We start from the raw sequence: 72,089 nt of genomic DNA, 5'->3' as shown, positions 1-72,089 counted from the left end.
AGTGGGCCCTCACTGGGACTCCTCTTGGGCATCCTGTTGTTGCCCTGTGTCATGGAGATTCTGCACATCCTCCAGTAGATCACAGATGGGGTGGATGTTGGGGTGGGTCAACACATAACCCTGGCTCTGGGCCTGGGTAGTTGTAGGGTTGGTCAGGCTACTAGCTCTTCCCTGTCTTCACCACCAGGGTGAGCTCTCCAGCATTGCCCTGGCTAGTTCACCACCAGCAGCATGAGCAAGGGGCGGGGCCAGTTCTGCTTTCCCACCCTCAGGGTTGGCTCTCTCACACTTGCACTTTCAGGGCCAGCTCTACTGTGTTACCCCGGTCCAGGGGCTTCCTTCCTGAGTGCTACAGCTGGTGAGGGGCAAGGTCAGCTCTCCCACTCTTATGACCTCAGGGCCAGCTCTCCCACCTGTTACAGGCAGCAGCCGTGCGGGGTGGGAGGGAGGCATCTCTCTTCTGGCCACACCACCATATGGCAGATGAGGGGTAGGACCAGATCTCTTACACTTACGTACTCGAACCAGCTCATTCCCATCCCATCGACAGGGTCAGCTTGCGGTACTGCCCAGATAAGGTATAGGGTTCGCTTTCCCGAGTGTTGCAGTTAGTAAAAGGAAAGGGTCCCTCGCCAAGTGGAGTCAGTAGTGGGGAAGGTACCTTTTCCTCTCCCCCATGACCACACCACAGATGAGGGAGGTGGTACCAGCTATGTCCCTCTCAAGCCCTTAGGGCCGGCTCACCCATGCCCCTGTCTACAGGGTCAATTCTACTGCTGTGCCCACCCAGGTGCTGCAGCTGGTGAGGGGTTGGTCTGGTCCCCGTCTGCTGCAAGTGTTGAGGGTCAAGGGGAGACATCTTTCCCTCTCCACATGGCAGGTATGACCTGCTCTCCCATTCTCATGCCCTCAAGGCCAACTTGCCCATACCTCTACAAGCAGGATCAGCTCTATTGTGCTACCCAGGTGAGGTGTAGGCCCCTCTCTCCTGAATGCTTCAGCCAGTGAGGGGCAGGATCAGTTCTCCCTAGTGTTGCATCCAGTGAGGGGGCGGGGCCAACTCTGTACAGCCCCGTCCTCTTTGCCTTCCACGGTATCAAGAGCTATGCACATCAACACAGACCTTAGCTGCATCAGGGACATGAACTCAGGCATGGGCCCCAGCAGCAGCTCAGGTCCAGACATCACCATGGCCCTGGGTGGCAATCAAGCCACCCAATTTAATCTGCTCCTCACTGCTTTCACCTCTTCAGATATACCCACCTCTCTCTCTCCCACACCACACCATGAATTTGCTCATCGTAATAGTACCGGTCTGCCTTGTGCTGTAAGGCACAGTTCGAGCCTGTGTTATCTCCTTGGAGTCTGGGGCAGACTGCGTGCAGGTCTCTTTTCAGGCTCTGTCTGTCATGGTGCTGGGCAGGACCCTGATTCCTCCTGGGGTTGATTCATTAATATATATTTAAAAAGAATACCATTATTGTGTGTGCATGAGATGCGTATACGTGCACGAGCATACCACACGGTGAGTGTGGAGGTCAGAGTCAGCTCTCTCTTCTACTTTGTGCTGATTCTGAGAATTGAATTCAGGTAGTCAGGCTAGATCAGGAAATACTTTACTCTCTACAAACCATCTCAATGTCCTCTCTTAATACAGTTTTTCAAAAAAAGTGAAAAACATGAGGTGAAATAATGGTAGTTTTGTCCAAATGACAATGAAGAAATTTGATTTATTCAGAAAATAGAAAGACAAAAAAATGGAATTGATGTTACTTCTATGCTATTTTAGTATAGGTTCAGTTTGGTTCTATTTTTGTTAAGTTCAAATCCAGGCCAACAGGAACAGTTAGTTGCCTAAATGTACATCTGTGTGGAAAAGCCCATAAAGGAAAGAAGAGGAAACATAATACAAGATACAATAGTTTTTATTTTTATTTTTTCTGGTAGGGGATAGAATTGCAAGCAAGGATAACTCAGTGGGAGGCTTCAGAGCTAGTAATAATACTACTGTTGTGGAATGGCCAGTGGGGACACTGACATTTGTTTTATTACTACTCTTTCAGTTGCCTGGGTGTGACACATATACTCTGCTTATAAAAAATAAAAGAAAAATTTAAACCATAAGCCATTTAATGAGTTGATGCCTACAAACTATGTTCTTATAGAAGCACTGGGGTACATTAAACTAAATTATTTATTGTAAAATAACTACAGAGGTAAAACTAAGAAATCAACAAGACTAGGAAGGTGTAGGGGATGTAAGGTATCAGTAGGTGCTTGTCTCCCATATACAAGAAACTGTGTTTGAGTCCCAGCACTGAGAAAAAAAACAACTCCAAATAAGAACTTGGATTATATCTTCTGTTAGATAATATAATTTATATTACATTTCTTTATTATTGGCACACAATGAATTAGAGGTCTAATAAATACTTTTGGCTGGCTGTTAGTTTCTCAGTATAGTAACTTCAAAACCTCTATAAAATATCTGGAGATAAATATTTAAATGATGGTCTACACACACAAAATTGCAATAATAAAGCTCATAATAAAATAATAATAATCAATATAGAAATAAAAATAATAATAAAGAAATAGTAAAGATCACAGAAACAAAACAAGGTCACGAACATTAGTTTCAGATCATGCAGAACTAACCAAGTGACACATTCACTCTGTCTATCACATGTGTGGCCACCAGATTTCTGTGCTTATTTCTAGAGCAAACCACCTTGTACACCGTAACTGTCCTATTTGAAAACTACAAGGGCCTTCACAGTCACTTTAACTAAATCATTCTGACAATGTGTTAAGGCACAATTACAATCATGGTGGCACACTAGTTTTGACAAACTGTCCATCAAAATTTGATAAAAAGGAAAAACTGTGATAATGACAGGAAATAAGATGCACAGGTTTTTCTTTCTTTGCCTTCTGCATCTACCATGAGTGAAGAAAGATATATATGTTTTCAGAATAGGCTTGATGTAATCCTTTCCTTCAAATTAAGAGAAATAGTTAAAAATTCCTGTTAATATTTGAGCATGCTAGGTCTTTTCATCTCATATAATCAGTACTCTTAATCTTTTTTAGGTCAGAGTTCCATATGTGTTTTGATCATGCTCTCTTCTTTGCCCAGCCCTTTCCTCAGTGATTGTCCCTTTCCTACATACCCAGTGTGTGTATGTGTGTGTGTGTGTGTGTGTGTGTGTGTGTGTGTGTGTGTGTGTGTTTATTGTTCAAGACCAATTTGTGTTGTTCAAAATATTCTGGGATGTTGGTCTTCCATTTGAGAGCAGTTGGCTTAGCAGGGGTTACACTAAACTTGGGATGAGATTGTGTGCCCAGCTCTCCTCTCTGGTGGGCTGTTATCTGGCTTGGGCTCTACTGAACACATCTTTATCTTTCAATCTCCCAATGTTCTCAACTTTTAGTTTTCCTCAAGTCTTCATCAACATAAAGTCTAACACAAAAGATGATCCAACCCATAGCTTAGGATTTCCATGTATTATTCTGCTTCAGACAGTAAACCAAATGATGGCTTGATGCCATGGACATTCTTTTATGATAATAATAAGACTTTAGCTGTAACCTACAATTACATCTGAGATTAATTAACACTTTCTATTTCCTTCTATAGCAACATTTTTGAATGACCTGTATTACTCAGAAGGTCTGGTTTATTGCCCAAAGACTGAATTTGTTTCTCATCTTAATATTGTTTGTTAAATTTACAGCATGCACTTTCACAAAAACAACAGCAAAAAACTCTGCCTCTGCCCCCACTGTCCTTTAACACTAGTAATTCTATGATTCTATCAAGTTGGGTTAATTTTATACTTTAAATTTCCTGGCATGCTAAGTTCTGTGGCAAGTTGTTTTTTTTTTTTTTTTCACGTCAGAGCAATAGACACAGGTAAGCATTATTGTGTGCTTTTCTCCATGGTGGAAATTGGCCTTAAAAAGTCAGTTCCTACAGCTATTCAGTTAGCAAATATTCTGGAGCTCACACACCCAAACTGCACTCCCCCAAAACTCATCCTTTCTAGGAGTTTTCTCATTCATTTAAAAATCTGCCTTCTTCTTGCACCGTTGCTCCTTTTCTTTCAACAGTCTTCAGAAGTGTTCCTCTTCTTTACCAAGTAGATTTCCGCTAGCCTTTCTTTTTATTAATCTTACTGTGAGTACATATTGATTATGCGGAGCAAAGAGCTTCCTTGTGACATCTTGCCCATGAATATAATGTACACTGATTAAATTAAGCTTGTCTGTGACTCTCCCACAGCCCTTTCTTCCAATGTTCTTTAACACTGATGATTCTATTATTCTATCAAGCTGGATTCATTTTGTACTTAAAATTTCCTAAGAATTTTCTCACTTAATTTTTATAGTACAAGAAAAAAAGATGAATTATGGTGCCAAGCTATATATCACTATATACTTTTTTTCTACTTTCTTAAGACTTTTAATCAATATGAATCTTCAGTATGTTTTTATCTATCTGTACCCATCATCTACCAATATGTGGAATCATTTAATTATTATGACATTATAAACCAGAATTGACTCAGCACTACCTAAAATATTAGAACACTTAACTCTCAAACATTACCAAAGAAGGTTACTAGATTTTTTCCCTTTAAATTCTACTATTAAAGACCAACAAAAGTGGGTATCCATAAATACATCAAAAAGTTGTAAATTTGTCATTGCTTGAGATAATGACATGTTGCAGATGCATCCCATGCTAACATTTGGCAGCTGCAATGCAGCCCTGTAATCTAGAATCCGACTTCAGTGAGGTACAGTTTAAAATCAGGGTCACAAGAAGGTGAGGACAGACAGTAATACACTTGTTGACCCTTTGCAGGAATTCCAGATAAAAACCCAGAAGTTGAGTCAGAGATAATCACAATAACAAACTCCCCATCTATCTACCTGTCAGCCTCTTCCTCTCAGGGAGGGACAAAAGGTCACTAAAATAGCTTTTTTAAAAAAATTCCCATGAAAACGTTTTTTACCCCTTTTAAAAAAAGGGGACATTGAAAAATGGTACTATGAGCTAAATAGGGCCATTCAAACTCTTTTTCATTGAATCTATGTTTATTCTAAGAAATCCAAACATTAAGGCATTTTCTTTTTTTCCAGGCAGAACATCAGAAGATCGTGAAAAATCTTAACAAGGATAATAAGAAAGAAAGAAAGAAAGAAAGAAAGAAAGAAAGAAAGAAAGAAAGAAAGAAAGACAGAAAGAAAGCAAGCCGTTGACCTCACGTGGATGATCAAATGTAAGCAAGCATCCAGGTAAGTAGCCAAATGCCAATTTCCAGCCTGTTGGTAGCCATGCGCGCTAAGCTGATGTAATGTGGAGTTTAACAAACATCGCACATTCTTTGCCTACTTTTTCCATAATAAATAGAGTATTATTAAAACGCTGACAGCTCCACTACATTTTTCCTACCAAAAATACTGGTCAATCATTACTGATTTCTGAGGATTCCGGGGCAATGGAAAACACTGTAGTTCAAGTTTTTCACTGCTTTGGTCAGGTCTGTGCTATTAGCATGGTTTGGCTTCCCTTTGCAAATGTGTGGCTAATGAGGGCCAAATACTCAAGAAAGAAGCCTGTGCTGCTGTGTCTCATATCCAGCCTTTCCAGATTATGGCTTAAAGGACAAATGTTGTAGATTTCTCTTCTCCATCTCTTTTTATGAAAAAGCATAGGTATAAGTTTTAAAAGGAGACTGGGGGAGGGAGGCTTGTGAGATGGCCCAGTGGTTCACAGTATGGTCTGGGCTTCCAGAAGACCCTGGGTCTTTTCCCACCACCCACATGGTAACTAATAACCATCTGTCATTCCAATTCAAGAGAATCTGATATTTTCTCTGGTCTCCATGGGCACTACATGCACGTGGTTCACAGCCATAAAGGTAAAACATCCACACACCTAACATTTTTTTTAAAAGATTAAAATAAGTTTAAAAAGGGAGACTATAAAAGGGGAGAGTGGGAGATAGAGTCAAAACATATATGTGTATAAAGGTCTTTATGAAACTCATCACTATGTACAAGGAATACATGTCAAGGAAATTTATATTAAAAGGAAGAATGTATAGTATACTTGAACTTGGATATTGGAAATGTTTAGTATTTCCTTAGAAGAAAAACCCAAAACAAACTTACTTTGGTCAGTAAATAACTGTCTGTGCCAAAGCATTTACTTATAATCAAGAGGTTCAATAGAAAAAGAAACTAAGTTTTTTAGATAAGTATATGAGTTTAAAAACCACCTTGGGTTGCTTTTCTATGAATATATACATATTAATTATACACATTACTATATATCTTTTTGTAGTTAAGCTTGTAAAAATCACTATAAAAGCCAATTATATGTTATCCAAAAACCCTGAAAAAGTCACAAATTTTAAGAAAGAAGAACAAAATGTCTCCTTTTCATTATATGATAGATACCACAGGAATAATTTCCTCTAGAAGTAACAAGTATTCTTTAAAATCAGAAGTCGTGTCATTTTCCTGAAGGCTGTATGGGACTGGTATTGGCTCTGCCCCAGCTGGAACTTAGAGAGGCTGAGGTTCCCTGAGCTGTTGTTCCCAGGCCCATCCATCACTGGATGGATACCGCGGATAGTCTTGAGTCTGAGTGATTTGCTCGCTATTTATCTACATCACCGAGGGCAGCACTTGGTGTTCATATCTGGAAAATAAAAGAATATTCTGAGGCCTGAGTGGCAAAGTTGAACCAAATTAGACATGCCTGGTGCCTGACTAGGGCCTTCTCACACATCTTCAAGGAAAGATCTGCCTGGAGAAGCATTTCTAAGGAAGAGGCTGATGTTCATGAAGCCACACTTGATCAAATAGAAGGGAAAAAGCATTCACAAAGCAATGTTGCACCAGCAAAGAATACTGGAGCAATACAACCACAGAATCAATGAGGGCTGTAAAGAAGCAAACTTTCCAGTTCCTTCTACATAGTCAATCAATGCACATGGAATTTGAGTTGTCAGTTGCCACGTACACTCATCTGCTAATTTGAGACAATGATTTTGGCTTGATTTAGGAATCCCCCCCCCCCCACCACACCCCTAGTTTTTCCTTTTCTTTTTTTTTCCTATTAACAATATGGAATGTCGATTGGTATTGGTCATATAGTACATGCCAACCAACTGTCAAGTTTAGAAAGTGTTGCTTCCTGGCTCATAACATGCATCTTCTTTTTGATTGGCGTATGAATCATCAGGTTAAAAACAGCAAAAAAAATAACCAGCAAGATAACTTCTTCATTCATTTCCTCATATCTTTTAAAATAAAGTAAATAAATTCTTTTACTAAAACCAGATGGGATTTCTCATCCAACTTCCTGTGTTTTATTTTGGAAATTTGAACAACAACAACAAAAGACAATATCTCTTTGCCTTTATCTTGTGGCTTCTGTTTGGAGTCAGATTTCTTTTTTGGATCATGTTTATGTCCTTGTTGGTTTGTGTGGCATCTTTAATTTCTTGTTGCATCTCACAGGAGGCAGGTTCCATCTTTTCCCTTTTTTATTAATTTTTATGTGGAATTCAGATGAGGAAGGCTGCAGTATTGCTTTGACTGCCTGCCATGATATAAAATGCAGTAAAACGTACAGCTGGTGAGAGTCTATTTAGAATGTTTTAATGAAATATAAAGAAAAAGACCAGGTGCTTAATTTTTACATGCTGCATTTCATTTTAAAAATTCATGGTATCTTTTTGAATAATTTTTACTCATGCAGATGTTCTGAACATTGCAGACAGGCATTTCCTTTATTTTCGTTTTCACACTAAGCTTTTGCACAAAGAAAGTGGCCGGGTGGCTATATTATTTGTGAGTCAGGACTCTAATGATAATTATTCTCAGATAATTGCCAAATGACTCATGGCAAGACTTGCAATGATGTGTACCTTGTTTTTCTAGTTTAGAACTGGAGGATAATGGTTGTTTAACATAATGGAAAGAACTTTGGGCTATTTGAGATGAAATACCTGTCACAGGGAATGTGTTGACTCTTCAGATAATAGAGAAATCCATCTGTGCTATTTGTCAGAGGATGAGTCACCGACTGAAGAACGATGTGTCACAGATTTTAGGGTGGTGAAATATCCAAATATCAAAATTACTTATTCTTTTAGCTTGACATAAATTATGAGCAATTCAGTCTGAATCACTTATTACTAAGTGATTAGAAGTTGAAATGACTAAGTTTTGTCCCCCACCACAATTTATAAATATATTGAACTCTCAACTAACGTTCTGTCCCTTAGAGAAAATATATGCCAAAGCTGCACCTCTCACAGTGCTGTGTGCCTGATACTCATGCAAAGCCATGTGCTTCAGTGATGGGGTGCCCGCTTGGCTAATGAGTGAATATGCAAAGGACATCAGGATACATCTTGTGAGTGATTATCATTATCAGTAATGATGGGGATGGATTCATTGCGAATTAAGTTACTTCCTGTGTTTAATAATCTTCATTTTTCAAAGTTATATCATTCTGGAAAGAAAAATTACTAATGGATTTCCATTTGACAAATCATCCTTTACCATTAAGTCATGATATATAAGAACCTTTCAAAAGAAGTATTTGCTCTTTGCTGTTTGTTCTCTGCACATTGACCCCAATAACAGGGTGACTGTGTCTGCCTGGGGTAAAAGGGCTCCCCTGGGCTTTGTTCTACCTGTTTCTCATTAATCGATTCATGAAGAAGTTAGGAAAAAAAAAAAAAAAACCTCAAAAAAAAGAAAAGAAAAAGGAAAATCCATTGTTTTGAATGACTGCACATGCTCACTATTCATAAATTTAGTCTTGTTTTCCTGATTTGCCCAAAAAGGGCAGTTTTCCTGTTGAGGTTAATTTGGGATACATTCTAAAAAACAAGGTTGAAATATTTTATTAGTGACAGCCGTTTGTTTTTCGCTATATTTAGATCCTCCCAGGATTCTTTAGTCATAAATTGATCAAGATTGTGATCTCAACCTGGTATAATGTAAGGCTTCTGAAACGGGAATAAAAGAAAACTCAAAATCACAACCAAACAATTAAAACAAACACAAAGGCGTGGGTGCTCTATTTGGTCTCTGTTACTGTTTTCTGGCCAAGAGTGACTCCACATGATGTACCTCTCTGATTAGTTCCCCTAATCATAAATTCTACCCCAAAACAGTTGGGTGTATAATAAAATTTCATGCTCATAAAAAGTCTGTTGAAGTGTGTAGGAGGACAGATAGAGATGAATTCTGTGCCTTTGGGAACATTCAACTTGTGTAACAAGTAGCACTTTTTTTTTTTTTTTTTGGTCATTTAAACATGGCCCCAGGAAGGATAGTATATTCCTTCAAGTTCAAGTACATTCTTCACTCTTATAATAAGGAGAAAACTCTATTGGCATTTTTCATTACTAATTTCTTCTTTCATGTTTCAGTGCGAGAGCTGAGGGTTTGGATGAAAAGTATTGATGAGCAGAGCAGATCATTGGCTGTTCTTGGTGCTGGTGGGGGACACACTCACTGTAGACCTGCGTGAGAAAAGTAGGGGAGATGAGGAAGCCATACATGGGTTGTTACAATGCATCCTTGAGAATCTAGGACCAAACAGTGGGGAAAAGTAAGATCAACGAACTGCCATAGAAATCCTCAAATTTCACTGTCTCCTTGATAAAGAGAAAAAACATGAGAGAGTATGTTAAAAATGCAAGAACCCAAAATTTTAAGTATGAAAATAAATGCCTATAATAATTGCAAAATTATGAATTCTTACATGCCAAAAAATTTAAAAGATATTTTTTATTACATCATGACTGACAAAATATGAAACTGGCTTGCTCAAGTTTGTGTATTTAGGGGACAGGGGTGGAATAGAGAGATGTGAACAAAAAACTAAGCCTAAGAAATACATAAAATATATATATATATATATACTCCCTTGCCATGTTTCGGTTTTGCCCACTGTTGATAAGAGCAAATGGCTTCTGCTTTTAAAATAAAAATCAAAGGTGAGTAGCTTCATCTCAATCAAATTCAACAAATGTGTGTGCACGTGTGTGGAAATGTATAAATATGAGTGAATGCTTTCTTGAATAAATATTGCGATCAGTTTTGAGTTGAGCTTTCTTCCAAGTTCAGGATCCCAGCACTCTACAGTCTTAACTAATAGGAATCTGAGTCCTAATACACTCAGATCTTAGCACGGAGGCTGGCATGGTCGTTTCTGGGTTGTGCTGTGCCACTCATTGTGGGATGAGCCAGTACACAGAGAAGCCAGACTGCAGGGCAGGCTCCAAGTTTTCCATTTCTGCTGTTTTTCTTATTTCTTGCTGCCGATGACCTTTCTGGATCTCTATTTCTAACATTGGCACCAAAATATTGTGTCTCCCATCAACTTCCTCCTAAGCGTGAATCAGTTAACACCTGTAAATCACTCTGTGACTTGCAGCTGAGAAGTGTGATGTAAATACAAGGTAATTGTAAAAGCAAAACAAAACAAAAGCCAGAAGCTAATTTCCTTCAAAAAGCATTGATATTTAGGAAACACAATGCTGGCTTTGTCTAGCTGAGTTGTCAATATTTTGGAAACAGAAGTATCAGTGTATCTGAGGCAACAAGAACAGGTGAGCTCTTTCCTAGGGAGACAGGGTAAGAGAGAAGCATCAAAGTTCTACAGCCAGAGACATAGACCACAGAAAGAGAAGGGCAGCTAGCTGATGCTTGGAAGTACCTATGCTTACTCCATTGATATATATTAAAATTGTATGTTTAAAAATATTGATTTATGTGTTTTATATTCCCCCACACTTTCTGTAAAACCAAGTTCTTAGGAATTGAGTCATTATATTCTTTTATGATTCCACAAAAAATCAAAAGAAGTTTAGTATATTAATTTAGAATAGAAAAAAAATTATATAGTATTTTGGTGTTTAAATAAGTATAGAGCTTATGGCTTTCCTTGTTATTAACATAATTTCTGTCTTTGAAATGCCTATTGCATGTCAAAATTATCTGCAAGTGAAATATGTAAAAGACAGACAATATATTTACTCTTCTAAGGAAATGAATAACGAAGCATGGTTCATGGTGACAAAGAATTATGAGATATTTGTGAAATTTTTCTAAACTAAGATTCCCTTTGAAAGAGTCATCCTCACTGGAAAGTAAACAAATATCTTAAACACAAACTGTATCTTTGGCTTAGTCTACAAAGTGTCTATTCACAACATGAAGGCCTGGTTTTGGATTCCCAGCACTCACATAAAATCTGGGTAAACTTGTCACCTGTAATGAAGGGAGGAACGGAGGCCAAAGCTGAGGGTGTCCCTGGAGTTCATCCATCAGCCAACTTAGCTGAATTGAGCTCCAGGTTCAGTGGGAGACTGCTCAAAATAAACCAAAGAGGTGAAACATGACTGAGGAGGAAACCTGCCTGTACACATGTGTGTGCACCCCCACACACACGTGGGCACACATGCAAAGATAAAGTTCATGTTGTAGAACAGGAATGACACAGAGAGTCAGGAGAGAGAGAGAGAGAGAGAGAGAGAGAGAGAGAGAGAGAGAGAGAGAGAGAGAGAGAGAGAGAGAATTTCATCTTAGCTTCACCATCATTGGGAAGGGAAGAGAGTGTTTACTCACTGGCATGGACAATAAATAGCAAAATTATGAAGAAAAAAACTTTTTAGAGTTATCATACCAATTTATTAATTTAATTATATAGCCTATTATACCTCAGATTATAATTTACTTAGTATCATGTTTATTACACTGTATCTAGTCTAGTTATGGAGAAGATTGCATATTTTTTGCTAGGAGAAAAGATGAAAGGAAGGTAGAGAGGTCCACTGGGATGTTTTCAACCTTACTTGGGAAAGTACCCAATTTCTCCCATCCTTTTCTCTTCTTTCCCATGACAGCATCTGAATGCAGGAGGTGGTCTGATACATCTTTGTGTTGTCTTCCAGCTCCCATGGTCTGTGAGCACGTCTCCTTTTTCTGCTGACTTTGCCACACCAGCTATTTAGGCTGGGGATGCAAGTCCCAGACCTCACTGCAGTTCCTGCAGACAGCACAGAATGCTCTGTCCCGGCCCAGCCTCCTTGTGCTGTGGTCCTTCACAATGGAAGCCTCACTGAGAATATTGCTATTTACTCAGCAGCTTCCTGAGATGCATATTCTGTAGACTTCTGTGTTCCACGCACAATGTATTGGTAACAGAATTACTTAGCAAAGCTAATCTCTTATCTGCCTCTTGTGAAATCTCTGTGAACAGACTTAGATAGCCATTGATGTGATTTGGGCAGTAAGATCTTTGGAGACATTTCTTCCCAGTCTGGATATTCTGGTCCTTTCGTCTAAGGTACCATCCTTTCTCCCAGACTCAGTCAGAGAGGGATGTTTTTTTTTTTACATTCTCTTGCTTTCTCTGTTTTCTTACAACTTCTCAGAGCTTGAAGACGTAAGAATTTCTTAGAAAAAACCTTTTTCTTGGGGACTGGTGACATAGCTCAGTCAGCATAGTGCTGATCCTGTAGACAGAAAGGCCTGAGCTGGATACCCAGAACTTGTCGGGAATGAAATCTGGATGTGGTGGTGTACCTGGAAGGTGGGTCGAAGGACCTCTGGAGCTCACTGACCAGTCACCCAAGAACTAGCTCCACGAAAAAAACCTGCTTCAAAAACAAAAACAAAAACAAAAAAACCTGCTTCAAAACTAGGCAGACACTGAGGAATGATACCTGAAGTATATGTCTAGTCTCCTGGCATACCAATACACACACACACACACACACACACACACACACACACACACACAGTAGAGAGACAGAGTCATACTAATGCACATATACACATACCAACACACATAAACACATAGATATAGAAACTCATCAACAGATACACACATACCTCCCCTTACCCCTTACCCCCCACACTTTCTCTTGTTTCATAACTGAGACTTCTCTCAATCTTTCTTTCCTAAAGTCACCCCTGTTAAGTATTATTCATGATCTGAAATAAGAAAGCAGGAAAGAACAGTCAAATGTAGGAAAAACTGACTTTTGTAGTTATGATGAAAGTATACTTTCACAAAAAAATGAGGCAACCAAAAATTTGATAGTTGATATAGCAAAAAGTTTTACAACATAGGGAAGAATGAGTCTAAGGAGGATGTTGGCTTGTCAGAAATTCTAGGAGCAGCACTTCTGGAATTTAACTTCCTTACAATCTGTGTTTTATTGGTCCATCCCATGCAAAGCATAATGAAAATTTATACTATGCAACACCTATGGTAGAGTGGAACTCCATGCTTTGTGAAGACGGGGAGAAGGAAAGAGAGGAACTCCAGGGAGCAGATGACCAGCCCGGTACTAGAGCATCAAACATCAAACTGAACACCAGAGTTCTGAGAGAGGAAGCAGGAAGATCGGATGGCAGTGCAGGAAGGCATCTCCATCCTCTAGTCTGGGATTCCCAGCAGCATCTGAAGAATGAATACAAATTTCATAGTAGTGAAAATGCTGTGGTTTTGTTTCTTGTTTTGCAAATGGTCAGTGCAATCCAGCAGGGAAGTTTGAGATGTTTAATTCCTAGAGCAGAATTCCAATTAGGTCGGGTGCATCTGTTACTTTATTTAAGAAGGATTGACTTGTTTTTCCTGAATGCATTCTTGTACTTCAACCTAGGTCCTTGGGTGGGGTAGTGTTTTGGAGGTCAATCTCAGCCATGAACTATCTTACACAAACACAGGCCCCACAAGTGAGCTCATCTAAGGAGAACGTTCTCTTAGGTTTCCTAATATTTCACTAGTAATAAGAGGTAGAGGCTGCAGACTTCACCAACTGTATCTTATTGGTACTGCAAAAAGACAGGTGACCGATGTTCACCTTGGTTGTGTAGTTTTCCGAGTCCATGTCTGCTTTGGGCTCTGTGCGGTGAACTCTTGCTATAAAGTCATTTCCAAGTGATGCTTTCTTTACTGGATTCTTTCCAGAGGGCCTAGCTCCAAAAATCTCAGCTCTTCCCTTACAAAAACTTAGAAGCATTTTCCTTAACAACTTTTCTTCTTTGAACATTCTAACTGGCTTCTGAACTGGCACAATCAATCTAAAAGTCAGTCACTAAATTACATAAGTAAGAGGTTATAGACTAGATTCTCACTCTTCCTTCATCTTCTTAATTCAGGAAATTCTCACCCTCTTCCCAACCCCCCCCCCCACCCCTGCCCCCACATTCTGGCCTCAGTGTAATAAACTGCTTCCTTGCAGGATCACTGCTTCTTAGGCAATAAAACAGCCATGCGCAAAATGACATTTTAGATGTGAGTTTGAAAGATCTGTCTCTCATTAGGACCCCATAATGTGAGTAACTCCTTGGGTAGTTAGCACAGCAGGGAGCCTGTTTTATAACGGTATATTTGAAAGATATATTTATTGTTCTGCCACCAGAAAAAGCTCAGAAGAGAAGGAAAAATAAGTTAAACTTGAGTCATGGAGTAGACTCCCTTGGGCCCATTTGGGGCCATCAAAAATCTGACCCCTCTTCCCAAACGAAAGCAAAACTTCCAGGAATCCTTAGTCAGCTTATAAACAAAGAAGGGCCCATACAGAAGTAATGAAATTTCCAACTGTGGAGAAAAGCACTCCTTTATTTTGTTTTTAAATCAAGGAATGATTGATGTGGTTGCAATTTGATGTTTGCTTTTAAAGAGATTCTTTATTTCACTTAACTACCCACCTCCATTCCCTCCGGCTATAAAGTAGCTCAGCAACGCTCACCTTCCTGAGACTGCTGCCCTGAGTTTGGAGATGCCGTGGACGGCTTCGGTTCCGTGTGTTCGCTCCTTCCTGTAATCCCACTTTGTTTCAGGAGTAACAACAGCCACATAGGCCTGTCCACTTTCACCTCCTTTGCCTCTCAGGTTTTTGGTTATTTCTTCAAGCACATTTATTTGGGCAAATGCTTTTAACACAGTTAGTTCTGTGTTAGAATTCACTAAGTTTCAAGAAAAATATAAATGGCAAAGTGAGTCTGTTTTAAGGTTCTGGTAGAACTAATTTTATTAAAAGTCCCACTAAAGAATTTGTATGCTGATAAAAAACTGGCTTAGAATTTGTGGAGGTTTTTTAATTTTCATGCTACATTATTATTATTATAATTGTTTCTGCATATCAACTGTATAAATTAATACAGGCTGCATTCTGACATTTCCGCACATGTATATACACGCTTAGATCATGTCCACACTCCAGTCTTTGTCTTCTCTTGCCTCTTCTCCTGCTCTTTCCAGTTCTCTTAGTTCTTCCCAGCTCCCCCTTCTACTTCTAGCTTATTTTTTTTCCCATAGAGGGGAGAAAAACTATGATATTTTCTCCTCGAGACTGGCTTTTATTTTATTTTGTTTTATTTGCTTGACATGATGTCATTTAGTTCTTTCAATTCTCATGTTGTTTTTTGTTTCATTTTGTCATTCAAGTTTGAGAGGACTGTAACTATGAGGTAATTAATACTGAGGATCTTCTGATTTCTTTCTAGAGTGTTCACATTAATATTTGTTTTTAAATTTAAAAATTACATTTATTTTTATTTATTTGTTGTTCTCTCTCTCTCTCTCTCTCTCTCTCTCTCTCTCTCTCTCTCTCTCTCTCTCTCTGCATGTGCATGCATCAAAGAACATGTGTAGAGATTGGAGGACTTTTGAGGGTCTGTTTTTCCTTTCACCATGTGGGTCTTGTGGACTGAATTCAAATCATCAAGTTTGGTGGCAAGTACCTTTACATACTGAGTCATCTTGCAGGCACTGTTGAGATGTTTTAAAACTACCCATTGACATTTCCAAAGAGCCAGGGAGGTAGAAGGTGGCATTCCTTTTTAGATTAGTGGCTCCTCATTTTCAATTTCACATGTTTCATAACTTAAGGAAGATGTGGAAGTTACAATGAAGGTTTTTGTCAGAGCGTCCCCATTGCTTGCTCCCTCTTGAAAAGCTCCCAGAGAAATCATAGTCTGAAGGGTCTTCTGTGAGATTAATGAATGATGACAAGTCTATGTAAGGTAGCCAAGTCCCACCCTAGCATTTCATAATGACACACAGAGGTCCTTAGTACTACATGGTTCTCTGTAATAGGATCCAAATACACATGCCAAGTGTCAGCCACCAAGCAGGTTCAAAAGTTTTCTCTAATATATGACGATAGGATTTTGTTACCTGGGAACTTGCCTTGCGAGGTGGCTTCATAGCATTTACTTCTATGTGAACTCGCTGTTGCTGAGTTCTACTTAAAACCATTTATGACTCCAGCAGATGGGTTTTGATTTAGAAAGAGTGCTTTTTGAGCCGTTTCTTTCTAACTTCCTTCCCCCTGGCCTCTGTCTCCCAGCTCTTCTCAGGAGCTAATTCCAGTCAGGTTGGAAATTACAAGCATGTTGTTTAGTGCTGGGAATGATGTGCTGACGGATGAGCAGAGGTAGGGTCTGAACTGGGGTCTCAAGGAGCAGCCTTCAATAGATTAGAATATCACCTACTGAGAAATGGACCACGCAGAAAGCCTGATTTTCCTTCAGTGCAATTTAATTTTTCAGGGCCTGTAACTAAGATTGGCAGTTCTGAGCCCCTCGTTCCTTGAGCACAATTTATCAGTGCAGGTCAGAGAATTCTTTTGGGCCTGTGTTCTCATGAGCAGTGATAATTATGCATGTAGACAGCCCTCCTTGTATTATGTAATGGCTGAACGACACAGGGAGGATGGTTTTGATTTAGACTCAGAAGCACCATCACCAGACCCAAATGCATCTAACATCCGAGTAACCCAGGAATCACCTCTGATGTTCTGGATGGGATCCATCAACACACCCCCCAATGAGGACACATCCTTTTCTTTATGACTATCAATGGCTTTCAGCTTGACAATGCAGAAATGTGCCATTGATGTAGGCCATATTTGAGGGAGAGTGCCTTCTGGGCTTTCTCAGTCATCAGCCTGTGTGGGGCTGGCTTGGTGGCAGGAAACATCTCCAGATAATGCATTCCTCTAATTGCTTCTCCCCGATATGCTGCATCTCAGCTATTCACCAGGGAAGCTCCCACTCTTCCTTTTGGGAAGAGTCACGTATTTGGCCCTCGCTTTGCCTTTGGGAATGAATGAGCCTTGCTGAGCTGCTTGCAAGGGTAAGTAGGCCAGAGCTTTCTATCACTGGCTTCATGGTATTTAGCATCATTCAGAAGATAAGGGTTTCTAAGCAAAGGTTGGTACTGAAAGCAGAACATTGGTGGGTTTCTGGGCTAGTCTTTACTATTAGACCCCAAGGCATTGGAGTGACACAATGCTAATCCTTAAGAGATAATGAAAGGAATCTAGGATGAAGTAGAGTTATCTACCACTCTAGAGATAATTAAATGTAGTTAAATTGGTACTCAAAGGGTTAGTAAATGACTCAGCTCAAATTCCAGTGTTATCCAGAAATACTGCTTTTTTTTTCCTTTTTTCTTTTCTTCTTTTTCATTTTTTTTTCAGACAGGGTCTCACTATGTACCTCTAGCTGTCCTGGAACTACACACTATATAGACCAGGTTGGCGTTGAACTCACAGAGATCTGCTTGCCTCTGCCTCCCAAGTGCTGGGATTAAAGGCATGTACCACCATGCTCAGCTAAGACATATTTCTTGACAGGCACCACACTGAACAAACTAGTCTACACCAGCCTTGGTAAAGATTTCACTTCCCTTCAGGGATGCTGTTGTAACTTTTTTTGTTGAGAATAAAGAAACTAACAAGAACCCTGCATGTCTTTATTGAATGATGTATTGACAGCAGTAGAGTTAGAAAATGTGCCAGCCACCATGCTCTGCTGTGTTGTGGCACTGATTTGTAAAAACAAGCATCTTGGCCATTTGTTATTTTTACATTGTTTGCCAGCTTCTCTTTCTTTAACAATTTCCCAAGGTTATTTATTTTTGTGTGTGGCTGAAGATAAATATGTTTCATTTGAAACTCTTCTTCAGTCACAAAGAGAAAAAGAGGAACCCAGTTGGAATGTGTGTGTGTGTGTGTGTGTGTGTGTGTGTGTGTGTGTGTGTATGTTTGTGTGTGCCTGTGTGATTCAACCCTGCTTTGTATATTTTCTTTTCTTCTTCACATAACTTCAGTCTGATAAGATCCCTCTAGGAAATGGATGCCAGCAGTGACCAATTTACTGAACTCTGTAGTGGGACCTACGTTCCACATGGGTGGGAGACCACTTACTCATAGTCTCCTGTATAGGTGACATGCTTTGTGTGATGAATCAATAATTGCCATCGAAGAAATCAGACCATCTAAAATATGTTTGTACACAGTTTTAAATATTATTTGAATATCAGATATAAGTAAAAATATTTTATTCATTAAATTATTTTGGTTATTTTACATCTTATTTATTTGTGTCTATGTTTCTTGGTTAATAGAGTCTACCCTTGCCATTACGTTTCACCTTAGTTGGACCATTTGATTTTTAAACTGCTTCGTGTGTGTGTGTGTGTGTGTGTGTGTGTGTGTGTGTGTGTGTGTGTGGTTGGTGTGGTTGGGAGCAAAACTGCCACAGCACATGTGTGGAGATCAGAGGACAACCTGCTGGAGTCAGTTCTCCCCTTCTACTGTGTAGATTGTGGGACTACTGTGTGAAGTCATACTCCATTCCCCAGCCTTGGCAATATGGGCCTTTACCTTGTGAGCCATCTGGTCAACCTCCATTGGATTTATAATGTCATTAGAATATTAAAAGTCTCACATATGTATACACAACTGTAGCAAAAAGCCCATTTTGTTTTTGCTTGTTTTGTAAATATCTTATGGTTGTTTATGTAAGACAACCAAAGTCATTTCATAAATACTCTTCAGAAAAGTAGTGTGCACTGAAAACACTCGTCTGCATAGAGAAAATCTTAGTGAGCACCCTGCACCCCCCCTCCCCCGAATTCATGCACTTGGAAATTATAGTGTGGATACTCTGACAACAGTGACTCATTCTTTAAGTATTTTTTTTCCCTTCCTTCAACTTCTGCTCATGGTCAAATCAGAAAATAGCCTTCATTTCTAAAATCTTTAGTGTTAGAAGAGATATACATACAGTTCATTACAGGCTTTGGAACTGAGATCAACATTGTTATATTTGTATGCCCAAATAATTAGAAAATGATCTTTCAAAACAGTCGATTTCTATCTCTACCACACCCACAGCGAACCACCTGTTAGTGTCTGTAGGATGCTGTGGAGGAAATTATTTGTTCTCTGTACCTTTAACCAGAATATGGGGCCTATCATATGCAACATGCGTCCTTAGCAGGCTGACTCAGGAAAAAGTTACGTAAAAATTCCACAGAAACAGCAAAAGGGTGGCCGAGGACTTAGGCACAAAGGACATGGGATTTCTTTCTAGAGAGGAATGGTTTTCTTTCCTTTCCTTTTTTTTTAGGTAGTACAGTTTGTATTGCATAAAATCTGTGAGGCTCTGCATTAGCTTGGCAGTATGATGAAGCAGTGTTTCCTAAGAAAATAAATGGTCACCAACTGGAGATTTTTGGCATTAATTATTCTAGCTCTTAGAGCCAGACATCTTTTAGAAACTTCATTATTATTAAGAATATTGCTTAATATCATTTAAATTATTGTCTGACTCATACCTTTGCCAACTTTAGTTTTTTTCTTCCCAATCTTAATGCTTTTCAAGAATATAATCTATGAGGTTCAAAAGGAATTCCTGTAGACTTGATGCAGAACAGAAGCAATTTAGCATGACATCAAAATGACTTGGTTCTTGTGTGTGTGTGTCTCTCTCTGTGTGTGTCTCTGTGTGTGTCTGTCTGTGTGTATGTATCTGTGTGTGTGCCTTTGTGTGTGTATGTGTGTGTGTATCTCTGTGTGTGTTTGTGTAGGTGTCTGTGTATGCACTTGTGTGTTGCATGTGTGCCTTTGTTTGTGTGTGTGTGTGTGTGTGTATCTCTGTGTGTGTGTGTATCTCTGTGTGTGTCTGTGTAGATGTCTGTGTATGCACATGTGTGTTGTGTGTGTGAGTTTGTGTGTATGTTTGTGTGTGTGTGTGTGTGTGTATGTGTGTGTATCTGTGTGTATAGGTCTACTAGATGTCAACTTCAGGTGTCTTTCCTGAGGGGTCCTTTATCTTTAAATGTTATTGTTAGACAGGGTCTCACACTGGTACCTAGAGCAGAGCAACTATCCTAGAAAGGCTGGCCAGTGAGTCCCACTAGGTATATGCCTATCTCTGCTTCTCCAGCACTGACTGGCACTACACATATGCGCCACCATGCTTGCCTTTCTCCATGGTTCTGGGAACTGAACTCAAGTCTTAATGCTTGCATGACAAGCACTTTATGGACTGTGCTATTTTCCCACCTTGCCAGACAGCCTGTTTCAATTACTTGGTAGCAAGTGTTTTCTTTTTCTTACTTTTAGACATAGTCTCTCTATAAAGCACAGACTTATCTCAAAGTCTAATGGCTTCTGTCTCCACAGCGCTGGGAATACAGGTGCGCAATTCCAACTAACAGAAAGGTTTCTGATAGAGATGCATATGCACTCACAAGTCTCCACAGAATTCACTCTTTAGAGCCATAGGCAAAATGCTCTCATGGCTTTCTGCTTAATCTTCACAAAGATACTAGGAGACCACCAGTACCCTTGGAAACTTAGAGGACCACTACCATGCTCTAAAGCCCTCAGTACTTGTGCTCCTGGGTCCCTGTGTAACTTCACATAAGCCATTTATTACACAGGGTAGGAGAAGGGTTAGTATCTGGAAAGCTGTCAGGGATTTGATCTAATCAGGGGACGGTTTACAGCAGCTCTGACCTTGCCTGACCTTTTTGGTGATACCTCTGCTACTGATGACATAGGCAATATTCAGATCTACCCTCTACATGGTGTGTGTGAGCCACACCGCCCTGCCTAATGGCAAGCTGCACCTTCCTTGGCTGGGCTCAAGCCAGTTTTTCTCTGGCACAGCTGGTTTAAAGGAGTCAGGAGAGCCACTGAGTACCCCCAAAGGGGCCTCATCCCGAGTTAGAAAGCTGTCCAGAAGGAAACCCTGATCAGGATTGTCTTGCATGGAGTATAGTGTGGTGTGTGTGTGTGTGTGTGTGTGTGTGTGTGTGTGTGTGTGTGTGCAGACACATATGGTGTCCAGAGATTGATATAGGCTGTCTTCCTAGGTTACTTCTCTATATTATTTCCTCAGATAGTTCGTCTCACTGAACCCGGAGCAATGAGCTAGACTGCTATCTAGGAAGTCCTCAGGAGCCTTTCGTTTCTATTTGCCCAGTGCTGGAATCCTAGGCTTATCATACCAGGCTTCTACATAGGTTCACTGGATCTACACTTAAGGCCTCATGTTCATGCAGCAAGCACTTTAACCACTGAGCTATTCCACCACCCCCCCAGCACCATGCACAGGATTTAAAATAGTGACCATCGTCTTTAGAGAGGAGACTTTTCTCAAAGCACATCAAACATTACTTTGGTGTCATCTGAGACCTTCCTTTATTCCAATCTTGGTGGCCCATCTCCTGTATCTTGCTAATGTTTTCTTCTCGGGCCTCAGGTTTCCAGATGGCACTCAGATTAGAAATCCAGGTGTGGCTATGAAATCCTCTCTGCCCTATTACTGGAGACTTCAGCTCCATTCTCAGCTAATGCATTCACGATCCTCCCACTCCAGCAATCTTCCTCGTGGCAGCACAGGTATTTGGAATACAGTGTTCCACCATTGCGAGAGATATTGTTAATACTCATGCGTGTACAGATAAATGTGCCTTTTAGAAATTTCCCAACAACAAACACAAACAGACTAACCATTGATTAAAAAAAAAAACATATGTAGGGAGGTGGGGTTAGCATTTATCTGGTGAAATTCTAGTGGGCAGAGCGCTTGAGCCTGGTGGTTAATTTTATATCAGATTTCAGCCAGCCGGCAGTTACTCTTGTCTGCCGGTGACTACTTTCTCTGTCACTTGGTATTAGATGTACTACACACCAAGCAGTAATTATCTTTGACACATAATTATTATGGTTTTGATGACAAGAAAGACTTTCCTTTCAGTGCTTTCATAACACATATCCCTGAAAGTCCAGGCTTGTAAAATGTGGCTAAAAATTAAAAGCACTTGGATTCAGATTGAATTCTAGGAGAGGGAATAAAACAAAAGAATTGGTTGTCTGATTGAAGGGATAGTTTGGAGAGCACTAAAGGGGGAAAGAAAAAGGAGAGGGTGGAGGCTCTTTCAAAGTTTCCCAGGTTATCCCACCCAAAACATTGCTGATGGAAGGGAAAGCACCTAGGGTCATTCATGTGCTGGGTGGGCAGAGCTAGGGCACATCATGATGGGTACCTTGAGAGGAAAGGGTTTGTTGGGAGTAAGTGACCAAGGCTTGGATTAAAAGACAAAAGAAGTTGTTCTCGGCAAGGCTACAGGCACCACACGGATGACTCCCTGATCCGGCCACCTGCATGTTTTCAGTGTGGAGCTTGGAGACAGCCCCAGCTATAGGCTCAGATAAAGAGTTTAACAGTTCTTTGCCCCAAACAAAGATTTTTCTTTCTTTTATTTTAATGCTCATGATCTGGCATGTCAAATCTGAAGCCTGTGGCCTTTGTGGCATTTAAATGCCTACAGCCAGTAGGTCTGGGTCATCATACTATGATTCCAAAGCTTGGAAAAGACTTACTTGAAAGCTCCCTGGAACTTCTGCTTAGGGGCATCTGGGGACAGTGGCGAGGGAGTGGCATGGTGGAAGCTATGGGATGGGGAGAGAATAGGGGTATGCTGGAGAGGCTTGCTGAAGACTTACAGTATAATACACGGATGCAATAATTTAACCCTAGGAAGCTGATGTTATCTAGGATCTGATTTGAGAACAAGAGGAAATCTATTGGGTTGACCACTGGAGACTGGGCTGAGACCAGTACTGTTTTCCTTCTCTTACTAGGAAGTAAAAAAACCTGGGCACCCGGGAGTCTCCTGTGTTCCTAAGGCTCCTCCCTTGCCTCCCAGCCTTCTCAGCTGTAACTCAAACAATAATAATCAAGTGTGCTGACTTGAGAGAAGGTCTAACTTTAGTTCATTTTGTTATTTAGTGATGAGGGGGGAGGAGGGGAGGAGGGGAGGAGGGGAGGCGGCCATCTATGACTAATGCTGTCTTGCAAGCTCTTAGCCATATTTAGTAACGTGGGTATAAAAATAAGCTTTTGGTTCAATTTTTTTTTTAAGTTGACTTCTGTTTCCTTTCTTCTATTCCCTCTCCCGAAGATGGATTTAACTAATTACACTCCCAGCTCAATGCTGATAGACGTGTATTTATTATCGGTGCTCTAAGCCCTGGAATTCTTTTTTTTTTTCATCCATGAGGCTACAGACATATACATTCTACCCCAGTCCCCGTGAGCTGTCAGAGTTAGAGTCCAGCCAGAGCACTGCGATATGATAAAGTTTTCAGGCCCTGTTTAGTTAAGACTGAAGATCTGGTACCCAGCCAATATCCACCACTCAGGGCTCTTTTCACAGTCCAAAATGATTTGGCTTAAACGTTTCCAACTGTGATGAGGTCCCATTTCAGTGATTATGCAGTCATTCACTTTTCCACATCAACATCAAAGTCATTAACAGCCGAGTATTATTGCATTGGCTGGAATTCAGTTAAGGACTAGAGGGAAGTTGCTCTTTATTAAGATAAATCATTGCCTTGGTTATGTCACCCATGAAATAATCAATTTACTGTGTTGGTTAATTTCCTTCCTCTTTGATCTGTGAATGAAATTCAACAGATCATTGTTTCACACAAGCACCCCTCAAAAGATTTTTAAGGGAAAAGTGCACACATGTGTTCTCGATGGCTGTGGTCTTACAAGAATGATAAACAATGCACCAATACTGAGGGCTCCCACCCTCCATCAATCATTTCTGCAGTTATCTTTGCTGTGTCCCAAGGGTGGGGCAATACCTGGAGCTAGCTGGGTGATCCTGTCTCTGAGATTGTGAATGTTCTGTTAAGTAATAAAATGTTAAGCAGAGCTAAGCTTAATACTTTAGGGACCACAAGCTTGTGCCAAATCCAAAGTGGGATATCCTTGCCTGGAATCCAGGATGAATGAACAGTGATAGTTGCAAGGATACTCACTTATAAATGGGAGGCATCCTTTCGAAGGATCCCTCTCATAAATACCAAACACTCTTTGCTCCACAATTCATGGTTCTGAGAGGGAAGGAAGTTGAACGGGATGTTTTATTTTCCTTGCTTTGGTGATTCCTTTGAGAAATACTCTTGTACTTGGATGATTTAAAAATATATATTTTATAATGAAATATTTCAAACATGCAGACAAGTATAGAGAATAATACATAATAAAAATCCATGGACCCATAACACAACTTTATCAAATCTTAACATTGTACTTCAGATGTGTGTGTGTTTTAAAGAAATAAATTTTATAGATACAGCAGAGGATGCCTATACAACCCTTCTCTATTCTTTTCCATTCTCCTCTGCAAATGGAATGACTGTCATGAATTCAGCACATAAATGTTTTATTTTATGCTTTATTTTTGCTGCATATATTTCACAACTATATACAATAATACTATTTTATAAATGTTTTACACTTTAATTTTTTTGAATGAGGTGTCTTTTGAGACAGGATCTCGCATAGCTCAGGCTGGTCACTTTCAACTCCTTTTCCTTTTGCCAACCACCTGGGGATTATAGGAACACACTGAGCAGGCTCAGTTTTAAAATAGTTTGGAGATCAATCCTTTTTCAGCTTACTTGTTTCATTATATGTTGAGAGCTGCCGGTAACAGTGCAAATAGAACTAAATTGTGGTTGTATAGTATTTCATTGCATGGTTACATTTGAATTATAGCCATATCTCTTCATTTCTATGTATAAATGGTCCCCCTAGGGCACATACAAATAAATAAAGTTAAATACAAAAGGACTTCTGAGTCATAGATCATGCATAGTTTTTTCTTTGCTGGGTGCTGCCAAATTGCCAACTTTTATCTCCATCAGAATCACTGTTTCTCCATACATCCTATCTTGGTGTGATTGAGAATAACTTTCTTATGAACATCATACCTATGCAGTACCCCTCATGCTCCACATGCTCATTCTCCACACTGAAAAGAAAGCAGAAAATTGCAGGGCAGGTGCTTCTAATGATGGGCAGTGCGGCCTAGATACTTAGCTCTCTTTCACCCTGACTTTGGAGATATGGCTCAGGAGATATGAGCAGTCAAAATATTGAGGACTAGGTTATGGTTTAAAACATGTGACCAGATCATCTCAATGAGCAGAAAAGGAAATAAAGGAGAATTTTCCAGGTATTTTAGACCCCAAACCATATTTTCATATAGTGCTTTTAATAAATACAAGGCTCAGTATTAATCCCCCTCAAACTTGCACAAAAGTAACCAAACTATTTTTTTTAAAGAAGTTTTAAAAGTCTCTTGTGTAGACAGAAGTTTTTCTGTGTCCTGACATTTGTGGCCACCCAAATAAACACATAGAAGCTTATATTAATTACAAGCCGTTTGGTCTATTGTTCAGGCTTCTTGCTAGCTAGCTTTTTCATCTTAAATTAATCCATTTCTATTAATTTACATATTGCCACATGGCCATGGCATTACCAGTCTGCTGGCATATTACTCCTTGGGTGGCAGGCTGGTGTCTGCTCTGATTCCACCTTCTTTATCTCTGTATTCAGTTTGAATGTACCATCTAACCATATTCTTTCTGCCATTGACAAAACAGCTTTATTTATCAACCAATGAGAGCAACACATAGTCACAGTGTACAGAAAGAAAATCCCACAGTATTTTCCCTTTTCTGTCTAATCAAAAAGGAAGGTTTTCATTTTAACATAGTAAAATTACATATAACAAAACAATTATCAAGCAAAATTACAGCTACAATGTTTAGTATATTTGGCAAAATAAAGGAAATATTCTATCATCTATCCTATATTTGTGAGTCTAAAGTTTTATAGCTAATTTATCTTTTATCATAACTAAGGAAAACTATAATTATAACTATCTAGTTTTCAATTCCATCAAAGACCCCAGAAGAACATAATATTACCTAAGTAAACAGGAAGTGCATTGTAAGCAACTTCCAAAATTCTAGAAATGACAGAGACATCTGGCTTCCTGGACAGTCCCCTGAAGTTTCTCTGTCATGTTGGGGCATTCATCTTCAGCCTATAGACCTAGAATCTCTGGCATATTTTTCGGTGAAGCAGGAAATTTGGAGGACCATTTTGCCTGTTTCGGCAAAGTTCTTTAGTCACTTTTCTCTGTGTCCTGCAGAATGTCTGGCAATTTCTTCTGTGAAGCAGAAACCTGAAGGGCCATCTTGCCCTGTTTCGGCAAAGTTCACTGATCATTTGTCTATGGATCCTGCAATCCAGTTTATAAAACACACTGTCAAGCAGTCCAGGCAAGAGCAGTTTCTTGACCCAATGGCTAGCCTTTCTTATATTGTAAGTAAACTCCATAACAAATGCCCGTCATCTTCTTTGAAGTAATTGATGCTGCCAGAAGCAGACACGTCTCACTGTCCAGAAAAGCCTAAGTTTTTAAAACATTTTAAATGCCATATTCTGTAGGTTTTTGAAGTGTTTGAAGATTACTTACCTAACTGAAATACATCTTTGTATATCTAGAAAAGTTAACTAATATAAGTTTGATTATCATAGATGACTAATATTAATCTGTATTTCTTAATTATACATTGTAATTTTAAATGAGTTGTACAAACATAATACCTTAAACAAGAGTAGAAATATACATACAGTATAACAAAATTGACCTTAAATTTGTATCAATAAACCAAAATCCATACCAATGTAAAGCATTTTGAGATTAACAGTTGTTTTTTGGATTAAAGTAGATTTAATAATCTACCTTTTTTCATCATTTCTATATCACTCTTGAGTCATTAAAATCAAGTAGCACTTATGGAACACTTAAGTCAGAATAGTCTTATGTCACTATGCTCCCACACTCCAGGTTAGCGTGGAACCCTGTGTCAGGGAAGCTGCAATAGGAAAAATGAATTCAGTGGTAACACAGAAATCAGAAGAAACCAAATGTGCTTAGGAAATTATTTCACCAACTCCGATTAATTCCAAGTTTAAAATGCTTGTCTTCCCTCAGAAGGTGGCACAGATTCTGTGTGAGAGGCAGAGAGGGTTGGGTACTATTCCCTTCCCCCAGCCAGGCTGTTTAAAGTTTATGACAAAGCAAGAAAAAGCAGAGACTGGTGTGAGGGGGCATCCTAGGCATTAAAGAGTCTTAGTGAATATATATATGGTATAAACAATCAGAATTAAATCTTGCCAGTGTTATTATCATTTTTAATAATTATTATCATGCTTTCTTAATTTATACCTGTGAGGCTAGGGAGTTTTTCCACCACATCATTTTTTATTATTTCTAGGTAGGTGCTAGGCACCACATCAAATGTGTCTTGTAGATTCCATTTTCAATCAGTAGAGAAAGTGACTGCTAGGTTGTTTTGTTGCCCAAGCCTCATCCTTCCCATACATGCTTCTCTTCTACCCGGTGTTCTGGGCCTACATCACCCACAGGGTCAGTCTTTTGTTTCTTTGCCAGTGAGAAGCACTGGGAGAGATGGGAGCAGTAGGGAATGCTCCTCCCTTCCTTCCTTGGATGTCTCACCATGGAAACAAGTTGTTAAAAACATCTCATTTTATGATATAAGGTGAGTAAAGACAAAGGTAACTGGAGGAAATTAGAGCTTAAATAATTATACCTTTTAGTTTTTTCACAGAGGCAATGTTTTTACCTGCGATAATAAACTGTCAGAATTTTTGTATTAAATATTGAAGTGTAGCAGGTCTCGGAAATAAATCCAAGCCTCAGCTTCTCCCCCCTGTAAAATGGAGACAATAACTAATAACTCAGTGCCTACTATGAGGACTATGGAGGTGATTCAGATGCTAACAAATAGAAAGTAGTAGCATAGAACCCAACATGATAGATGTCGCAACTGAGATACTATTACCTGCTGTTGTTTAGATATTGTCTCTAAAGGTCATGTGATGAAGGCTGATTTGACAGCATTTGGTGCTGATGGGAATCAGTAGAACCCTCAGGAGGAGGGGCCAGGTTGAAGGTTTGGGGTACATGTTTTTGAAGGCACTATTGAGACCCCATTTGCTTTTCTATCCTCCCTCTTGCTTCTTGTCTACCAGAAGTGGGCAGCTTTGTTCCACATTGGTTTCTCCAGTATGATGTGCAGTTTAGCCACAGATCCAAAAACCACATAACCAACTTACCAGAGATTGACCCCTCTGAAAAGTACCTCTCAAAACAAACAGACCTTTCTTCCCTGTAAGCTGATATTCTCAGTCATTTTGTCTCAGCAGTGCAAAGCTAAAATACACTCATGTTTATTTCCTCCGACTTACTGTATCTTCTAAGAGATTTTCAAATAGAGATTTGTAGTTTTAAAAGTAATGGGAAAGTTTTTTTCTAAAATAAAGTCAATATATTACCTTTGCTACTTTTCCTGTGAACATCTGTAGGTAGGATAATAACTGACAAACTATTTTGCTTTTGTATTTTCTAGATGAGCACCTTGAAGCAGAAAGATCTTGGATTGAATTCTGGATCTATGTCTTCCTAATAGCAGAACCTTAGATTAAATTCTGTCTCATCTGCAAGGATTAGAGTGAGGAACGCTTTGAAAATCCGTGTAAGACATTTACCTCAGCACTAAATCAATGTGAGCCTGGATGATGTATTATGGTCCTCACTACTATCCTTAGTTACTCCTCAGAAGCAGGTGTAGGAATGAAGACAGTAAAACAAAGCAGCAGTGTGGGCTCTACCAGAGGAGCCCCCCCCTTCCTTAAGAGCATCCAGGGGCTCTGCTCCCGTGTGTTTGTGTCAACCCCCTGTGCTTGACCCCCAGCTCTGGAGTCACATGGCTCTGGAAGGCCTTGTGCTTTTATATTTGACTTCATTCTGAGGACATTTCAAGGAAGAGGTATATAGCATTTGTTTACGACCGGGTGATGGCTGCTTTGAGAGATACGCCGAGGTGCAAGGATTTTAGAAGCCTGAGTCAGATGGCATATAACTTGGAAGTATCGTTTCCCATTAGTCAATCAATTGATAAGTAAAATTACTTTCGAGGAAGGGAGGAATGTGACAAACGGGAAGAGCCCTTGTAGGAGGTGCTCCTTGACCTTGTGGCCTATTTCTCACAGGAGGGGAAGGAATGGAAATGCCAAGGTGCTAGGTTAGTGGAACAGTCCTGCGACACACTTGTGCTCTCCACACCTGAAAGTGTTCTAAGGAGCACAGGACAAAACACCTTCTTCTCATTTTCTTGTGGCCACAAAAAATATTCTTTCCTTTATTTGGGACGAATTCTTAGACATGAAAATACTGCATAGACTCACTTCTGAAAAAGCTGAAGATTAGGGAAAATCCCACAAGTATGGAATTTGGGACACCACAGACATATGGGCACTTCTTTTATAAGCTAAGATATAAAGGTTACCAGTCTGCTGTTGTCTGAGTGTTTTTAGTCCAAACATCTAAGCCTTATCCAAGATTTTCAGTAAGTGTAGGAAAACGCACATTTCCTCTCATAGAAGATATAAAAAAAAATGAGAAAATTTTGCTTTAACTTCTGAGAACTGTCTCTTCAAAAACAAATAAGAAAAATAAAGAGTAAGCCAAAATATAAGCATAGGTGTGGAAACAAGACTCTTAGGTTTTTATAATGCAATTCAATTTTACTAATTTCCATTCCTTTCCCCTATAGCAAGATACTATGAGATAATAAGACAGGGGACTGAATTGTTTAAATATTTCAGTGGGCAGTGAGTAATAGTCATTATTTCAAAGGTGGTCATTCCTGCTAACATTTTCTCATTCCTATTTATTATTGTATTTAAACAGTAAACAGAATTTAATGGTAAATAAAGTCTCAAGCTAATTATATTTGGTGTTGAGTGCCCCCCTCTATCAATTTTTAAAACTTATAAAAATTGTATATTAAGATAGTGGCGCCGGGCGGTGGTGGCGCACGCCTTTAATCCCAGCACTCGGGAGGCAGAGGCAGGCGGATCTCTGTGAGTTCGAGGCCAGCCTGGTCTCCAAAGCGAGTTCCAGGAAAGGCGCAAAGCTACACAGAGAAACCCTGTCTTGAAAAACCAAAAAAAAAAAAAAAAAAAAAAAAAGATAGTGGCTGGATTTTCAGGAAACTCTCCAGTTCATGTTTGATAAGACAGTGTCTTCACATTACTAACATTAAGCATAATTTCTCAACAGAAGACAATTACATTAATGAATGATTCTTGTGCTATCAAATCCCATGGAAGCCATTTCTGCAAAACGAAGTGGAAAATCTGTTCTGTATTTAGAAGAGATGGCAGTTCTCATACCCGACAAAGAAAGCCAACTTTCATATTCAGTTACCAATGGATACATTCTGGCCTGGAATTCCACTCTCAAAAAATGCTCTAATAAATTCAAGCCCCAAATAAGTTCATGTCCAGTAGAGCAGTTCATTATTCATTGGGTATGGTATAAAGAAAAGCTTAATATTTTCCCAACGATTCTCAGCCTAGTAAATTTTGTTGTTTCTTATTTAGGTTAAAAAAAATCCACTCTACTAGCTGTGATATTCCTAAATTAGAAGAAATTTCTTGTTTAAAGATCACCATATATAGAATTTCCAATGTTTAATGATGTTTCCTCCTTGATAAATATTTTCTGAGTAGTTGAGAAGTTTTCTTACTCACCACATAATCCATGACAGAAGGTTAAACTTTCATTTCTCCCTAAGTCTGATTTATACCAAAAACTCATAACTTGGGTCAGATGAAGCATTTTTTCTGTACTTCGGAATTTGTTTCTTACAAGAGTAAATGGAAGGAAGATCAGTATTACAGCTGCCAATGAGAAATGCTAGCCTGTGGGTCACTATGTTGCCCACTCAGCTTGTAAGAAGTGGTGGGTCCAGAGAGAAGAACCCAGGTAGTTAGTAGCAGAACTAGAATTAGTAGAGAGATATCTAGTTATCAGTTTGTTTCTCTGTCTCCTACTGTAACCCTCTCTCCATCTCTATTACTTTTTCTGAAAACTTGCCTAATATTTTTGCAAGCATGGGATGATTGAGGGGCACCGCAAGTCATAATGCTCTGGGGAGCTGGATCCTGAAGTGACACAGAGGAGTTTAGCTTGCTCTAAAATGTCATAGGATTGGGGGAAGGGAAGGAAGGAGAGTTGAAGAAAGAGAATAAGACCTTCAGACAAACATCTCCTCTGCACTCTGCTGGGAGTGAATGGTGCGGGGCAATGGCCCGAGGCTTCTCAATTCAAGGAGGCTGGAAAGACTGGGGGAGACTCATTTACACTGGAAAGAGACTTTCAATGCATGACAATAAAAGTAGAAATCATAACGACAAAAGATGGATGGACTTATTGCATAGACAGAGGATAATCAGAAATTTCTTCAAAAGCATAAAACAATAAGAGTGGTGCCAACTTACTTCTCTTAGCATCATTATTGTTACTACTGAGAGACATGTAAGTCGAAAAAATAACACGGAGATAAGGATGCAGGAAAAAGAAACATTTTCACAATCATGAAAAGTGCATATTCCCACAAAGAAGCAAATAAATGGAAAAAAAATAAACCTTAAAACATCATAGGAACACCATATTTCTCAGCTAAACAGCTAATGATAATGAAATATTGACAATGTCTCAAATGAAGAACTATGAGAGACCCAGTACAGAGGCTGTGGCTCACACCATGAAGTGGGATAACAGTATCAGAGACAAACCAGATAACTTTGTTGGAGAGAGGGTTACACATCTGTCCCTGAAGTTGCAAAGCACCCCTAGTTTGGGACCCAGCAATTCTTTCTCTTGGAATGAACGCTGGGGTAAAAATACCCAAATATAAAAGCCTCAAGCTGAAAAAAATTACACAATGGGGATGTTGGTTGAATAAATTCAATATGCATAACATGCATATAAATTTTCATAAAATGTATGCAATATTTGGACACATTAATTTGTTTTGCTTCAATGTGTGCAATGTGCAATATCTATATGTCTGTATCTATATCTATATACATTTTTAAAAGTTTTAGTGTATTTTAATGTCTTATATTTTATGAGGAAGAATGTTCTGAGAGAATGGAAATCCTCTCCATGGGTGTGGAAGACTTAGTGAGAAAAGAGTAGGTTAGGTGTCCAGAGAAGACAGGGAGCACTGAGAACCATGGGGCTGGCAGTGGTGGTGGTGGTGGTGGTGATGATGATGATGATGATGATGATGATGATGGTGTTGATACTGATGACATTGGTCATGGTGGTGATGATGGTAATGGTGGTGATGATTTGAGAGAGTCTGCTGGAACCAGATCACTTTTGGTCTGTTAGGTCATGGTAACAACCTGACATTTTCTATCTCTTCACCCCTTTCCTGTCTTTTGTACAACCATTAAATCCACCAGGACAAACATTTATTTTGTTCTTGTGCCTTTGTTGTTAAAACCTTACTGCTCAGTATGAGAGCCGCTAGCCACAGAAGGATATGATGACTTCAAAAATGACTGATAGGAGTTGTAAGATAGGATATGTCTTTAAGGAACATTTATTCTGGCTATTCAATGAGATAATAATATTTGGACATAGGGAATTGAACTAAATGCTATATAAAAATTAATTGTACCAATTCCTTTTTACTTTTTAAAATACGACTAACCTTATATTCAATTTATACTTAAGTTTAAAGTAAGTAGACATTTAAAAATATCTGAAATTATCTGTGTGGCTCACATACTATTGCTATTAAAATCATGATAGAGAAGATACATCATTGTCATGTTTGCTGAATAAATGAGTGAGAAAATGGCTCAGCTTCTTTTTTTTCCTTTGTGATCTCCGGATTCATTTTTGATGCCAAGACAAAGGGACTTGCAGCTGGGAGGGAGCTGGTTTCCAATGCATAGTTATTGAAGTAGACTCTCCCAGACTCTTGTTTTCCCCAGAGTATTTCTGAGAGACCCTTCTGATCACTTGATGGACATGTGCCTGGTTGCAAGGAACTCTGAGTTGAGGCAGAAAATTCTACTGTTGTAGGTATTGTAGTCAAAGACTTAGATTTGACAAAATCAACAATTGCTCTAGTGGCTTGGAGTTTTAAAACCACTATCTTAATCTTGGTAAGGATTATCAAATGGATTTGGGCAGTGAATACATCTCAACACACTTAATTTATTAAAAATGTCATGAGCTAGCATACAAGTGGAGGTCAGTGCCCTTTTTACTGAGAGACATGGATGTGTAGAGCAAGATTCTAAAGGGTTGATCTTCAAATTCTTAGTGGTTCCTGAAAGATGCTTTTTCATATATGTCTGTAAGTGTAAGAGATGAAGTTTCTAATTAAGAATTTACCTGTAAGGGTTTCATATACACCTGTGTTGGCCAGACATGTATTTACAGACATGACCTTTTCTTATCTACTGAAATATAGATGAGTAAATTTTCAAGAATTTATAGGCAGCCAGAGAAAAGTGTTTTCTAAGTGGGTGACAGACACTGAGACTGGATCCTGCTTCAGGCAGTAGCAAGCAAGTTAAACCATCTCTGATTGACTTTTATTAACTCTGATTTGTAAGGCTGATAGGCTCAGGCTTGTAGCTGATGGACAGGTTTTTGTCACTCAGCCAAGATATGAATCCTAGAGAAATGCCAACGAGAAGAGACGGTGTTGTTCTCCCAATCCATTGTGCTTTGAGCGTTTGCTACTTTGTTTTTTTCTGTTTTACATACCCAAGCTGAAATGTTTGTACCAATTATTTTGTCATTCTTTATAAAACTTAGTTTAATCAGACGCCGAGTCTGATCTTTGTGCTTTAGGCTATGGCTGTAAATAGCAACGATGTGGAAATGCTATTTGTTTGAGCAGCTGAACACATTGGTTAAGAGAGCAGGCACAAGAATATGAACACAAGTTTTTTTCCGACTCCTAGCTCCCTCCAAAGGCTATTTGTTTATTGAAAAAAAACTCCTTTAGTTATCCTTTAAAAATGCCTCTTATGGGCTAGGTAGGTGTAGATTCAAAAGCCCTTCATGTACCTAGTATATTCCTTTTTGTTCGTTGGGTTGACACTCAGCAAAGTTACACAGCTTGTTTCTGACAGCTCTAGGTACAGTCTCATGTACCCTGCTCTTGTTGAATATCCACTGGGATGGGTCAAGCCCTGTGCTTGGCGTATGCTTTACAGACACTGCATTTAAACTTCACAAAGATGTTGCATGGGTTGTTATTCCTATTTTCAGTGTTGGAATGCATTTCCAAAATTTTTCTTATTTTTAGAGGTTTCAATTGAGTCATGTAAACTGCTCAGTGATTTTTGTTTTAGCTGTAGATGGGTCAGGTCTCCAGAGCCTTCCTTTCTGTTCCACTCATTAAAATCTGCTCTCTGAAATGATCCAATGATCTCCTTCTCACTTAGATATAAAGGCTGATAAGATTTAATGGGCTTCCTGTTTCCTTTGAGATGTCTTCTCTGACCCTTGAGTTATTTAGAAGTCTGTTTCATTTTGAAATATTCAGAGATTTTCAAGATGTGTTATTGAATCCCAACAATGCTGATCTGACTACAGAACACACTCTATCATTTTGGTTATTTTCAATGTATGATGGTTTAATGGTTTAGCTGATGACCTGTGTTGGCAAGAATGTATGTTTTTCTCCTATGATATACTGTGTTCTATAAAAGTTTATCAGGACACTTTTTGATATTCTTGTTTAGATTTTCTGTATCCTTACTAATTATTCAATTTTCCCATCAACTGCTGAGAGAGGGACACCAAATCTCCAATCATAGGCTGGCCTACTTTTTACTTTGCCCTTTTTGTTTTATTTTATTTTATTTTATTTTATTTTATTTTGTCTATGTTTGTGACTGGATCTTACCAAGCAACACAAGCTAGGCTCAAAATTATGATCCTTGTGCTTCAGCTTCCTGGGTGGGGTCACAGGCACACACCAGCATGCCTGGCTATGTCATAATACCAAAGTGGAGTTTGAGTTGGAATATTTTTATTGAGCTAGCTTTGGGCTCAATTGTGCATATAGTTAGTTAAGTTCGATTCAGAACAGTCTTCAAATTTCAGAGCAAGCTCAACAAAAAGCTCACTTGCTTTGTTCCAGATTTGGGTTTGTGTGCCTGTAAAGGGTTCCTTGGCTCACCACTGCCTTCAATCTACAGCAGGGTCCACACACCTGCACTCAGTCTGGGGGGATTTTTAAGCTCTTTCTTCAGTCACAAGACAGTGACTGCTTTCATTCATTGGAAGACAGAGTGCTAAGAATTTCTGTCACTTCTCCTTTTCTGTTCTTAGACTTTACTAGGTCTTGCATACCTGAGCCTGGCCATGTTTAGAGAAGAGAAACACCATTTGCCACTCTCTTGTCTTGCCTCTAAAGTTTCTAGGGAATACTGTGTAAGGGTCCTTGAATAAAATATAACCTGAGTAGGCTGAGGCAAAACATATCATTTTAGTTATTTGAGATTTGTTGAATTTCATTTTATATCTCAGACTACAGTTTATCTTGGATGTAGTTGAAAGGAATTCTGCTCTTTTAGTCAGAGTTTAACATAGAAATTAATTATATCTTTTTGGCTGATGCTATGTGTGTTCCACATATTTTCTGACTTTTAAAATCTACCTGTTTTACAAATAGTTGAGTAAAGGATGAGGGATGTTTCTAACTACAATTGTAGACTTGTGTATTTCTTCTTTTCAGTTTCCCACTCAACATTTGTTGACATTCAAGTGGGGCAAGGAAAGGGTGGGGTAGGGAAGAGACACACAGTTTCCAACTCTCCTGCTGAGCCGAGACACAGATGGCCTTGATACAGTAGACACAGTGCTGAGAGTACTAATCTTGGGGAGGCTTTCTCTGACTCTGCCCTACCCAGACTACCCCGCTAGCTGGCAGAGTGACTGGTAGACACTTCTATACTGGCGAACTGGGTGTGTGGAGGATTCTGGATTTCCGTGTGATGTCCACTGGGAATACCGCATCACTATTCAGAAGGGATGATAAACTGTTTAGTCTATCCTGATATCATCCTGCCAGGAGGTGGCATCATGGTAAGGATGCTGGGATGCTAGACTTCCAGTCAGCTTTTTCCTTGAGGTGCCTTTGGGAACACAGATATTTCTGTACTATTGTACTGGGATGAAACATCTGTTTAAATCTTTCTGTTTTGTTATCTCTTTCCCTTTGTGGTGCTGGGGAAAAGAACAGGCTATTGTCAGAAACTGCTGTTCTTGCTTGTATCAAGTTATACTCTCCACAGTTCCTTTGGGATGCATATAGTAAAAAAATAAAAAATCAGTTAAAATTGTAATTTAAGCTTCTATCTTATGGAGCTAGAAAAAGAACACCAAACTTAATTCTAACTAAACAACAGAAGTAAGAATAGAAATTAGAGCAGAAATTGAAAATACAAATTATTGATTTTTCTCAAGGTAATCCGCAAAATAAAAAGCAAGTTCTTTGAAGGAATTGAGAAAACTGGTAGTCAAGCTAATGAGAGGGAGAAAGTATATTGGTAACCAATATCTGAAGTGAAAGAGAAGCCAGCACTACAAATCATTAAAAGCGTAAGAAAGGAATCTTATAAGTATCTCTATGCTTACAAATGGTGACTGGGAGGAAAAGGACCAGTTCCACAGAAGTCACAATCTGCAAAATTCTCACCAGAAATAAATAATTTGAACTGGCATATATAAATTAAAAAAGTATAATCAATAATATTCCTATATGGTAGTTTGTACTAGTAATCCCTTTATTTAAGAGGTTGGGATAGGAAATATGGTATGACTTTGAGACTACCCTGTGTGACAGAGTGAGTTACAGTCTAGCCTGGGCTACAGTGAGACTCCACCTACCAAAAACAGAAACAAATATAATAAATATTTACTAATATTTTTCCAAAACAAAAAGCACCAGGCCCTCATAGATTTACTGGTGAACTCACTAACCATTTAGGACAATATTCATACAAATCGCTATAGCATCCATTACAAGATCCATTAAAAGAAGATTACTTCCAAACTCATTCTATGAAGCTTGAATTGCACTAGCACTCAAAACAAACAAAAATATTAGGTTAAGAAAAGACATCTCTCTTGAATATAAATGCTAAGACCTAGAGCAATTATTAGCAAATGGAGTCTAATATTATCTAAAAATTTTATGTTATGACCAAATGGACTTATCACATCTGTTTGATTTGAATGGTGGTGGTGGGGGGTAATACACCTTTACCCTTCCTTTACAATATTGTACTTTGAGTTGTAGCTAATGGGTGATCACCAGAAACAGAACATGTATGTAGGTGGCCATAGTGGCTAAAGCATAAATTTGCAGCACTTGGGAGGCTGAGGCATGGTGATTACCATGAGTTTGAAGTCATCCTGGTTAGCATACTGAGTTCCAGTGGCTGTCTGAAAAAAAAAAAAGCACACAGGCATACAGTTTGAAAGGAAAGAAAGAAAAGCTACTTTCATATACAAAAGATGAATATTTTATGTTTAGAAAAACCTAAAATTTTGATTAAATAATAACTTGAATTAATAAGTTATTATAACAAAGTTTATAGGATCCGAAGGTTAGTTTACAAAAGTTTAACACTTTACCATGTGCCAGCAAAAAGAAAAGTAATATTTGCAGTTAAAAACACAATGCAGAGTTTAGACAAATGCATCAGCAGTTAAGGGTGCTTGCTGCTCTTGCACAGGACCTGGATTCAATCCCTGTCATCCATATAGATGCTCACAACTACCTGTAGTGTAACTCTAGTTCAGGGAATCCAGTACTTCCTTCTGGCCTCCAAAGCCTCTGGCACACATGTGGTGCACATAAACTCATTCAGGCATACACACATGAAAATAACAAATAAATTCCTCTGAAAAAGTACAGTACACTTCATATTAGAGTACCCTCAAATGAAATATGTAGGTACAAATATGTGTGTAATGTCTCGTGGCTTAAAATAGAAGGTGCTCCATGTACTCTCATGAACACTAGCCCCCCCCCCCCCCAGCTGGTTGAAGACTGTTGGACAGGAGGCCACTTCACTTCAGGAAGTATGTTCCTGGGTTGGGCCTTGATGTTTTATAGTCTGACCTTGTCTCCCGTACACTTTCTGATTCTTGACTAGGGGCAATGTGTGTGTCAATCCCAAAGCCATGCCTCCCCACCACTGTGGTATAAGCCAAAAGAAACACGCATCCTCTCCTAAATTGCTGCTTTTCAGGAATTTGGTCAGAGCAACGAGAAAAGAAACCAATATGTGTCTGTTAGAGGAAAACAAGATAATATTTACAGAGGACAGTCTATGAAGGACTCATGCAAATTGCACCTTCTTAAAATTCAACACAACTAGCAAATAAAAATCAGTTTAAACAGTGAGCCAGATTCTTAAAATAAACATCACCAAAAATGTGTGAATGGCTAATAAGTGTGTGGAAAGGTAGACCATATTGTATATCATTAAAGAATTGAAATTCATACAGTAATGGGACTCCTATAACCCACAGTGTGGCCAGAATCTCATACTGTAACACTACTTAGTGCTAGTGAGGATGTGGGGTAATAGGAACACTTTTCCACTCACAGTTAGTAAGAATGGATGATGGCATGACCACTTTGGAAGACTATTTAGCAGTTTTGTACAAAACTCAGCATGCTCTTTTTCTAAATCACTGAAACAATGGAAATTTACTTTCTGATAAGCAAGAAATCAGGAGCAAGATAGTTCAAGAGTCAGCTCATTCAGCTCTACAATGAGTTACCACAGTCCCTCAAATATATTTCTGCCTTCAAAGCCACAGTGGTCTCCTGTAGAGTTCCAAAATGCTGCAGCCATCCACAAGCTTCTTAGTGTTTTTACTGATTTGGTAGATTTATATCCTGATCACAGTTTTCTCTCCCTTTACTCTTCCCAGTTCCTCTCTACCTCCCCTCCCTTCCGGATGCCCTCCTTTTCTGTCACTAGAAAACAAACAGGCTTCTAGGAATAAGAGATTAATATGATATGATATGATATGATATGATATGATATGATATGATATGATATGATATATAAAAGCTAACAGGTCAGAATAGGACAAAACAAACAGAAGGAAAAGAGCCCAAGAAAAGGCACAGGAATCAGAGACTCTTTCGTTCACACACTCATGAATCCCTTAAAAACACTAAATGGAAGGTTGTAATATATAAACAAAGGATACTCAGCTTCCTTTTCCTCCAGGGATACCTGAGCTCAGAGGGGGAGGCACTTAATGGAGACATCTCATTTAGGGCTGTGCATTCTAAGCTCTCTCACTCTCTCTCTAATGTCTGGCTGTGGGTCTCTATATTTGTTCTCATCTGCTTCGGGAGGAAGCTTCTCTATTGATGGCTGAACAAGGCACTGATCTATAAAAACTTAGGGTACTCTTAATCATCCTGTACAAAAACAACATCCTTTGGTATTTGCCCAAAGATGATGGATGAATAATTCTGTCGGCACAGAACCTGTGCAGGAATGCAGCAGTTTTATTCATAATTGCTCCAATTTGTAAACAACCAAGATGTCCTTTGGTGGGTGAATAGATTAGTAATCTATGGTACATCCAGGCAATGGAATACTTTTAATCTCAAGAAGAAATGAGCTAGAGATCCATGAAAAGACAAGGAGGAACTTTACTGAGTATTCCTAAGTGACAGAAGCCAGCTAGGAGAGCGCACCTGCTGAATAATTCTAACTGTATTAAATTCAGTCAAAGGCAAAAACACACTGACAGTAAAAGTCAGCTATTACTAAGGGTGGCTAGGGGGAAATGAATAGCAGAGCATAGACAATTTGTAGGGCAGTTTGAACTTACTTTATATGTAAGATAATGATCGGTATATGTGTTTCTTCATTTGAAAATTATTTTTCTGGTAGGTAGCAAGGTGGCTTTCTCTTCTTTTTTAATTATTCAAGTGATGCTTAAAAATGGAAACAATGAAGCATATTATAGTTCTTTTCCTTCCTTCCTTTCTTCCTTCCTTCCCTCCCTCCCTGCCTCCCTCCCTGCCTTTCTCCCTGCTTCCCTCTCTCTTTTTCTCTCTCTCTCTCTTTCTTCTTTCTTTTGTGTCTTAAGATCTGCTTTTGTCTGATACCTCTTATCATCTTTCCTCTGAACTTCTCGAAAGAGGAAGGCTTTGGGATACTGATTCATCCTCCATGCCTCAGTTGCGTCACTTGATCCCCAGTTTCATCTGTCCCTTCAGGGCTTGGATTACCGTGAGAAGCAACTTTCTCTCCATCCACGTTTCTTACTCTAAGACTTCTTAGATGACACTTTGCAGGTTAGAATCAGGAGGAAACAAACTCAGGTAACACATTTTCCATGGGTAGTGCCCCTTGTCTACACCAGAACCCCTTTTCCAGGGTCTACGTCTAATACTCCTCCAGGAAGTATGGTGATAATAAGCCAGATGCAGACATTTCCTTCAATGTTTGCCAGACGACATGGCTCCTGGGAGCAGATTACAGGGAAGTCTGTGCAAAGAGGCATTGGAGCCTCCCTCCCAGAGGAAAAACAGTTTTCAGTCTGAGACTGACCCCATAAGTGGAGTCAAAATCCAATTGTTACATCACCCTCAAAACATTCTATTTAAGGCAGAGGCAGCTCATAGAGTAGACAGACCCCAATCACGGCCTCCAAGTGGCATTTGATAGTTTTCTTTTCTCTCTAGCCTCATTTGAGGCTTTTAAAGGGTAAAAAAAAGTAAAAATAAAGTTTTAAAGTGTTTTTTAATCTGTGTTATCTGATTTTCCTTTTTTTTTTTTAAGACAAGGGTTTCTTGTTGGTTAGCCTTGAACTCAAGATGACATGCAAGGCATTTTTCAAAATTATACTTACTCTATGCTTATTGTGGCATGCCTATCTCTCTGATAAGAATGAAAATTTTGTCATAAAATTTCAAAAAGATTTAGGTAGTTTGTAAAGATTTTTCATTTTATCTTTTGCTTTTCATTATAAATCTGTTTATCACCAGGCAGGATTGTGCCTGGCCTTGGAGGTAATTCCAAAAGATACTAAAGAAAGGAAGTCTCAGCTGAAGACTTTACCCAGGTCTACCCTATGCTAGTAACCACTAGGAGAACAACAGGGTGTGTGACTGAAATTCCTTGTTAAGTGGCATTTTCTGTTAATAGATCAAATAATCATTTGTTATTTATTGTCGCCTGGTGTTGGGCAGCTCCAGGAAGCTTTGTGGCTCCCTTGGGTTGGAGGACATGCAGGAGTAATTACCGGTGGTCTGGGACACATGCCATGGATTTTGAGGATGGGCCAAGCATCACAGATTTCTTCTGGAGTGAAGTTACTCACTGTGCAATGAGATGGTGATAGTGACTTAGATACAATGGCCATTACCTGTGGTGAACTGGTTGGTAGCCTGCGTCTTCCTTAGGAGAACAACTACTAGGAAAAACACCTCTACCCCCAGAGCTGGCTTGCACTGTGGCATAACTTACATGTGAGAATGCTATGCTAATTCTGGTCCTGCTTTTGGCATGGAACTCTCTGAGTTTGATTTAGAATGTAGGAATCCAAGATATGGTAAAAAGAAAGTAGCAATGAGTCCACTTATGTCATCGTTGGAGATGAGATACAGTGAATCAGGCTACCAGCTGATTTCCTAATGGCTGAGAGATGTGAGGAACTGATAGAACTGTTTTGACATAGGGACGCTTGCAGTAAGAAGTCCTGTATTTTAACCATAGTCCTTAGTCATTTGGGTGTATAGTAGTTAGGAAAAACTAAAGCTGGACACAGTCTTTACGATTATACAGTGTACAGTCTAGATGGAAATAACAACAGAAACACGTGATTCTGTACCTAAAAACAATTGTGTAAAGATTAAAAGAGCAGAAGCTAGCACATGGGTTATAATTAATATACTTCTTCAGAAGAGACATGAAATTCCCAGCATGACTGTCTCATTACCTGGACTTAATACACCTGGTTGCTACTCAGAAGTCTGGCTTCTTTGGGGGATGGGAAGGGAAATTTTGGTGCCTTACAGCATTCAGTAATTGACTCCAGGAAGGAAGCAGTAACGATCCTCCCGCATTGTGTATTTTGTTTTGTGATGCAAGCTGACTGAACGTGAAGATTTTAATTGGACTATTCTAAGAAATACCATTGTTATAGGAGTTCTCGTCAAGATGAATCTTGCTTAAAAACATTTCTTCGAAACCATCACAAAAATCTAGATGGTGAAAAATGTAAGAACTGCTGAAATACAAAGTGTGTATCCCCTGCATTATTTGCGCTTTTCACTTCACTCAGCTTGGGTAATGATACTAAATTGATTGGTTTCTTTTCAACTTTGTTTCTAATCAGTTTTGATATTCAGTGAACTCACCCTAGTGAGGACTTTTATTATTTTATTTTTGGGGTAGGGTTGGAGGGTAACATAGTACTGGCAATGCCCATATACTAAATCCTACACCTTAAAAGCAAACGTTTAAGCACACATAAGTGTTTGTAAAGTTTGAATACTCTGTTAGAGGCAATTTAAATTTTGCCTCATAAAATTATGAACAGGAAAAGTGAATAGAATTTTGTGGCAATGGTATTTATTATGAAATAGGAAAAGTCAAGTTTTCTCAGTGCCTGGATATTTTCTGTTGCTTACTGAATATCACAGTCATGCCGAATTTTGTCCATCCACTTTAATACAAATGGAGTTACAGACTTTCATTTTTCTCTCTTGGTGCCTGTTCTGGTCCTGGTGATGTATATGTTTAACAAACATGACTTGCATGCAGTGTACTCTTCTAATGAGTGTGAGGCAAGCTTGGTGTGAGACTGAACCTCGCCACCTGGGAGAAACCAGTAGATGACTTTAGTAGGAACATGATGCCTTTGACTATTATGTAATTCCTATGTGCTATTAATTGATGATTATGAGTGAATATCTGATAGGCACTTTATTATATGTCCTGAAAGAGAACTCACTGGAAATCTTTTAAGGCAAATAATCACAATTGAGTATGAAACAGCAGAACCAATATGTGTGCTACGTCCACGTGTTTTTAATGATTTGGTGTTTTCAGGTAGACGGCTGGGACTGCTGCTCCTGAATAGGTGACAGAGTGAGGATTAAGCTGGCATTATTGGTGGCTTATCATTGGGCTGCAGGATTTGACTCTCTTGCCTCTTCCCTTCTTAGGACTTCTGCCTTGTGGCCATTCAACAGTTCATTAGCACATGGATGAGGAGCGTGCAGGCTGAGGAGGCCTCCCCAGCCCCACATTACTCCTGTCAGCAGTTCTGGTAAAAGGAGGTGTGGGGGACGAGATTGAAACTAATGGCTGTGGTGAGGCTGGGGGATTACCTGTGGTTTCCATTAGTTCCTTCACTTGTTAACAAGTGAAGCCAGAGCTCTACCCAGTACTGTTTTCTTTATTTACCTGAATGTGCAGCTTGCTGAGTCCCAGATAAAAATTCTGGCTTTCTATTTATGCCTCACCAATAACTAGAACCTAAGGGAAACTAAATATAATCAGTAAGTATAACTTAGTTCTGTAAAGCTAGTGATGTTTCTCTATACACACAACTATGGGTAGGTTTTTTAGACACACACACACACATACACACACCACACACACCACACACACACACACACACACACACACACACACACACACACCTTATAATCAATTTCTTTCAAAGACTTTCATTTCATGTGGGATTTTTCTCAGTTCTTTTATTTTGAACACAAATGATTATTTGTGGAAGACACGTTAGTCTGAAACTGACTCAATCAATTGGATAATCAAAGGGGGGCAAAGAAATTTAACACAGACTTAGCAAGGATTTCATGAAACATGACCTTAAAATTGCAAGTCTTTGATGTTATTAAATAAACATAACCATTCAGCAAAAATAATCAGCTTCAATGTAATGTGAATAAGTGCTTTGGCTAAAATAACAAGTGTCAGCATTGTATGTGCATTGAAGTTGGGCTATGTTCTGAACAGCTCAGACTGACAGAACTGTAAAGAACTCGTCAAAAGGCAGCGTGAATGACTCAATGGCCCTGTCAATGGAATTATTTCTTAAACATGAGCATGGTGGTGCATGCCTGTACTCCCAGTCTGGGAGCCTGAGGCAGGAGGATTCTCAGTTTGAGGCCAGCCTGGGAATACAATGAGACTCTGTCTTAAGAAAAAAATGAAATAAAATAAGGGGAATTCCACAAGCTTCTCAAGTAACATATTTAGTACAGGCAGATTTAACTTAAAAGTGTAACTAAATACATGAACTATTATAGGTATCTGACAATTCTAATCTCTATTTCTAGAAACTTCATAGATGCATTTAACTTAGTAAAAGTAATTTTGTGGACATTTTCATTAGAAACATAAAGGATAATCTTATATTTGATGCTATTCTTAATTATAGAACATATTAGTTTCATAAAACATGGTCACATTTGATTGTGCAATCGACTGTAACTACCTTTATCTCCGCCATTGTGGAGGGCAGTATGGCACTAACAATTCCAAAAGGGAAAGAGCATTTGTAAATAATTTTATTAATTCATCACAAGCATACTACATCTTGATCATACACTCCTCCAAGGTCATATGGCTCATTTTTTGTGAAATGGTACATGTAACTAAAAGAGAAGTTGCATGATACATATCCATAATATCCATATACATGCACTTCTCACTGAGGCAGACTGAGGTTGGAGATTTCTTGTAATGACAGACAGTCCTTGTAGGGTGTGTCCACTGGCCTCTTAGCAGCTGCCTCTGATGGAGACAAAACCACTGCCCATTTCATGCTAGGATTTGTGAAGTGGCAAGCTTCATTTGTAGAATGCAATGATGATGCTAATAATTTTTCAAATCAATTTTCAAATTTTTAAAATTAGGGTTTAGCAACTGATCGTTAAATGAGAGCTAGGGTGGCACCATTTGTAAATGCAACAGTTCTTGTCTTTTCTTTTTTGGTGCCACACTGATGCCGCCTTGGTACTCGAACATGATTTACTTTTGTCCCATGTGTCCTGACCCACAGAGGTTGGATGTTAGTGTGATTCACTGGATCCAGCCAATGAGCAGAACGTCCTTTACCTTGTCTGTTTCTTTCAGTCATATATAAACACTGGTGTATTCCTCATTTTGGAGTCTGGGCTGCATAGCCTGTGAGAAAATGCTCCTCTTTCAATTAGGTGGCCCTGGTGTGTTCCTTCCCTGTGGGTGAAGTTTTGGGTTTTTCTTGACTCATCTATGAGAATGTGCCATACACAGGAATGATGTGCCTCTAACTAGGTTCCAAGTCTCTGGCTGAGGTCTCCTTAGTGTGGTGATATATTGTATACCTCAATAAAATTTGCCTGAAGATCAGAGAACAGAAAAAGTCATTAAATTAAACATAGAGGCCAGGCAGTGGTGGCACACACCTTTAATCTAAGCACTCAGGATGCAGAGATCAGTCTGGATCTCTGTGAGTTCAAAGTCACTCTGGACTACATGAGATTGACTCAGTCTAGGAGAGAAACAGAGCCAGGCAGTGGTGACACACACCTTTAATTTCAGCACTTGAGATTTCATGCCTTTGCTTGGGAAGCACACGTGTTTAATCCCAGGAAGTGATGGCTGGGCAGAGAAAGGTATATAAGGCATGAGGAGACAGGAACTAGAGGCTTTTTCAGGCTGAGGAGTTGGTGAGGTAGGAGGTGGTAGCTGTGGCTTGTTTCTTTTGTCTTTCTGATCTTTCAGCATTTACCCCAATATCTGGCCCTGGGTTTTTTATTTAAAGACTACTTAACATTCAAATTACATCTTAGGACTCCCTTTCTGAAACCAAAGCTTAGCCCACAACTCTAGCACATGTCAAAAGACATCTTTCCTGGGAATGACAGGTCTTCGGTCCAATGCAGACTTCACTGGTGGTAACCAGCATGCTGGCAGATCTCAGCGAGCCTCTCAACGAACACCCCTTCCTTGTTTTTCCAGCTGCTTCAGGCTGTCCATCTCTCTTGACTCACAGATCCTTTCTTTATCTTCAAAGCCAGCCACATCTCACTACCCTGTCCTCCTATCACCACGAGGACAGCTTCTATGGCTAAGGACTGGTGTGATTAGACTGAGCCCATGTGAATAATCTGGGGCAATCTCCCTAGCTCAGTGTGTGATCTTAATCACTGCCACAGAGTCTAGTTTGTTAAGGAAGAGAACAAATTCATCAGTTCTGAGAATTAGGATATGGACATAATTCTGTTTATCTTGTTAATATATTATTCATTTCCTCATATTAAATTCTTTTCCTTTTGCATAGTTAGAGGACTTTATCTTAAAATATATAGCAAGTCAGTCTCTGGTCCTCATTCATCCATTTGTTCAAATTTCTCTATATATCATTATCTATCTGTTCTTTAATTACTTCTGAATGTAAGATGAGCTTATTTTTGTCTTTCCTATGTCAAATTATTCTTCAATATCCTAGAATAAATATAGAAAACACAACTATTAGATGGTTACTTTAAGTAACACTTGATGCTGTGTTTGTCAAGTGTGAAGGACTAAGCAGAAGACTGAACCCTACAGTTAGTGTGAGCATATGGAAAGATGCTGGTCCAGAATGCCATGCAATGTTCATGAATGAAATAAAATGCATCTGGACTATTGGCTTTTACCATAGATATCATGCCACAACTGATCGAGGGTCACATGAAGTTCCTTAAGTCATAGTTAGCCGACTGTAGCCCATGGGCTGAACATAGCTGATCATGTTTGTAAATATTTTATTAGGACATAACTGTACACATTGATGTATGCAACATTTATAGCAGCTTTCATGTTGTAACAGTAGAGTATTAATGATAAGGTCCACAAGGCATACAAACCAGAAACTATTTAGTATCTGGCCATTGGACAGAAAAAGTTTGTTAATTCTTGATCTAATGGGAAACTGAAATAATAATTAAGTGCTTGCTATATAAAGTAGCAGGGTGTTTAACTAAGAATGACCTAAATAATGAGGAAATGTACTATACCATGAAAAGCAAGTGGAAAGTTTCTTAATTATATGCTTCAAAAGAGTCATCAAGGTCCTAAAACCCTTCCTGCCTGTCTGTCTTGCCATGACAACATGTTGGCTCATGATATAAGAATTTCTTCTAAGGATCAGATGAAATACTTTCAAGGTAGCATTTTGTACAGTTGTGACATAAGGAAGTGTTCACAGAATACTGTCTTTTAATATTATATAGTTCCATAGAAGCACTTTCCTGAGATAAGCTTGAAATAAGACAGTAGTATTGTAATTGTCATTGTAAGATATTCCTGAAAAGCTCAGCCAACATTTGGAAAGAGGAGCTAAACATTCAGATATGAGATTGTCATATTGACGTTGAGAGCTCTGACATGCCTCCTAAGCAAAGACCCAGGACAATATGCATATGATATTAGACACAGTTATGCAAATTGCCATTGGAGAGTTTGGTTGTGTTGTATGCGGACATAGAAAGTACTTTATGTTGCTGAAAAGACAGTGCTTGGGAAGCATTGGATGAGGAGTTATGTCTACAATGTTTATGATCTTATCTTGTTTGCCTTCTCTCCTTTCTGTTTCCTTCATTTCTTGGTGTTTTTATATTTCAATACTTTTTCTCAATCTGACTCTTTTCTCTATTCCCATTATTTCACTTTTTTTTGTCATTAGATATTCAGACTGCTCTTCCTAATGACATCTCACATTTTCACATACATTATTTGGAAGGAAACTGGGGAATACATGATTAGGAAACTTACACAGTTCCAGAAAGATACTACACAGGTTTGTCAAGGAGACAACGCATCAATGTTCTTACTCGGTGAGGGACCTTGATGCTATACTATTCCTCTACCAGGCAAGCTGTGCCCACTGCTGCAGTAGTGGCATGGATGCTATGGGATAACTGACTGCTTTATGATGATATCCAAGGCTTTCTTCACAGAAATGGCCTCATGTCTGGTGAAAGCTCATGGCTGGGGTGGTCATAGAGCCCAGGGTTAACTCTACTCTTGTCATTTTGCTAATTACTGATGTTGTCAAATTGCTTTCCAAATAATCAGGTTTGTATCCATAGACTTGGGCTGCTCCAACATTAGTCAGAGAAGCTTCTTTTGTAGCAATTACAGAGACTCATAACTAGTCATAGTGCTTAGAATAAGTGAGTGTGAGTGCTGAGGCTCAGGGAATACTGCAAAAGAGGAGACAGAAGGAATGCAAGAACCAAAGGGTGGGGAAGAAATGTGTGGTTGCTGTCCTTTGAGCATGACATCACTACTGTACCATAAATTCACAACGGCCATGGTTACCTGTGTAAGATCACACAAGGTCAATCAGTCGAAACTCCTGTATGGTCAAGGGGGAGGAGCTCTCAAGGCTCTACCCCTAACTGAAGAGCTATTGGCAGTGGATAGCTGCTTGGGGAGGGGTATATGGACAAATGGAGAGCATTAATTTTTAATGGGTCATTATAAAAAAAGAAAAAGAAAGAAAGGAAATGTAAAGTTGGGAAGGAAATGTCTTAGGGGAGAATCTGGAAGAGATTGAAAGGGGAAAATGGAGTGTACATATGCTCATATTTCACTGTATGCATGTATGAAATTCTCAAGGAATCAATTAAAAAAGAGAAATGTAGCCACCAAGAGGAAGGGCAGGAATCCCTTCTCTTCCAGTCTCTAAAAGAAAGTGAGACACCAATTTTGATAACCATCAACTGACAAGTGACCCTTTATCTCCTAACTTTTTCCAGAATTATTTCCACTAGTTCATCTCAGAATTTATAAGCTTTGCAGATTTTTGTTACCATGAGTTACAATTTCTTTCCTTTTGCAAAACATCACATACTAGAAACATGCATTTGGACACAACAAAGTAACTGATATCAAGCTTAATGATTTCCTGTAAAGAACAGATGGCTTGGGTGAAAATTATTTAGTAAGTGTTTTCAAGAAACTGAAAACAGACTATGATTCTTGGAAGAAGGGAGATGCATACAGCAAAGCCCATATTCACCTGGCAATCCCACTGCGGGGAACCTTCATAATAGTGATGGACAAAGAATAGCATAGTATCAGTCCGGTTAATGTAGCAGACCAGGCGGCACACAGGGAAACTTCAGCTACAGGTTAATGCCAAAGTCAAGCTCAAAGTTGGGATGATGAGGGGTTAGATTTTAAAGGAAAAGGTATTGGAGAGATGGCAGTCATGTGAAGGGAAGGCACATACATTAACTGGAAAAGAGTTTTGTGTTATTTTCCAACATCCAGATTGAGTATGGCCAGGACAGGACTGTGAGGTCTGAAAGAGATGCTTCTTTGTGGTTGAGAAGTGAACAAAACCATCAGATGTCATACAGATTTGGGAGATGGTGATTTTCTAGTCTTCTAATTGGTAAACACCCATCCTACTGAGTAAATTAGGCGCTGGATGGAGACATACAAAGGGCATACATAACCTTGTGATGAGTACACTTTAGGGAAAATGCCACATTGTGGGACTAAAGAAAAAAAGAAAAGATAAGTCCTCACTAAGCATAAAGCATTTGAAAAGAATGAGATTATCTTCCAACGACTTAGTTGCTTTACTGAATGGAAAAATATGACAGTATAATTCAATCTTTCTACAACATAATTAGCATACTGGTAAACCTGCAAAGAATTAAGAGAGTATCACAAATGGCCAATGAGAGTCTGAAGTGATCCAGATGTTGTAATTAGCAGACACCTCTTTTTAAGCAACTACTAAAAGTATGTTCAAAGATACAAAGTAAATTAAAACATGTTGAGTGAATTGTTGCTGGAGAATTTTTCTCCAGCTCCCGCCACCAAGTCCCGCCAGTCCCAGAACCCATTTATAAAATAAACATACAAACTCTTATATTATTTAAACTGCTTGGCCATTAGCTCAGGCCTGTCATTGTCTAGCTCTTACTCTTATATTTAGCCCATTTCTATTAATCTTTACTTTACCACATGGCTCATGGCTTACTGGTACCTTACATCTTCCTTGTCCTGATGGCGGCTGGCAGTGTCTCTCTCTCAGCCTTCCACTTCCCAGAATTCTTTTCCTTGTCCCGCCTATACTTCCTGCCTAGCCAACGGCCAATCAGTGTTTTATTGATTAATTAGCAACACATTTGCCATACATCCCACAGCACTTCCCCCTTTTTTTTTTTTCAAAAAGGAAGGTTTTAACCTTAACAAAGTAAAATTACATATAATTTGGGAATTTGGACGTAGCTTTTCTTACTACTTCCTGCTGGAAGGGGGCGCTGTATCTTATGGGGAAACAAAGAAAATTTTAGAATTATGAAATAGTCCATGAGGCTGTATCATCTGAGCCAGATGCCATCAAACCATTCTGGATGTTGGATCATCTGGGCCATGGTGTCATCGGAGACCTTCAGGGGGTCTTGGCTGGTCAAACCTGATGTATCTTAATCTTGAACAATTCCATAGCCTTTGGCTTTCTGTGGGAACAAAAGCAGAGTCTCCTTTCCCAAGCAACATATCCTTATATCCAAATTTTGAAGTCAAGGTACCTTTAAAATATACATTTTGGCATAACTCAACAGCTTTTACAATCAAATGTTTTTCTGCAGTTAAAAATCCCAAAGACAACACAATCCAGATTCTCTGTGTAATATTCATCTTATTTTTTATATTAATTTTACTGTCTCTTTAAAGACTTTATTTTTTAAAACTATGTATTTGTTTCTATAACTGTATACATCACCTTTTTTTTCTCTTTCAAACCTACGTATTTTTTACACACATTGTAAACTATTACATCTGAATCTGTCTTATTGTGAATCTGTTGCTTTAAACTGCAGCATTTGTAAGACTGAAACGGCAATCTGAATCTGTCTTATCGTGAATCTATTGCCTTAAACTGCAGCAGCTGTGGCTGCTGGCTCCGCCCACCTCAGCTTCCCATTATGGCTACGTTTACCACCAGCTCTGGGAGCTATCTGGGGTCTATGCTTTTAGCCAAGCAGCGTGTAGTCCAGAGTGAATAGATGCACTCATGAGCAGAGAAGGTTCATCCATGAAATATAATCACATAAAAGAACTAAAGCTGGTAATGCTGGAAATGAGATGCTCACACAGACAACAGGTTTAATGCTATAGAAAACTATGACCAGAGAACCCTGATAAAATTCTTTGTCATCATCTCTATTTGAAAAGATATTGAAAAATAAATTAACATGGGCTCTGTGACATGTGAGACAACATTTAATGGTTTAAGTTGGTAGTTGCCAGAGTCCTATGAAAAGGAAGAAAACAGGCAAAGTATACAAAGAAAAAATGACTATGAAATCCACAAATCGGGGAAAATGTATTTAAGAAAATCAGTGAACATAGAAATTTATACACCAACAAAACCTAAGTGCATCACAGGTAAGACACAACCCAAAACAATTCCTATCCCAAAAAATCTAAAATAAGAAGGCTGTCATAAAAGATGTCTAAGAAAACGGAACTTTACACACAGGAAAATGACAATATACAAATAATGTCTGAACTGTTATCAGAAAATGTGTAGGTTATGAGACAATTGAAAGCTATTTTAATGTGCTACGTGAAAACAAAGCACTAAATCTACCCTCAGGAAACATTCTTCAAAGCCAAAGGCAAAGTAAAGGTATTTTTTGATCAAAAGAATTGGAAAGCATTCTTTGTCGAAAACTGGAAGTATAGGTATGTCACGCAGTTCTTCAGAAATGATATTAAATAGAAAATCAGATCTACAGAAAAGAGATGAAAGTAACTGGCCCTGATAAACATCTGAGCAAGTATAAAAAACCCAAAACTTTATTTTTCATTCAGCATTTTTCAAAAGGCCAACCTGAATAATAAAAATCACTTCCTTTCATTGTAAAGTTCAAATAAAATAGAAGCAACAGTGTCTTTAGTGAGGTCCTATCTCCAGTAAGCACTAGATTAATACAATTCTATAAATTTCCTGATCTTTATGTAACATGAAGCAATTCATTCTAAGTAGTATGTGATAAGTATGTCTATTTGATCTTGAATATTAGTTCTGAGAAATAGATATATAAAATACACAGAAAAGTCAAAGAAGGCAATGCATTGTAATACTGAAAAAATTGGGTGTCAATGACATAAAGAAAAGAAAAAGAAAATTGGTGTGGAATAGACAGAAAAGATGACAACAATATGGTTCATTTAAAGTTAATTATATGTTGGATCTGAAAAGAAGGCTCAGTGACTAGGAATGCTTACTGTCTTACAAAGCACCTAGTTCAATTCTCAGCACCCACATTGGGAAGCTTACCTCTGCCTGTAATTTCAGTTCCCAAGGATCTGATGCCCTCTTCTGACCTTCACAGGCACCTGCACACATATAGTACACATAAACACATGTAGGAATGCTCATACATGTAAATTAAAATAAGTCTTTAAACTTAACCCTATCTTTATTAATGTAAACAGTCTGAATAATTCTAGAAAAATTAAAAGACCTTCTGATTGAATAAAACAAGGTTGAACTATACTTAAATCAATGCATTTTAATATAAAGGTACAAACATTTGACAGATAAGCTATAGACAGTATATTTCACAAAATAAGCTCAAGGAAGCTGGTGTGCATATATAGGTATGGAGGTAGCTTATAGTTTTAAGAGATAGGGATTGCCAGGGGTGGGGATTATAAAGGAAGAAGGCAAATTTACATACATTTGAGACAGTGAGATTGTTTGAGTCAAAGCATTGCACCTCTTACCCCCAGGAAAGCCAGGAAAAAGGATAGTAATTTACATAAACTGGCAACAACAATAAATCATTTGTTTCATTATTTTGTATTGAGTATGTAAAAGAATATCTAAATGGTATAAATTAGTTTGAACAAATTAAGATATTATTCTATTGGTACAAGTTAGAACTGTTAAATAGGTAGCTATATATTACAATGTATTAAACAAATTGATTCATTAAAGAAATAAATCAAGCATATAACATGATTTTATACATAGGAAAACCTAAAGATTCCAAAAGACAATTGCTAGGAATGATAAATAGAGTAGTAAGCTTGTAAGATACCACACTAACATACAAAATTCAGTAGCATATTTCACAAACCAATAATGAAATTGCTAAGAAAGCAATGAATGGAACAATCCCATTCATAATAGTTATAAAAAAGAAAAATACATAAGAACACATTTAACCAGTAAAGTAAGCGATCTCTACAATGAAAATATAAACCAAAGGTGAAAGAAGTTGGAGAAGGCACAGAGCAAGAGAAAAAATTCATAGACAGGAAGAACTAGGAGTATTAAAATGTCCACAGAATTCAAAGTAGTCGACAGGCTCAATGCAATTCTAACCAAAATATCAGTGAGATTTTTCATAGAAATAGAAAAAAAAAAACTTGAGATTAAGTAAGTGCAACAAACCTTGAATAGTCAAAGTTGGAAGTATTGTGAAACTTGACTTCAAAACACACTACAGAGTCCACTTGGCATGGTTTTAGTTTAAAAACAGAAACATAAGCCGGGCGGTGGTGGTGCACGCCTTTAATCCCAGCACTCGGGAGGCAGAGCCAGGCGGATCTCTGTGAGTTTGAGGCCAGCCTGGGCTACCAAGTGAGTCCCAGGAAAGGCGCAAAGCTACACAGAGAAACCCTGTCTCGAAAAACCAAAAAAAAAACCCCCCCCCCAAAAAAACCCAGAAACATAGACTAATGGAAAACAAAAGAGAATCCAGAAATAAATTCATGCATCTATAGCCAATCAATTTCCAATAAGGACAGCAAAGCCTACACTAGAGAAAAGACTCTTCAGTAATGGTGCTGGCAAAACTGGTATTGTCTCAGCTACTTTTCTATTGCTATGATATAACACTATTATCAAGGCAGCTTTGTCAAAGAAAGTGTTTAATTTGGGCTTACAGTTTCAGAGGGTTAGAGTCCATGATGGCAGAACAGTTGAGATGCTCATATACTGATCTGCAAGTAAGAGGCAGAAGAGAGAGAAATACTCTAGATGGTGCAAGTCTTTTGAATCCTCAAAGCCCCACATCCAATGACACACCTCCTTCAACAAGGCCTAACTTCCTGATCCTTCCCAAACACTTCACCAGCTGGGGCCTAAGTATTTAAACATGAGTCTATAGGGCCACTTTCATTCAAAGCACCATGGGCATCCATACAGAAGACTGAATCAAAAGCAAGTTTTTATTGTTCATCATGGGGAACGGGGAGAAAAATAAAAGAAAAATGTTGATCAAAGCTTAAAAGACCTGAAACTATGAGCATACACTAGAATGAAACATAAAAGAAACACTGTAGGAACTTTGGTCTAATTTTTTTTCTTACAACAAAAGCAACAAGTGACAAATATGATTATGTGAAACATAAAAACATCTGTGAAAGACACAACTCATAGATTGCACTAATTTTTTGAATGAAAGAAATATTTTCAAACCACTTATCTAACAAGCAATTCATATTCAGAACTACTCAAACCCACAAAACAACAATAAAATCCCCAACCAGCCAAAGAACAACAAAAAGTTTGATTTAAAAGTGAGAAAATTATCCCAACACCTTCAAAAGAACATCTGCAACTATCCATCAGCTATATGAAGAAATGCTTGCCTCCAATCACCAGGGAAATGGAAATGAAAGCTATTGGCAGCTAGTGCTTGCTCCAGTTATGCTGGCTATCCTCAAAAAGACAAAATGAAACAAGTGACAGGGAGGGAGTGGAGAAGGGAAGTGTTATGCTCTGTTGGAGGAATGTAATTATTATAGCCATTATGGGAAACAGTATGACAGCTCCCCAAAGTTCTAGAACTACAACTGTCATTTCCCCATCCATTTCATCACTGCTTGTGTATCCAGAGGAAATGATACCAATGTGGCAAGGAAATATTTGCACTTTCATGTTTACTGTAGCACTTCTTCATAATGCTGCAGTAAATAATTCATTATTCATCATCAGAGAGATTGAGTAAGAGGAAAAACTAGAGAAAGAAAATGTGAGATTTGTGCACAGTGGAATACTAGTCAGGTATAAAAGAAATGTAATTCTGTCCTTTGAAGTAATCTGGATAGAACTGGAGGGCATTATGTTAAATGAAATAAGCCATCTATAGAAAGACAAATACTACATTGGTCTCTCTCATTTATAATGTGCAAGCTAAGAAGCTGGCTTTATGCAAGTAGAAAGGAGAATAGTGGTTACCAGGGCCTGGCAAGAGTATAGAAGGTAGGATGGGAGTAGTTTGCAGTGGAGTATAGGGGTAAGTTGGAAAGGAGTATTGACTTCCAATGTCTTGCAGCATAATGTGCTATCTGTGGTTTAAAAAAAAACAATTAACTGTGTATTTCAAAATGTTTACTAAAGATTTTTAAATGTTTCTGACTTAAATAATGATCATATTAGGTGATAGATATGCTAGTCACCCTGAACTGATTGCTATATTAAATAGTTTGTGTCCCATAACTATGTACAATTTTTATTAACTCTTCTAATGAGTAGAGCCAAGACTTTGGAATTTGATGGTTTGATTTTGACTAGGTCATAGGCACTATTGTCACTGGTATTTGCCCATTTCCCCCCTAAAACAAATTAGTGAAATAATGAACATTTGCCTATAAAAGCTCTAGCTCCTTCTTGGTAAATTATTTTTTTACATACAAATATAAGAAAATGAGAAGTAGTTCATTAATTTTTCATACAAAGAGACAATATTTCTCTTGGCATAATGGCTGCCCAGAGTAACCATTCCATAATTACTTCCATGAAGACGTGGAAACATTTGCCCTTGGAAAGTGACTCAGATGGGAAAAGTTTGGAGCAGGTTGGAATTAAGCAACCATATTAGAGACAAGAGAAGACAAATTTGAAGCAAAATTTACAGGCATTCTCTCTCCCTGGCCTTTGTTCTTCCAAATACATTTCTGATCAGATGACTTAGCCCTCCATGAAATTTCTGACATGTTGGTTTTGCTATTAGCATCTTGCTCATTCTACCTTACTGTATGAAATACAATGTTGGATATATTTATATGAAAATCTACAATCTTTGTCTCAGGGTTTTATTGACTACTTGTTCAGGCTTACAGTCTTCAAAAATAACTATAATTAGGAATGAAAATGATAGAGCCAACTTCATATTCTATTTTTCCTAATAAGCAAAGCAAGGGTCTACTTCAAATAAAAAGTTACAGAATTTTATCTGAAAATAGTTGGTATTTTCTAAAAGTCTTTAAACACTGATAATCTCCACCATGTGAGATGATTTTAGAATTTCAACTGCATTGGATCCAGTCTCTGCATGTAAAAGGTGGACCAGCACAACAGGACAGGAAGGATGAAGTAATGGAGCGAGGTGAGAATTACAGATGTTCGGGAGGCCAGCTCACAGACCTGCTACTGCAGGCCCTGGCCGGGGGAACTAAAACTGACACTCACTGTTTATCATGTTTCAAGACCAGAATGTAAAATGAAAACCATTGGTACCTCTCAGGATGCAAGGAATGTACAAGAAAGGATTAAATCAATTGAAGATGTTATCTCCATGGGAAAAGGAATTCTAATTAAATTGAAGTCTTTTTAAAAATAGGCTTGTCTGTTTCAAAAGACTGATAGAGACATATATTTGATGAGTCAAGCCGGTCTTTTCAAGGCCCTACGCTAGCTTCTCTTCTATTTATTCTGTGATTAGAGGGATAAACAGCCCATGAGGGCTTCCTATCTACCAGATCCCACCAACTGGTCTTAACAATCACTTCTGGGCTTACAGATAATTCTTGCATCAAATAAGTTGATAAAAGACACTAAGAATTAGCAGGATTGGACTAGGTCTAACACACTGCATTTGTCAAAGCCTTACCAGGCCTTATTGCACCCAGCATGTGTGGCCATCTAAGGAAACCTAGAAATACATGGCATGATCTCCACTCCCAGCTACCAGAAAACAGGGCATGCTGTCAAGAGACAAACGTAACAGTGAATGACAGAAAACAACTTAGAACTGATTGAAAAACAACAGGCTATTGTAGAAGCATTTGGGGGCCTGACTTTTTTTTTTTTACTCTAGCAGGTGCTTAAAACATTTGTCCACATTTTCTGACTGTGGTTCTGATTGAGTTGGAGCTGGTGTCAGACCTGCTCCACGAGGGACCCAATATAAAATAATTTTAATGGCTTTCATTATGTTTGAGGTATCCTTGCCAGGCGACAGCATCTTACCTCACATTTAAAGTGATTTGAGCACACTAATGAAGGTTAATTGTTCATTGATTAAGGAAACATGAATCACTTGACTCATCATGTGAATTTTCTGTCTTAAAGTAAAAATACATTGAGCTTCAGAAGTACTGGCCTAGGTGAGTGAAAGCCCCCTCTAGTTTTAACCCCAGGCAGAGTGGGAGCTCCAATTTAGTTGTCTTATACCTCCTGGGAATAAAGTCACTAGCTGTCTTTTTGTAAGGCCCCCATACTGTACAGACTGAGGTTCCCGTGAGTCAGTCTCAGGAAGTTTCATTCTTCAGGAGCACATTAAGTTACAACAAACAGAAACTTGAATACAATGCCTTCATCAAAACAGAAGTAATAATTGGCTTTTTACCTAACAGAGGGACTGTGAGACTCTACCTTAGTCCTCTCACCTCAGGGTATGCTCCTTAGATTTGTGGAATAGTTGGTGTGTCAGCGCTGTACATGGTGATGGCTCACTGTGTTTGCATGTTGGGCAGGCGGAAAGGGCAGGATAAAGGGTATTAGTACTCAAATCATTTAGATTAGTCCTCTTAATTATATACAAAGGAAAGCAACATCTTATATGACCAACATATGTATCCAAATAGGGGAATGGCCTATATTGATTAGCAGAGTTAATAGAACGTATTTCTTAAGAGTCTTCTCTTTGAGTGGAAAGTTCTAGAAAAGCGGGGTTATAAACTAGGGTGGTTTGCATATGTTCCCTGAGGGTCTGTGTATTAAAACCTCTGTGTCCAGAATGGTACTGGTGAGTGTCTGTGATCTGTGAAAGGGGTAGTCAAATGGGAAGAGGTTGGATAATTAGAGACAATGTCTTCGGGTTGTATTAACATGGAATGCCAGTTAGTTCCCATGAGAATGAGTTGTAAGGAGAGATACAATAACGCTTTAGTTTCTGGGTTACTGTTCTACCATGTGAGTCTTTTTATTTGTGCTCTACCATTGTGATGCCATCTGTCACAAGACCTCACTAGAGGTCAAACAACTGGGTACATGCAATCTTGGAATTTTACCACTCCAAACTGTGAGCTAAATAAACTTCTCTATGCAGTACACAGCTGCAGGTGTTTTCCTATAGCAAAAATAAAATAAATAAAGAAATAAAGAAGACATGACCTATGAGAACTTCATGCAGCATATGGACAGCAGTGGTATGGACAACAAGAACCATGTCATTGCTGTGGTGGTATTGTGTTCCCAAAAATAATGTGCATCCTAGTAAACTTATCTGGGGTCAGAGAACAGAACAGCCACTAGATACAGAGGCTAGAAAATGGTGGCACTCATGCCTTTAATCCTAGCATTCCAGAGGCAGAGATCCATCTGGATCTCTGTGAGTTCAAGGCCACACTGGAAACAGCCAGGCATGGTGACACACGCCTTTAATCCCAGAAAGTGAGCCTTTAACCCTAGGAAGTGAGGACAGAAAGCAGAAAGGTATATAAGGCATGAAAACCAGGAACTAGGCTGTTTAAACATTCAGGCTTTTGAGAAGCAGTTCAGCTGAGATCCATTCGGATGAGGACACAGAGGCTTCCAGTCTGAGGAAACAAGATCAGCTGAGGAACTGGTGAGGTGAGGTAGCTGTGGCTTGTTCTGCTTCTCTAATCTTTCAGCATTCACCCCAATACCTGGCTCCTGGGTTTGATTTTATTAATAAGACTCTTTAGGTTCATGCTACACATTGCTAAAACCTAGAATAGTCCATTGCTATCAGAGAACTAGCTTCCAGCCTACCCCTACTTCTCACAGGCTTCAACAGTCTCCCTATTTTTCCAGGAAGATTTACATTTTTTTCTTTTAGAGTTTTTGTCTCTACATTATTGTTTATCTTGTTGGATGAGCATAAAGCTCCCTGAGTTTGGGTATGATATCCTTTAATCTCTTTGTGTCTGTGAAGCCCAGATTAAATGTCAGGCATGTGTAAACACTCAGTACAAATTTACTGACAATTGTTACATAAAATTAAATTGATATAGGCATTGATGTAGATTGGAGCCATAAATCACAAGAGCTGTGATAGGGAAGGAGTTCTAAAATTTATTTGGCAAAAATTAAGGAAAGGTTATTGTGGTAGGGATGGGTAAATAGCATGTGATTGAATTTTTTACTAAAAGTGACCATGCAGTATTGAGAAAAATGTACAAAGTGCATTTTTTTGACCATGGGCTTGATGGAAGAAAAAAATGAGGGGGTTTTAGCACTTGGCTAACAATGTAAATATCTTCTAAATACGTGGGGATATCATATTTAATCTGAGACTCAGTAAAAACAATTATAGATTCCCTCACAGAAAACATCATAAGAATATTATATCTTAAGAAGATTAAGCAGTGAAGTGTATAATTAATAAAATTTGAAAAGAAAAAAAAAGAAGAGGTAAAAAGACCACATAGGGCATGATTAAAGTCCAGAGGGGAGGTCTCAGGGAGGGCAGCTTTTCTTCAAAGGCCTTAGATTAGAAGAACAGTCTCAATTTCTTGTTGAGGGCAAACTGACAGCTTCAAAAGGCATCCCAGTCGCCTCCTAAATTCCCCAAGGAATCTGAAGCATTTTTCTAAACACTCCAAATCACTTAAGAAAGAATTACTCTTTCCAAATACAGAAGAAAAATTTCAAAGTAAGGAAAATAATGTGCTGGTACACAGAAATAAATTAAAAAAAAAAAACACTTTATTTGGAAAAGTTATTTATTTGCTTTCTGAAGTAGCCCAGTTCTTTGAAAATTCACTCCTGCACAGATGCAGTGGTTTTATGATCTGAAAAATTTTGAAAGTATTCTCTGTCCTACATAACATGATCTATTTCATCTTCCATACTGATCTGTTTTACTTTGAAATAAGATAACAGCCATTTTTTTTACTTTCTGCATTATTTTTAGTGATATATTTAATTAGTTTTACAGCAACCAACAGAACCTACTGCATGCAGTCTTCCAAAATTCTCTTGTAAGGCACTTTAACAGCTTGCAATAAACAAACAAACCAAGTTGACTTGCTTATTTGTGGTAAGTGTTCTGCTGCTTGTTGATTATTTAGTGAGGGGTAGACTCAATCTAACTCTGCACAGGATTTGTTATCTTGACTGTTTGACCATAAACGAGTAAACAGAGAACTAACTAACTCTGACAAGTTATGAAGGATGGATAAAAGGCTGAGATATAGTAATATGGCCGGTGGTGAAGCATGTGAGGAACGGCCACGTCTAGAGAGGAAGTATTTAAGTGGAGGCTGAAGATAGAATGGAGATAGCCTCATTTATACAGGTTCATAGGAGACAACAACTAGCAGAAAAATACCATGTGTCTGAAGTTTTTGTATTTCTAAAGTTTTACCTAAACATAGAGGTTGAAATGAATTGTATTGAAAAGAGAATAATTCATAAGGGGCCAGAGAGAATGAATGAGAAACGACAAGAGACCGGGAACTCTTAGCTGTTAACACTCACTTCTGGTGGTGAGGGAAAGACACTGAGGACTGACCATATACACCACAAGTAGCAAGAGCTATGAGAAAATGCATGACAAAAAGGGAGTGTGGCTCTCAATGGTAGAGGCATTCTGGGAAAGTACAGTCATGCAGAAGACTAGTTGGAGAACCACTGACTTCTCAGCATCTGACTTCCTAATATTTTTGGTTCTCATTGGCTGGAAGGCAGAAGGCAAGGGGCCCGCTTCTGTAGTCCACTTTGTGCACCTCACAAAGTGTTGAAGACTGGATAGTCATCAGGAGGGCAAGCACCGCTCGCTCATCTAATATAGAGAAGTGATTAGAGTTTCTGAGAGGATTAAGTTCTCAGTTAAGTGGTTTGCAAAACTCAGCCTTCCTTCCAGAAGCTCTCAGTCCCATAGCTAGGGATGCTATCTTGAAGGTGGTAGAGTCTTCAGGAGGAGGGGCTTGGTGGCAGAAATGGGTCATAGACGTGAGACTTGAAGGCTAGACTCACTTCTGGTTCCATCATGCGTTTTCTGCTTCCTGGTCTGTACCATGTCAAGCTGCTGTGGGCTGAGGCCCTCGTACCTCCGTGCCTTTCTCACCAAGATAGACTGGAATCTTGCAGGTACCTTTAACCAAAATAAACCCATTCTCTAAGCTGTTTCTGCCATGAATTTTGTCACAGCTATGAGCAAATCAATACAAGAGTTACACAGTTCTAAAATTTGCTCATGAGATCACTTCTTAAGAGTAACAGAGCAGCCCCACTTTCCTGCATTCCTACTAACAATAGTTATAGAAGTAGAAAATGTCCAATTAACTTTGCTAAATTTATTTGAACAATTTGGGGTTTATTAAAGTTTAAAGATTTTACATGTGGAGGTTTTATTTCTGATAACAAGAGGTTCTGCCTCTCAGATACATTGCCCTACAGAGATAACTTTGAACACTGAAGAAGGTATGAAAAAATATTTAAGAGTAACAGGGAGTGAATGGGAGCAGGAAAATGAAAGAACAGAGATTCTGAAAGAAAGGAACAGCGGTATTACTTCCCACTTTTTGCTGGATGAGTCGAGAAAAAGAACATGCTGGCGGAAACACAGAGGCCAGTCTTCCAGGTCCAATCAACCAGAGGAGAGATCTTCATTACCATAGTGGCCGAACTGGAGGAAAAGTGTCTTGGAAATGAAAGAGCCAACGATCCAGAGCACTGCGTTCTCTGAGTAAGTTGTGTCAGCCAAATTTCTGTTTGACCCTTCTAGATTTCCTGGGGCTCCAAACAGTAAAACTATGGCTATAGTAACTGACCAGACCTGGCAGCTGCTGCCTACCATAAGGAAAAATAGAAATTAGGAGTTGAGTCCATATATGTTAACTGCTTACTAAGACAAATAAAATATTCAACAGTCTGGTGGGATATAACTGAATCCAGAATTGCTACAATAATACAAAATTCTAAACTGTCATAAATGTTTTTTAAAAAGCAGGAAATATGGAGTGTATTCAAGAGAAGAGAGGAGCCATGGAGTTTACACAGGTTTTCCGGGTGATAGAATCAAGAAACAGATTTTTAGCACGTGTATGTGAAGTACTGAGTGTGGAGACCTCAGTGTCATCCTCAGGAAGGCTGTCCAACTCATTTGAGACAAGGTCTTTCACTGACCCAAAGCAGAAACCTGCCTCTGTCTCCTAAGTGCTGGGATTAACGGCATGTGCCACCACGGCCGGGCGCACTGAACTTCTGATTCGCAAGCTCCCCTTCCAGCATCTGGTGAGAGAAATTGCTCAGGACTTCAAAACAGATCCATGCTTCCAGAGTGCCACTCTTGGTGCTTTGCAGGAGGTAAGCAAGGCCTATTTTGGTTCTCCTGTTTGGAGATACCAACCTGTGTGCTATTCACGCCAAGTGTGTAACAATTATGCCAAAAGATGTCCTGCTAGCTCGTTGTAAAGGGGAGAATGTGCTTAAGGGTCCACTATGAAGGGAGACATTTCATTTTCAATTTCTTTCTCTTCTTCCTGATGTTAGTAGTTCTGAATGTTAGATATTTTTTTCCATAGGGTCAAAAGGTACCTAAGTGTATGATTGCGAGTAGAAAAATAGGGAACAGAAATTAGGTATTGGCAGCTTTTCCATTTTCATTTGTGTGTGAATTTTTAATATAACTGCAAGATGTAAAGCACTAACGCAAGCAAAATATTCCAGTGAACACATTTCAAAAGTTCAACTTTATAACAATTATAAATAAAACTGTTAAACATTTATGGACAATACCAGCATTTGGATTTTTTTTAAAATAAATCAATTTCTTATTGTTGGAAACTAAATGGGGTTTGTAGCACTTTTATCATATAGTAGATTTCATCCATTCACTATATTTTTCTGAGTTATCCTACATGCAAGTACATGTTTTTGATGTTGTCTGTGCTGTTCCTGTAAGTTTGCTATTATAAATGTATTATAAAATATGTTAAACTATAAAAACAAAGGAGAAACAAATAATAACAACTATGGAACAAAAATGAAACAGCAGACATCTACTTATAATAAATGCATTGAACACAGACCAACCACTCCAAATAGATGGCAGAAGCTGTACATCACTGATTAGAGACAAATTTTAATATACTAACACAGATTTAAAAGGCCAAAACAATTTTTAAAAGTATTACTTATAAAACTTATATGTGCATTTATACATTATACCTATTAAATGAATTTTTTATTACTTCTTTTATTTCTTGAGATTATAGTTTCATCATTTTCTCTCACCTGTCCTCTTCCTAAATTCTCCCACATACCTTTCCTTGCTTTTCTTCAGATGTATGGCCTCTGTTTTCAGTAACTGTTACATGTATATGTGTATATGTATATACATATATATATTCCCTAATACAACATGCTCAGTCTGTATAATGTTATTTGTATGTATATTTTCAGGGCTGGACATTTGGTATTGGATGTGCTCTCTCTTGGATAAGACGATTTCTTTCACTTTCAACATTTCTTAGTTGCCTGTAGTCCTTTCCGTAGTATTAAGGCCTCTTGGGCTTCCCCTATCCACTTTGGCATGTCTATTGTTGTCCTTGTCCAGTTCATGTTAAGGCAGGCATGTTGGTGGGACTTTGTGGGTGTAGCTTCAGACATTTCTAGGATACACAGGCTCCATACTGCATTCCCCAATCTTCTGGCTCTTACCATTTTTCCATCCCCTCTTTCCCAATGTTCCCTGAGCCTTAGGTGCTTGAACTGGGGTCCAGAACTCTAGACTCTCATTGGTTGTGGTTTTCTGTAATGCTCTCCATCTGTTTCAAAGAGTTTTGTTGAGGATGAGCGAGGATTACACTTACCTTATGGATAAATATTTAGAGTGTAGTTAAAGATTATACTGGCTTAGTACAGTGGTGGTTGTAGGGTCTCCAACAAGATCCATGGCTTCTATAGAGAACTTCTTAGTCATGTTAGTGTTGGGTTAAGTGAAGGCAAAATCTAGTACAAAGACAGCAAATATGGGAAGGTCCAGGATGAGTTTAAACACTCCCAGCATGGGCTGGAGCTTGTTTTCCAAAGTGATGTAGAGAAGATCCATGAGGGAAGGAAAGTATATTGTCAGCACAGCTGTAGCTATTGGCAATCTCTCCTTCCAGGAAGAATCCAGCCCTCTTTCAACGGCCCTCTGACTGATTAAGACATACCCTACAGGATATTCCATTTTTATTAACTTAAAATCAATAGAATAAGAATTTTTAGTCTCATTTGCAAAAATCCCTTCACAGCAGCACTAGTGTAGAAGGAATCGACACACTGTGACAGGTCTACCGCTTCCTTTCAATTCCCCATTCTAGTCAAAATACATTCATGTGACCCTCTTTAGCTAGAAATCTATTGGGAAGGAGTTCTTAGGACAAATAGAACAATGCAGTCAAGACAACCATACTGAGCCATCAGAACACTTACACTGCAAACTGAAAAGGTTCATTCATAAGATGTAGTACTTGTGTTCAAGAAGAGATCTTCAGAGTATAATGAACCAGAGCTTATAACATTATAGGTAAATATAGATAATTCACAACAGTTTTTAGTGATTTTGATACTCCTTTCTCAATAATGGATAAAACAGTTATCCAAAATACAGCAAATGCACAAAGACATGAATACTTACACTCAGTTCTTGTTGTCGCTGGTGGTCATAGACCATCACATCAGAGAGAGTACACTGACATTTAGGGAAAGATTAAAAAGTTCTACTTCGACCATTCCTAATCAATATCATGTTTAAGTCTTAGCTAATGCAAACTTGGAAAGAAAGTAAACCAGTTTGTGAAAAGAAATACTATATACACACACATACAATATGTATATTTACAGTGCCCTAATTATTTACTTAATAAATATATAAGGGGTCTATAGAACATCCACCAGAACTTAGGGAGAGTATAAATTCAAGTTTAATATACAAATATCCCTGGAATTTTATATACTTTCAACAATTAGAAGATGAAATTGGAAAGATATATATCAATTAAAGTTGTACAAACAAGATATAAAGTTAGAAATAGCCAGGTAGTGATAGTGCACACCTTTAATCCCAGCTCTTGGGAGGCAGAGGACAGCAGATCTCTATGAGTTTGAGACCAGGTTGGTCTACAGAGCAAGTTCCAGGAAAGCCAAGGCTACACAGAAAAACCCTGACTTGAAAAACAAAATAAAAAAATCAGAAATAATTTCTTAAAATATGCATTTTTTTTGTACTGAAAACAATGTATTATTGTTGGGAGAAAGAATGGAAAATCTAGTAAATGTAGAAACATACTATATTCAATGATCCAGAGACCTAATATTTTTAACATCATTTTTTTCCAAGTTGGTCCATAATTTCAAGACAGTTCCAGTCAAAATTCCCACAGAAATTGGCAAGGTATTTCTAAAGTTTGTGGAAGTACAAAGCATAGGGATCTATAAAAAAATTGATGTTGAAAAAAAAATTAAGAGATTTACTCTTCATCCAGGAAAAAAAAAAGCCATAGAAGTGGAGTGAGAAATAGCAAACAAGATATATATGTGCTAACATGAATGGACATTGTACTATGTAAAGGATGTTTTATGCAAAGATCATGTACTGGGTTGTTCATTTACATACATTTTCAGGATAGGTAAAACCTGTATGTACTGAAATGCTCAACACAGTAGTTCCCTCTTCAGGTATTGGTAGTGAAGATTAACTGGAAAGGAACATGAAGAAACTTTCTGCATCTATATAGGGGCTTGGACTATTCAAATATAGGAATTTTCAAGGTTGATAGATCTGTACATTTAAGATTTGTGGAATTCACAGTATATAAATTTTATCAGAAAAAGAGACACTTATAGGTGTCTATAAACCCCAGCTAGTGCTGTGCATGCTTTGTTCAAAAATGATATACACTGATGTTGTCAATTGACTTTGAAGTATATCAAAACATGACAGGTTGGTATGTGTTGACATGCAATACATACGAAGTGGCCAAATGACCACTATGATGTGTCTTAGAATTTTTCTTGCTATGAAGAGACACCATGACCATGGCAACTCTTGTAAAGGAAAACATTTAATTGGGGCTGGCTTATAGGTTCAAAGGTTTGATCCATTATCATCATAGGCAGGAAGCATGGTGATACACAGTTAGACATGATGCTGGAGGAGTAGGAAGTTCTATATCTGGATCAGAAGGTAGCAGGAAGAGAGAAAGAACTAATGAGCCTGACTTGATTATTTGACACCCCAAAGACCACTCTCTTCAGCATTTAGGCCTATGGAATGAAAGATTAACCATACTCATTTCTAAGGGTTGGTATTATCTGAAACAGATCTACTCCTGCATAGCTGAAAGTCCATAAATGTGCCAATTCACTCACTTTTTCTGATCCTTCATATAGCCCTGTTTATAGGAGGTGGTTGCCTCTGAGTTTAAAGCTTATATAATTAATTTGACTTCAGTAACACTGGATATAATTGCATCAATTCTTGGTGTTTCTTTACAATTTTCAACTCTAATTCTAAAAGATGAGACACTGCCTCTGGTCCTTTTTTTTTTCTTTGACAAGGTCTAATTCCATAGCTCTGTCTCACTTGGAACTCACTATGTAGACCAGGCTGGCCTTGAATTCATAGAGATCCACCTGCCTCTGCTGGGATTAAAGGTGTATGCTGCCACACCCTGCCTACACTACCTATGCTTGGAAGAGTCAGGACCTCTAAACTCAGGTTCACTGGCTGACTGTTGCCAAAAGCTTCAGCTGAGCAGATCTTCAAGACTGACTAATCCACTTCTCGTCATCCACTTCTCGTCAATTCCTTCACAGGCATTTGCATTCTCTTCAAAGAAATGGTCTTTGAAATGGTGCACATAATTGCATTGAAAAATATCATGTTTCCATGGTTATTGTGTTAAATGCTTTCATTCACTAACACCATTTTTATTAAAGCTACAACTGTTTTGGAGAAAAAACGGTAAGTCAAAGAAGGACAGAAACACAAAAGGATGCTAACACTCCAGGAATCCTGTTAGCACATCAGCAGGTCAGAGTGCTTCCTGGAAACACGCCAGGTGTCCTTTCCCTCTGTGGTGCAGGTGGCTGAAGTTGTAACCAGATCCCCTAAAAGTAAAGTAAAAAATGTTTCATCTGCAGACGGAAAGTGAAAAACACTGTTAATTATCAGTCAGTAGCCCTGGAGTAAGAGCATCCTTTTGGTGAGATGAATTTCAAGGCATTTAACCACTAAACAACTCAACGGTTTCCTTTTTGTGAAGTTCTTGTTCAAATTGAAGAAAAACAGACAAGACTTTATTATTTAAATACTTTAAATATGAAGCCTTTTTTTAAAAAATGACTTTTACTTTGTGTAAAGCTCTGCATTAAAAACAAATGCTGTTAATATATAGTCAAAAATATAAAGGTCATAAAAAAGAAATTAATCATATGAGCCACCTAAGGCACGTTCAGGAAAACAAACAAACAAATGAAGACAGAACCTTTGTACCACTCAAAGTACGCCATTATACAAGAGAAGGCATTTCATTCTACCTAGCCTATCTCCCTTTGACTCACTGCAGCCCAACCTGAGTTTTTCTAAGTAGGTCACAAATAAGTTATGATGCTGTTCACTTTAACAGTCAGAGAATAGTCAAAGCAGATCTTCTCCGGAGATGCTTCTGGGTACCAGTTGGAACCACAGTAACAGTCGAAGCCTGATGAGTTCTGTTTTATTCTTTACCCCCCACATGAAAAGTACTTAGCCCCCAGCTTTGCCTCAGGCCAAAGCCAAGAGGCCATAGCCTAGAGCTCCTGATGGATCCTTGTAGACATCTGTGGTCAGAGTTGCTTAGGTAAAAGCAGCACAGAGCCAATGCGTACCACTTGATGTCTGCCTTTGAAAGCTTGGGGCAAAGATGTTTCTTTGCAAAAAAAAATATTTTTTTAATTGAAATTATGCTTATAAGGCTATGTTTCATCTCTTGCCATTTGCGTGTGTTACAGCAAACACTAAATATTGTATTGCCTAGCAGGAAGTCAAAAGCAAGTGCCCAGTGTGTCTTAAATAAAATAAGAGGCATGTTCATTTAGAGATTGTGAGTGGTAATTCAACATGAAAATCTGGGAGCAAAGAAATGATCTTGGGAGCCCCTGGGCTAACCTGGAGATCTAGCATGTGGACAGTCAGCAACCCAGCTTTCCTCCCACACTGATGGGATGTGCTTTGCGTTTTTTCCCCGCTCCTGTCTTTATTCATTTTTCAACAGCCTGCCACATGCAATATGCCAAGTCTCATATAAAAAAAGACACACACACACACACACACACACACACACACACACACACACTCTCAGAGGCACTCCCGCGCATGCGTGCACACTTATGGACGAAAGCAGCTTCAGCATACCCCAGCGTCAGACACAGACAGTAAAGACAACCATCTGCACCGAAACGGGATTTATTTAATTATACTTGCCCGAGTTATTTGTTTGGCTTTGCCATGCAAAGAGTTCTGTTTTATTGTTGGAACCTTTCAGGCTGTCGAATTGTTTTCAAAACTCTTCTGCCAGATGCGTTTGGCATTTACCAACAGTGAGCAAGCAGCAGCCCTGCAACACAAGAATGTGTGTGCGACCATTGGGCATTAAAATCCTTCACCTGGGTCAGCCGCCAGAACCAGACTAAGGTTCCTGGAATGTAATGAAAAGGTTAAGTGAAGTTTACAGGTTTCATGCCCGGGGCACACATTAGTTTTCAAGGTTTTGAGGATTAGAGTGTATGGGATTCTTCCAAGCAAGTTGGAACAAGTGTGTTGGGAAGTGAATGGCAGGTGGCTCATCTACGAAATGCCATCCAAGTTCAAGCTCAGCCCCTGATGTTATCAACAGCCAACTCAGGTTTCATGCTTTTAAGACTTTTTATGACTTTTTGGGGGATTTGCTCTTTGACAGTTTCATGCATGTCTAACGACGTGAGTTCTGATCATCGCAGGCCCCGCCCCCAGCTCTCATCTCTCTTCTACTGGTTAACTCTGCTCCTCTTTACAAATCAAATTCAGACTTCATATGTGTTCTCCATGATCACAGCACCACTACCTCTAGGATGGTGTAGCAGCAGTTCATTTTTGGTCAAAGTGCAAATCTATGATGGTATATGTGTTTTCAGTTAAACTACATAATTGGTTCAGTTAAACTACATAATTATGACTATAAATTACTGCTAACAGTCATATAAAAATTATAAACACTAATAATCATTGAGGTTCTTTGTCGTGAAGCCTCTTTTCTATCAATGGTCATATTTTGCTGCTTCCCTCTAGATCAGAGCAGAAGGATTTCAGGGTATGCTTCAGACCAGAAGACACTACAGTGTTGTAAGTCTACCACATACAATTTTAAATTTAATGGACAAAACATCTAAAACTCCCAAAAGTTTAGTATTTTTTTTATGATGAGAGACGAATTCAGTATTTCGGTGCAAGCCCTGTTTGATATGTACCTGCTGTAAATGTTTCACACATAAACACAGATGGCTATGTATTCATGTCTGTGCCTGTGTCTTCCTACCTAACTTAGAAAAATGACCACCTTAGGAAGGTTTTATCTGAAGTCTTACATCATCATAACTGCAGAGACTCATTTCTTTTAATTTATCTGCAGATGAATGTTTCAAACATCTGTTAGTTTGTTTCAGTTAGAAACATTTGACTAAATAAAAGAGTCAAACAGAAGACAACTTTCAGTTCATTTAATTGTGGAAAGCAAAAAGAAACAAAACAAAAACAAACATTTAGCATTTAGATTTCCCTCTCTCCTCCCTCTTCCCTTCCTCCCTCTTTCCTCCCTTCCTTGTTCACTTCTTCACCCCCTCACCTTCTCTTCCTTTCTTTTCCCTCTTCTTCTTTCTTCCTCTCGTCCTCCTCTCCTCTCTCTCTCTCACTTCCTCTCTCCTTTTTTCCCTTTTCTGTCCTTCCTTCAATCCACCTCTCCTCCACTCTCCCATCATCTCCTGTTCTTTCCTTCCCTCCTTCAATCCTCCTCTCCTCCACTCTACCATCATCTCCTGTTCTTCTTTCCCTCCTTCAATCTTCCTCTCCTCCACTCTACCATCATCTCCTGTTCTTTCCTTCCCTCCTTCAATCCTCCTCTCCTCCACTCTACCATCATCTCCTGTTCTTTCCTTCCCTCCTTCAATCCTCCTCTCCTCCACTCTACCATCATCTCCTGTTCTTTCCTTCCCTCCTTCAATCCTCCTCTCCTCCACTCTACCATCATCTCCTGTTCTTCTTTCCCTCCTTCAATCCTCCTCTCCTCCACTCTACCATCATCTCCTGTTCTTTCCTTCCCTCCTTCAATCCTCCTCTCCTCCACTCTACCATCATCTCCTGTTCTTTCCTTCCCTCCTTCAATCCTCCTCTCCTCCACTCTACCATCATCTCCTGGTCCTGTTCTTTCTTCCTTCTTTCTCTCCAAGCATCGGTACCTGGCTAGGATTTGAAAACAAAATGCCCTTTCTTTCACTGTTTCCAAAAGGGCACGCAAATGAAAAATTAAAAGACACCATATAAAAGTATATCCAAGCAGAACTCTTTATGAGAGACATGAACATAAAAACAAATGTTCCTAGCTGTAAAATCAGGCAAAATGCCATGTCGATGTATGTAGTCATCCAGTCAACTGAGGATTACCCTCTGGGTACTTCTTTTTCCAGAACTATTTAGTGTCTGAGATTTAAATAGGAAAGGAATGTGACATCTCTTTTTCCCCCGGTTGCACCCACATGTGACACACTGCAGGCAAACTTATTATCTTTTGGTTTCTTCACACGCTCCATCTCTGGGGAGAATGCTGGCAGACACTTTTTTCTTTTTTTGAGAAAGCCTGAAAGTTGGTACTGGGTTAGCTTGTTGAAAAGTTCTCTGTGAGCTCAGAATGAAGCTTTTCCTTCCAAGAAAACACAAGTCTACAAGGTTCTTTGTTTGGGAAAGGAAACTGTAAAATTACCATCAGGGTTGATCTAAGTTCAGGATATCTTGTGTTTCAGAGGTTTCTTCACCGTCTTTGGTGTCAGAGTCTGTCTGGGACTGAACAGTCAAAACTACCCCAGCAGTGACTTTGGAGTCCTGTCAAAGGGCAGTACATAGTCAGAGTTCCAGTCTCAAGATTTACAGGTGAAAAGAATGCACGCCACAACCTGTGCTGCATGCCTTGCATGACTCCTGTTCACCTTCGCTTCCTTGAGAATACAAGGCCTTTGCTTAGTTCATGCTTGCTGAAAATATTGCTTTATTGGATATAAAAGTGTTTCCTTTGTGTTCTAATCCTTTTACCAGACAGATACCTGGTTTGCATGTAATCAGCCCATCATTAAGCCAAGAAAGACAGTGAATTAATTATATTTTAGATAAGATTCAAGTCAAGGAAACCGGAGCTAGAGCTGAGAAGGACACTGAATGCAAAAAAAAAAAAAAAGGGTTTTTTTAAAATTGTTTAATTAGTTCATTGTTTCATGTATATCCCCGTGACTACTGTGTAGTCCCTGACATTTCGACTTTCCCTCAAAAACCAAAGACTATGCTGACAATAGGCTAAGAGTGGTGTTAGGTATCTGCATTACAGTGGTGGATTGGAATGACTACAAATGTGGAAATGCCACGAAGATTCCAGAAAACCAGACCAAACTA

General features: G+C 38.8%; 1 long non-coding RNA gene across 3 annotated transcripts; it reads right to left on the bottom strand.

The window, feature by feature from the left end:
• Window positions 1-24,593: 24,593 nt before the first annotated feature.
• LOC131909469 (uncharacterized) lies at window positions 24,594-40,753 on the bottom strand. Of its 3 annotated transcripts, none has more exons than XR_009378856.1 (4): window positions 40,302-40,753; window positions 40,022-40,127; window positions 37,550-37,597; window positions 24,594-24,766 (listed from the first exon to the last, which is right to left on the bottom strand). It is a non-coding gene; the product is annotated as an uncharacterized LOC131909469 (long non-coding RNA). The 3 variants fall into 3 exon arrangements; XR_009378857.1 differs by lacking the exon at window positions 24,594-24,766 and adding an exon at window positions 30,307-36,447; XR_009378855.1 differs by lacking the exon at window positions 24,594-24,766 and having other exon boundaries at window positions 37,325-37,597.
• Between the last annotated feature and the right edge of the window lie 31,336 nt (window positions 40,754-72,089).

Source organism: Peromyscus eremicus, chromosome 4 (genome assembly GCF_949786415.1).
Source record: "Peromyscus eremicus chromosome 4, PerEre_H2_v1, whole genome shotgun sequence".
Lineage (NCBI taxonomy): Eukaryota > Metazoa > Chordata > Mammalia > Rodentia > Cricetidae > Peromyscus > Peromyscus eremicus.
Note: the sequence above shows the minus strand (reverse complement) of the source record. Positions and strands in the feature narration are given on the sequence as shown.